Below are 72,089 nucleotides of genomic sequence, written 5' to 3'. Positions count from 1 at the left end.
GAGAGTTGTACTCCACACAGAGGAGGATAAAACCCCTGTATAGAGTCAACAATTGTGCAGGGGTAAAGAAAGAATGGAGTCGGCTTAGCACATCCAATCTCTTGGAAGCAGATTTTACAAGAGATGTAATATGATCTTTCCTTTATGGCAAAAAGGCTAATTGGTTCCCAGTTATCCTAAAGTAACATCAGATTTTCATTTTCACTTGCAATACAGTACATCAAATCACTATTGTACATTGCATTGTGAGATACAAACAATAAAAACTGTACAGTACACATTATATGAGGAGAAACATACCACAGAGACCAGGTTGAGGTGTTTAATGGATGTTGGGGGTAAGTATCCGAGGCGCGTGGCGGGCTTATTTAGCCACGCCAGACGTATTGGCGCCACCTCTTGCTGCCTAGCTACCACCATACTGTTTCCTCATACTACGCACTGTCGATTCTGGGATGTTAAATATACGGCAGATTTCACTGTTTTTTGCGCCCATGTCCATGTGCTCAACTATTTTCCTTTTCATTTCATTATTATACTGCCGTTTCTTCACTCCAACAAGACACTCTCTTTTAGCCTTGACCTTTCCTCCCGACTTTGAATGTCCCGGCCACTTTTTATCACCACCACTGCCTCCCGGCCCTCCCCCCACACCACCAGGCTCTCCCCCCACACCACCAGGCCCTTTCCCCACACTACCAGGTATAGTAGAGGCCATTGAACCATGAGAATCCAACACAATGGAGCTAGCACGCTCGTACACAATGGCGGGAATGGGTGGACAGAGTGTTGACATGACGTCATTCAAGATGGCAGTGGGTTGCGGGCGGGCGGTGCAGGAAATTCAAAGTTCAAAATATTGTCCCAAACCCAAAATTTGTGTGCGAAAATCGATTTTTTTCAAGCGAAAGTGGAAGTTAGGGAATATTTGGTGCATGCCGTGAAAGTGGATTCCACGAATCCTGCTGTAGCGAAAGTTGGTGCACTACTGTACACTCATACTTATCACCCTTGCCTTTATACAACGGGACCACACAAGCACTTGCCCAGTCAATTGGCACCATACCTTTCACAAAGCACACATTCAACATTCTTACTAACCAGTCAACAATAGTCACTCCACCACCCTTCAGGCATTCCACAGCACACCCATCCATACCTGCAGCTTTCCCTGTTTTCATCTCCTTTACTGCCTTCTCCACTTCCTCCTTCATGATCAAAGAATCATTCAACTCTACCAACACATTTATTCCTTGCACCCTTCCATCCACCACAATCTCAGCCACCCTTTCCTCCTCTACATTTAACAATCTTTCAAAATACTCTGCCCATCTCTTCCTTACTGCATCCATCTCAATTAACATCCTTCCATCCTCTACTTTTACTCGCTCTTCCTTCCCAGACTCTCCCTTTTGCACTATTTTCACCTCCTTCCAAAACATTTTCTTATTCTGTTGAAAATTCTCAATAAATCGTCTACCCCACCTCTCGTCTGCTACCACTTTAGCATCATGCACAGCCCTTCTCACGCTATTGCTCTTTTCCATATACCTCTCATATGACCCCTCATCCTTCCAATGCAGCCACACTTCATATGCACTTCTCTTCTCAGCCACACCCATACTTACTTCCTTGCACCACCATTCACTTCTTTTTCTTACACCACCACCCACACGTCTCACACCACACACCTCTTCTGCATGCCCCATCATAGCACTCTTAAACAACTGCCATTCCTCATCCACACTGCCATTTTCCTGATTTTTCACTACATTCCACTCATCTTTCAATTTCTCCTGATACTCTATCATTTTGTCTCTTTTATCCAACTCACTCACTTTCAAAACCTCCCTGCCACACCTAACCCTTCTAGCTCTCACCCATCTTTTACCTACTCTTAACTTTCCCTCCACCAGGTAGTGGTCATGTTAGGACTCCATATTATAAATACAATTAATTATAGAAAACATGATAGATAGATAGCTAGATAGACAGACAGACAGAAGCAGCAAGTCAGAGGTATTGTGTCTCCGAGAATCGAGCAATGCTAAATATGCTTACACACTCTAACTCAAGGAATGCTTTATAGGCACACGACAGCGCCTAGTGACCATACACACACATACACACATACTCGCACACAGGTTTCTAGAACATTCCAACAACAGTGTAACACACGTGACACGACCCCTGCTACATCAGAAATTAGGAAGCAGAGCTCAGAAGGAGACAGACCATAGAACTGGCAGGTAGTAGGGAGAAGGAGCCTAGCAACATGGAAGAGAGAGAGAGAGAGAGAGAGAGAGAGAGCGAGACAGGGAGGTTAGCTCGTGGGACTCTATACTTCACTCGTGTGTGAGAGACTTTGTTAATATTCCCAAGACAAATAAAAATAGTCTCATACTAATCTTGAACTCTCCTGTCATTGCATGACAAAAAGGGAACGAAGATTATCTACTTACAAAACTACTCACGTATAACAACCACTCGTCCACGAGTCTAATATATGTATAACTGATCTACAGAACTTCTCTACAAGAAGCTTACAAAGTTATTGTAAGATATGGAGGCAGCAAACGTACGAACCTCGTCTACGAAACTACAGTGAATTCCTACAAAACACAAGCTAGAGGCCTACGAGTCTACAAGTCTACAAGCCTACAAGCTTACAAGCCTATGAGTCTACAAGCCTAGGAGCCCACGAGTATACAGTTGATTCTGCATTATCAAGACTGAAAACAAAAAAATACCTCTCACAACCAACAACTCACAACCAGCTCCTGACAGTATTCTCTCCAACCCCCCCTCTGTCTACCCGATTATCACGCTGATTTAGAGGTGAAGAGGTCACACGACCCCTTCCAAGTAGTTTAACAAAATACTGATATAAACAATCTTGCAATTTCTACGACGAACCAACGAACTACAACCATCTACAATCAACTACAAGTAACAACTCTACAAGTCGTCTGTATAATCTTCTACACGCATCTAAAAGTAGCGGCAGTCTTCATCCCACAATAAGTAAATCACAAGAGAAAAGGACCGAGCAGCAACGTCTACAAGTGAATCCTTGTTATTGGTTGTGGTGGACGTCCTTTTAAACTCTGTTGTACTTTCATCAGGTTCATTAGGGAGAAATGCCGATAGCGAGATGATTCGTGCAACCCTGAAGCTCTCGTCCTGTTAGCATATTGAGTCACGTAGGCACCCCATTTATCATGTACTCTATTCGTATATCTAATTACGAGCAAGCGAGCGAACTATGTTTACGTTCAGCTGAGAAATGAGCGGCCGACACGACCCCACCCGGTCCGACCGCGATGGCTTTCAGAGGATAATAACAGTTCTACTATGTGTGGCAGGGAAGAGATTCTTTAAGCAGGTAGTAGATATATTCGATAAATAGTTTTTAGCTATATATATATACTCATGAGCCCAAAGAAACCCCTTGGAATCCAAGCTTTCCAAGGGAATGTACCGAGGGCTTCAATTGACATGATCCATTATGAAATCGAATTTAAAAAGATTTCATGCTCTAACACTGATTTTTTTTGCATGAATTGTAACACTTGAATATCGAATATTATGCTCATAATTTTACATGAACGTTTTCTCTATGTTTAGGGGGTGAAATCAGCAAGGGTAATTGCCCTATTTCTGATTTTACCTTTCGATCACTAGTCAGAAATGTTGAAAGCTAAGTCTACTAATACCAAGTCGGTTCACTTCCTTCTAAAACGGCTCCAAGCTCACGCAGGGGGCTGAGCGTCGGAGTGACGTCGACTGGCTCTGGCACGAAACACCAGCTGTCCAGCTCAGTTTAGTAGACTCCTGACCATGATGGAGGGTAGATGTTTGCTCCACTACTCACACCATGAAATTCTTTTATTTTTTTTTTTTCGGTTCGGTGAAGTGAGGAAAGAGACTGAAATGTGTGAGGGAAGGTGTGGGGGTGTGATGGAAGGTGTAGGGGTGTGAGGGAAGCACTTCTTCCCCTGCTTCATTTTCCCTTGTTATAAATGTTTAATTTGAATCTACGGTTTTATACATTTTCTGTTACTGAAGCCAACTGACGTCACAGACACGCCACGCCTTCCTGCGTCCTGATGGAAAGTGAACTGACTTGGTATTAGTAGACTTAGGTTGAAAGTTTACACCAAGACGAAATAATGATGATAGGAGTATGTACAAATTCTCACTCGCTCGTTACGCGCTCACAAAGCACTTTTTAGTGGTACTGTACATATGAATATACTGTATTTAACAGTATAAGTTGTTCTGGTAGCAAGATTCAGTAATATGTTATGGAATCAAATAAGCTGCTGTTCCAGTCCGTTTGTGTGTGTGTGTGTGTGTGTGTGTGTGTGTGTGTGCACGCGCGCGCGCGCGTAAGCCTAGACGGACCAATTAATTCCAGTTAGCACTAAGGCAATCTCCAACTGGCCTTGGCAGAATAAGTCAAACGGCTGCAGGTGACAAGGAGGTCTGTGGAGTGTAGTCTTGAAGTTCGATGGCCCTGAAATATTACGGACACAAACTTAGCCTTTAGAATTCTTCTGCATTCACCTGCATCAGTCTTTCTACAAGCACCCCTCGCACATTCGTAGTTTGTCAGTACAGGGAAGAGTTAATTATGGTTATCACTCCCTCTACACTAGGCGATTCCCTTCACTGGGCCTGAAGGAATTACATCAGTGCCACCAAGGGGAGTCGGACAGTCACCCACCCTTACCTCGAGAGGGTATAATGGGATTGTTTGTTACAATTTTTATTACCGATCGGGAACTCCTGTTTAGACGCATTGTTGTCTAATGATCAGATCATCGGAATGCATTGGTTCTATCTAAAAGGAATTACCAGAAGTTTTTCCATCTTGTAGGTAACATCGTCAAGGTAAATGGGACGGTCGTCTTTTAATACAATGCAATTGAGTAATTCCCATGAGGTCCCTACACCTCGGAGGAATTACTATGAGAAAGGCAACTGGCATTTACCATCACCGTTATTCTCGTGTATTTTATAACTATGCATCACTTTCGGCTAGACAAGGCACTGGCACAGACATTAATATTCTTTTTCGATATGTTACGTACTCGCACCACTTAGGGGTAGGGGGGGTTTTCAAGAATACTCTCCCAGTATCCCTGCTTGTCGTAAAAGGCGACTAAAAGGGTTGGCGGAGGGTTAGTGCCCCTCCCCGGAAAACAACTAACTAAAAAAACAAACAATAAGCCTCGGACAAGGACTGACCGAACGATGATGACCAAGGACCGGACAAGGGACATGGTAATTGGAACTTGGAATGTAAGGGGAGCGAATGATGAGGTGAAAGAGAGAGAGATTGTCCAGGTGCTTGAGGGTGCGAAAGTGGATGTATGTGGAATAACTGAAACAAAATGGAGAGGAGAAAGTGTGAGAGAATGGGAGTATGGATGGGGTATATGTGCAGGAGTAGGTGAGAATGAGAGGGCAAAGGAAGGAGTATGTATAGTTGTGAGTAAAAGACGGAAGAGGAGCATAAGACAGTATGGATCAGTTGGGTCAAGGATTGTGTGGGTAAAGTTGAAAGTTGGAATACAAATGTGAGCGATTGTGTGTGTGTATGCGCCAATGCAAGATCGTGCTAGAAGAGTGAGAGAAGAGTTCTGGACAAATGTAGAAGTGTGTATGGAAAAGTTTGGAAAGAATGAGAGAGTGTTTTTGATTGGTGATATGAATGGTAAAGTTGGGAATGTGAAGGTGGATGGAATAGTTGGTGAGTGGTGTGTGCCTGCTGAAATAGATGAGAATGGGAGTGCGTTAGTGGACATTTGTGCTGAGAGGGGGTTGGTGATAGCCAATACCCTCTTCAGGCATAAAATGATCCACAGGTATACATGGCGAGTGATGAGAAGGGTGGGTGGTGAACTGAATGAAAGGAAGGCAATGATTGATTATGTGTGTGTGGATGAAAGGATGCGAAGATGTGTAATGGATGCAAGAGTTTATAGAGGTTGGGGGAGTGGACTTTCTGACCACTACTTGGTGGTGGCCAGAATTAGAATTCAAGTAAGATGGAGGAATAGAAGAAGGGAAAGACGAGAGGAAGGAGTAGTTGCAAGGAGAGTGGAAAGGTTACAAGAGGATGAGAAAAAGGCAGAGTATAAGAGAGAAGTGGAGGAACGATTGGGCAAATATGAATTGGAGCAGTTGGGAGACGTGGAAGGTGTGTGTAGGATATTTACAGAAGAAATATGTGCAGCATGTGATGTGGTGTGTGGAAGGAAGAGAAGACGGAGGGGGGTGCAAGGAACAGCGTGGTGGACTGAAGAGGTGAAACAGGCTGTGGCACAAAAGAAGAAAGCATACAATGAATGGATGAGAAATAGGGGCGTGGAAGAATTTGAGAGGCGGAAGAGAGAGTTATATGTAGAAAGAAAGAGAGAGGTGAAAAGATTAGTAAGAGAAAGAAGAGAGTGGATGAGGAATTTGGAAGGAATTTGAGCGTAAATTGGAGGTACTGTAAGAAAATGTTCTGGAGAGAGGTGAAAAGAGTAAGACAGGGTGGAAGCGAAGTTAGCAGGGGAGTGAAAGATAAAAATGGTAGATTACTAGTGGAGAAAGGAGAAAAAGTGAGCAGATGGAGAGAACACTTTAAGGAATTGTTGAACGTAGAGGATGGAAGTAATGCGAGTATAAGTGGCTGGGGAATGGCTGGGAGAAGGAGGGAGGTGAGAAGACAGGAAGAAATCAGTAGGATAGAAGTTGTGGAAGCAATGAAGAAAGTTAAATTGGGGAAAGCCCCAGGAATTGATGTAGTGTGTGGTGAAATGCTGAAGCATGGGGGAGAGATAGTAGTGGAATGGATGTGGAAGATGTGCAGGTTGGCCTGGGAGGAAGGTAGAGTTCCGGAGGATTGGAAGTCAGGTATAATTATTCCTTTGTACAAAGGAAAAGGGGAAAAAGAAGTGTGTGGTAATCATAGGGGCATTTGTCTTCTTAGTATAATAGGAAAAGTATATGGTAGGATACTTATTGACAGAGAGAAAGAACAGATAAATTAGTTGGAGAAGAACAGGGAGGCTTTAGGAAGGGAATAGGTTGTGTAGATCAGATATTCATTCTTAGATCTTTAGTGTAAAAGTTTCTAGAGAAGGGAAAGAAGTTGTATGCGGCTTTCATGAATTTGGAGAAAGCATATGACAGGGTGGATAGACAAGGATTGTGGAAAGTGTTAAAAATGTATGGAGTAGATGGGAAGTTGTTCAATGCTGTGAAGAGTATGTACGATGGTGCGAAGGCTGCAGTGCGTGTGGATGGTGAACTAAGTGATTTTGTTTCTTTGAAAGTTGGGTTGAAACAGGGATGTGTCATGTCTCCATGGTTGTTCCATCTGTACATGGATGGGGTAATAAAAGAGGTACAAGGTAGGGAGTGGATGTTGGAGTGGCCCTGGTGAGAGAGGATAGTGTTTGGAAACTCCCTGTACTGTTGTTTGCAGATGATACTGTGTTGTTGAGTGAAGACGAAGGGGAGCTGCAAGGCTTGATGGATGAGTTTGAGAGAGTGTGTAAGAAACGGAATATAAAGGTGAATGTAGGGAATAGTAAAGTGATGGTCTTTGAGTGAGGTGAAGTCAGTGAATGTACAGCGAGGTTGGATGGTGAGGAATTGGAAAATGTGAGTACGTTTAAGTACTTGGGTAGTGTGATGAGCAAGGATGGAGGTTTGGAGGGTGAAGTGCTTGAAAGGGTACAGCAGGGAAGAAAGGTTGCTGGTTCTTTGAAAGCAGTGATAAGAAATGGGGAAGTGAGCATGGAAGCGAAAAAGTTACTACATGACAGTATTGTGATACCAACTCTAACGTACAGAAGTGAAGCTTGGACGTTGTTGGAAGGACACAAGTCAAGAGTGGAGAGCAGTGGAAATGAGTTATTTAAGAGGAGCCTCTGGAGTCACATGGAGAGACAGGCTGACGAATGAGGATATAAAGGAGTGTTGTGGTGTTGATGTGGATGTGATAGGAAGCGTTATGAGGAAGACACTGAGGTGGTTTGGCCATGTGGAGAGGATGGAGGGTGAAAGACTGACGAAGAGAGTGTATGTGAGTGAGGTGGAGGGAGGAAGAGGGAGGGAGAGGTCGAGGATGAGATGGAGGGATGGGGTGGAGAGGTATATGAGAGAGGGGGGTGTGAGTTGGGAGCAAGGTAGTGAAATGGCGAGGGACTGGGCGACTTGGAGGCGATTTGTTTGTGGCCACCCCAAACGGGAGTGAGGCGTCTGGGAATAGATAGATAGATAGACGTACCCGTGCATGTTTAATCTCGAGCTCTTGGACGTTCTTTTCATTTTGGTTTAAGTAACGTTAGGAGTCTGTCATAGTGAAAAAAAAAAAATAATAATGAAGATTGTACAGTATTTAAGACATCCAGTTGGAAAAGTTCATCTAAACTTTAATAAATTGTCTGAAGATAGTAAAAATATAGCTAAAACTTACGTCTTCATAGTAAGGTATTAATATTGTGAATCTCTTTTATGAAAGAACTGTTGGCACAAATAACATAGAACAGAATATTAAGATGACGTATGAAAATGAAACTGATAAGGAGTAAGAGGATAAGTCCATCGGAAAGAGTACCTAGTACTACCTTACCGATTACGTGTGCATATGGGATGTTACCACTCTCATAATCCACACAAATGTATTTAATTTCAACAGACGCCTGATGATTTCAATAGGGATCAAAGTCAATCATGCTAACCTGAGTAAAGAGAATCAACATTAGCCCTTATTTTATTATTAGGAAGTAAGCAACGTTGGGTCTGGTTAGTACTTGGATGGGTGACCGCCTGGGAACACCAGATGCTGTTGGCATCCCTACGTGTCAAGTGGGGTTGGTGGAGGATTAGTGCCCCTCCCTGTAAAACAATTAACTCTAAGCCATTGGCCACCCCGTCTGGGATACATGGCGTCTGGCAATGAATGAATGAAAAATGAATTTTTAAAACTTCCCACATCCCTGTGGAAAGTTTTATTATTCTTGTCAATATTATTAAAACATCCAAAATCCCTGTGGGAAGTTTTCTTGTTTTTGCCAGTAATACTGTAATTCTTCTTTTTCTTTTTCTTCAGCTTCTTCTTCTTCTACTTCTTCATTATCATCTTGATCACCATCATTATTATTATTATTATTAGTAGTAGTAGTAGTAGTAGTAGTAGTAGTAGTAGTAGTAATAGTATCGTTATTATAAATTACTTATTACATAGTTAAGATATTTCTAAGGTTATATGGCCTAGAGCCTTCATATTCAGTCAACTTAGTCGGACGGCTGTGCACTTCTTTAGGCTAAATATGGTTGCAATCCGTCAACCCGATCTCCGGATTTAGTTCAATACACAAAAAAGAGAGTCAGCCACGTTATGTCAAGAACCGTCTATCTAGGAAACTGAAATTTTACTACAACATAGCCAAATGACGGTCGCAATGTGGAATGCGGAATGTTAGATGATTATTCTTTGAGATTGCCTGGAGTAAAAAAAATGGGAATTTCTGGTTAATCCAAATGTCACCTAATTTTCCATGAGAGGTTAAAGCTAGACCCATCAAACTTGGTGGACTTATAGACTGTAATGACGTAAGACAACATGCACAAGATCAGTGAATTTTACCTCAAGGGTCCTTTACAGCTCGGTTTGTAGTAGGCAGTGGTTGTGAGAATCTTTTCTTAATCAAAACTGTCCTTGAAAAATTTTCGGTGTTATTTTATTATCATCGTCATCATTATTATTATTATTATTATTATTATTATTATTATTATTATTATTAATTTCATTATTATTATTATTATTATTAATTTCATTATTATTATTATTATTGTTATCATTATTATTATTATTATTATTATTATTATTATTATCATTATTATCATATCGCTGCTACTATTATTTTTATTTTTTTAAACAAACTGGTTCATGATCGAAACAACTGTTGTTTTATATTCCAGCTAACGACGCGACAATATTTAGCTGAAGTGTTAATAAGATCTCCAATAACCTTCACATCGCCGAGAAATCTGTGCCATTCAATTTGGCTAATTACACTCGACATTTTTCATCTAAGGATGTCATAGAAGACTCTGTAGAAAAAAAAAAATGCTTTAGCTGCACAGTATATAATTCCGGAAGAGGTGCCAGGGAACCTCCAAAACCCATGTGATCTCTGTCTGTCTCTCTCTCTCTCTCTCTCTCTCTCTCTCTCGTCAGTGAAATGCTCTTACTGTCACAATAAGCCTCCGCTATTGCTTCCTGCCGCCATCCCCTACTTCCCATTTTCACAGGTTTCTCCTCGTTTAATACCATCTTCCTTCATGCCATTTTTCCAGTTCGACTGATATTTTATCCATTTCCTCCTTCCTCCGTCTATTTAATTTTCTTTCCTCATTTATTGGTTTACTTTTACTATCTCTTATTTGTTTCGTGTGTCTTCCTTTGTAATTATGTCTCACTGATTTTTTGTTTACCTGTCAGTCGGTCGATCGATTGATCGATCAGTCATTCATTTTGTCTGTCTATCAGTCTACTTATCGGTCTACTTAACTGTCAGTCTATTCATACCTCTATATGTCTATGTATACATCGATCTAAAGTCGGTAGATAAATATCATTCACAGTTCTTCTCTCAACTTTATTATATAATTTGTATATTCCTTAACTGATTGTTTGCAAAATAGGTATAAAACCTTTCCTCCTGTCAAAGATATATTGCAGTTATTCTCTCTTCCCTGTTTGTCATGTACATTTGTTCCAACTTGCTCTTTCACTTACTGCACTTTTCTCCGTTATATTTCTCATCGTTATTTTCTTAATCCCTCCAGTCGGTGGCTTTTTCTTTTATGTTGTTTTACTGATACTTGTGCTATCTACGGATAATCTTATGCAGATTATGAGAAATTCTTTTGATATGAAAGAGATAAAAAAAAGTTAACTAAACGCCATCATTTGTATGCACAGTACATATCGCTGCTAAGTTTCGCAAAATTGCCTGAACACAAGAACGGAAAGTAAGCTACAGAAAGTGATCGAGCTGGAGGGGGTTAACTCCCCCTCATTTTAATGTTTTACACGATTCTATTGTTGCTTCTCTCTCTCTCTCTCTCTCTCTCTCTCTCTCTCTCTCTCTCTCTCTTTCACCCAATGTATTTATCTTTTTTATTTTCGTTCTCATGTAACCAGTAAACATCCTCACTTCCCCGTGTGCTCGTTATTTTCCACTCCATCTAATGTTATACTGTACTGTATTAAACTCATCTTCATTTCATCTTTTGCATCATGCTCTTCCCATTCAGTTGTTCCGTATCCTCTTTTATGGGCATTTTTTTTTTTTACTGCCACGTCTTATAACATTCTTGTATGTTCTTTAGTTTCATTGCTTTATTCTACGACTTGGTTTATTCCACGAATTTTAATTTGTTGGTAATTCTTTTATTGAACGCCTGGTGCTTTATTGTGTTAAGGCTTTCCAACCGGATGTGGTTCAATAAGGCTTTCATCCAAGGAATGACTGAAGTGGATTGCAGACTCATTACAAGTCTGTGGCAAGCGACTGATCACTGGACTTAAATGAACGGGCTGATAGGCATAGTCCCTGACCCCCACACTGATGATGGTGCAACATAGGTCTGGATACTTTCAAAGATGGTGGTGATGATGATGATGATGACAATATGTGTTTATATTTTTCTATCTTCTTCTTCTACTTCTTCTTCTTCTTTTCTTTTCTTCTCTCTCTCTCTCTCTCTCTCTCTCTCTCTCTCTCTCTCTCTCTCTCTCTCTCTCTCCTGTACAGTTCTCTTTTTTCATTTATTCACTACACGTATTCCTTGACTGTTCCCTTCCTATATATATAACCCTCCCCAGTCGAACATAAACTGTCTTTATTTTTCCTAATGTTTTTGGCACTAACGTTATATTTTTTCCTAGTTCCTTCTTTCGGTTTATTGCATTTCATCTGTACAGGTTTGTTTATTATACTCTTTATTTCAGGAATTCATCCTATGAGTCAACGAAATTTTCAGCTTCTGTGCGACATTTCGATCTGGGAGAGACAGATTTCGTCTTTTAAAACCCCGTCAACACAACAGACCCATCCCAAGTTGAATAAAATCGTTTGGGCATAACCGAAATAAAAGAGAAATGCCTCATCGGATTTAAAGAATCTCTCTCTCTCTCTCTCTCTCTCTCTCTCTCTCTCTCTCATTGTCATATATTTTACCATTTTTGTCTCTTCTCTGAAAATAATTTCTTTCTCCCTGCTCTGTTTGTCTTTGTGCAGTATTGCTCAGTTTTGCTGGATTATTTCATTATATTTCATATATATCCTTTCCTTCTACATCTCATTACTCCCCGCTTGCATCTTGCTTCCCCCCCTTTTTTTTCCCTCTTCCGAGCAATTATTGCATGTATTTTTTGTTTTGTTGTTCTTTCTTTGAAAGCCTGAGGATCTTGTTTGAATAATCTAGTTGAAATGATAAAAATGTTTAAGAAAAAGTATACCATTTCATTCCACTGACATAATCTTATTTTTTTCTTGTATTATCCTTATTGTTATCATTGATTTAGGAGAAACTTTTTCAACTGGAGAAGTTAAATATCGCATTTGTTAGTGTGTTCTGTACTCTAGCACTGTCCTATGCTGAATACTCGTTGCATTGTCTTGAAAAACCAAGAAAAATGAGTACTCACAGTGCAACATCCTCACCCACAAACAAGAGACCGTATATTTGAGTTAGTCCTCTGACCTTGATATATGAGAGATTACTGTCGAATTGGACTTAGTTCATTGTTACCCAACCCTTAACCCTTCTACCAACTTTCATTCCAGTCAGATCAAAACTTTGACTTGACTTTGTTCAGTGACCCTGTGACCGGGACATTTCCCTACGAGCATAGTCTTTGGCTGATTTTATGAATTGATTAATTTCATTCTTGTTGTATCCTGAACTGTTCCACAAAAATTAACTTAAGCCTACATCGAATAAAAACTGTTCAAGTTGCCTTGCCATGTGACTTTGACCTTTAACCCCAAAGTGCTGGGTGACGGTTATATCCGACACGAAATTGGTGGCTCAGGGCTGTCGGGTGACGGCTATGACTGCAAGTGTTTTCACGCCACAGTTTAAAGTGCCTTCCATTTGATCTCGTCAACAAAGGAGGGGGATAGCATCCTGGCACCAGAGGCAAGCTTATTCAATTGTCTCTGTGACTCTGCCAAGAGTAGGATGATGTCTTCTTATGTCTCTCATAAGCTTCGCCTTACATGGAATCTTGCCTCATTCAACCCTGCCAAGCCTCTCTCAAAGGATACTAGGAAAGAGCTAGGTGACAATGCCATAGGGCCTGTTATGGATGCAACTGTGTCTGGTTTATCTGGTAATGGAGTTATCACGTTGAAAGCAAAGTGAAAGTTGGTGCCACAGCACACACTTGAATACAGCCTGCCTTGCTGCCAAAAATTACGTATAGTCTTCGCTTCTTTACTCATCAGCGCCACCAGCTACAGACCTGGGGATGGTTATATTCACAAGAATAAGAGTTGGTGAGTAATATAATTTTTAATTTGTTTCCCTAACTGCCACACTTTCCGAGATATTAAGGTTTGAAAACAAGCAACGTTTGAAAAATTGCCCATACTGAGAGGCCAACAGCAGTATAAACAGCCAGGTGGAGAGAGGTTAACCTAGCATGTTAAAAAATTATAGCTCAACCATTTTTGAACAGTTACCAACATCACCACCACGACCCCAGCAACCACCACCACCAGCGACATCATCATAGCTACCATCAGGATCATTATCATCACAACTAGCTACCATCAACATTACCACCAACACCACAGCTATTACCACCACCATCTCAGTAGATACCATCAACATTACCAACAACACCACAGCTACCACCACTATTTCAATAGTTACCATCAATGCTACCATCAACACCACAGCTACCAACAACACGATCATCATTACAGCAAACAACACCACCATCACCATCTCCACACCTGCCACCACTGCCACAATTATCATTGCAGTTTCCACCTCAACCACCACCACCACTGTCACCATCACAGCTACCACCACTACCATTATAGCTACAACACCATCATCAATCACAGCTATCACTACCATCACAGCCAACACCACCACCATTATCATCACAGCTATCACCACCATCACAGCCAACACCACCACGATCATCATCACAGCCACTACCAACACCATAAACACCACAGCTACCGCCATCATCATCACAGCTATCACCACTATCATTAGCACTGCAGCTACCGCCACCACCACCACCGCAGGTACCACACTTTCTGCTGAATAAAATTCTCTGTTAATGGCATCATTGAAGTAACAGACATCGGACTGTAGATACAGAAATCTCTCTCTCTCTCTCTCTCTCTCTCTCTCTCTCTCTCTCTCTCTCTCTCTCCAGAGATACATGAAACTCCACGAAATGCTCCGCCGCCACTTCCATATGTGTGTATTGTAACAACACTAGGGTCAATTATTTGGTGCCAAAATATCCCTTCGGAAAATATCGCCCAATGTCAAGTTGAAACTGGTCCATCTTGGACCTTGTTCCAAGCATGCTACTAAGTTCATCAGAATCCTTTTTCCAGTTTTGGCTGGATTACACACACACACACACACACACACATATACAGAATCAAACTAAACAGACTAACAAAACAAACTAAACAAACAGACCAAAGATTCACAACAAACAGTCTAACACACACACACACACACACACACACACACACACACACACACACACACACACACAGGATTATTATTAGTGAGAGGGGAATGTTTACTCTCAGTTAAGTTTGAAAACGAGCGGCACGGTCCGACCCGGCCCAACTGTCATGATAAGCAGAAGCTAATAACTTTATTCCTATGTGACGTAGAGTTGAAAGTCTTTCTGTATGTAATAAATTCATTCTTTGAAATTTGTTGTGAACTAAAAACTCATCCATAGGGAACCCCTTGAATTTTCAAAGAGGGTTTTCAGCTCTAAACAGGGAATGCCTCAAATAAAAAATCATATTAAACAAGATTTTTCGTTTCAACACAGTGATTTTGGCATCACCTCTAGCAATTAAATATTGGAGATTCCACCTATAATTTGATATCAGAGGGAAATCGTGATTACATAGCACTCACTCGCTTGTGACTTGCTCACAAAGTGTACTTTACTGGTAGTATATTAGATAATGTATAAAATAAGTATGAACAGAATATTTGGAATTTAAAACTTTTCGAATGATACAGTTCTTCAAAAGCATAAAAGTTCCTAGACAAAAATTCCCTATACCCATTGAGCAATACAGAGTGCAAAAATCTGATATATGCTTAAAGATATTCATATTTCTGACAGGGGTAATACTTAGCATAAAAACTTATTAGAACGATAGATAATCTAAGGAGAAATGATTGTTTAATAATTAAACAAGACAGAAGCAAACTATAACATAATAAATAAATTACCAGTTTCATTTTCTTTTTGCCAGCTGTTTGAGCGAGGGAAACACTACAACACTATTAACTTGACAGCAGACCTATGCACATTGCTGAAAATATGGAAAAGTAACATAATAAGTAGTTTTCCCCAAAGTCAGCCAATATAGTGTTGAAAAGAGTATGAAATTGTCAAACTTGGCAGACAAATAAGGACAACTGTGTGATCTACTATGCTTTGGCATGATGGTCCAAAGCCCTCAAACAAGAAAAGATATATTTTGAAATACACATGTTTCCTTCTAAAATGGTCGATAATACCAGACAAATGGGTTGGTAAACTTATTTTGAGAGCTAAAGTAACAGCAGTAGCAAGCTTGCTCGCTGGACTGTGTTCCACACAGTGGAGTCATGTAGCTTCATAATCAGAGTCAAATTAAATAATTATTTTTAAGACAAATTTTAGGGAAAAAAAGGAAAAAGAAAATGATGTCCATAGATCATTACAAAGTGGAAAATCAATATATATAAACTATAATTCAATTTGTTGAGTAATAGTAATAGTAATAATACTAAGTTGTAATAATAATAATTATTATTATTATAATTATCATTATTATTATTGTACAAACAGCAACAACTTTAACAACAAGAACTATAATAACTGTATGAAAAAAAGCATTCAGGAGCCGAATGCTAATCGCCTGCCAAAATATGTTGTTGGCGAAGGTACAAGCTTCCAAGAAGCCAAATTTGAAGACGAGATATTTTGGCAACAGATGCACACACACACACACACACACACACACACACACACACACACACACACGCACACACAAGCCGACAAAACTAAATCATCTCTGATAACGGCTGATAGTAAAATTTCGCAAAACTCTGCAGAATTGTCACAGCGTTTCTAAAAAAAAAAAAAAAAAAAAAAAAATACAGTATATAGTGGCTGGCATTCCATTGTCTTTGGCCAAATCCTCACCAAATGCAATTGGCTTCTGCCCATCCACATAAATCTGCCATTTCCTGAAGGTTTGGTGAAAATTCGTCAACAGCTTTTCAAAGTACAGTATTTTGGCAACAGATACCTACACATGCACAGACACACATAAAGACTATATCTCCTCGCTTTTTTAAAACCAGGCAATGAATAATAATAATAATAATAATAATAATAATAATAACAATAATATTAATAATAATAATAATAATAATAATAATCGTAATAATAATAATAATTGATATTAAAATGATCCAATTTCAGTATGTTTGTTTGTCACCGCAATACAGCAAAAATGGTGCAATGCAGCACAGTTTTTGTTAGAGCAAGGTACTGTACCATTAAAATGCTCCAACTTAAAGAATAAAACAATTTCCAGTTCAGTCGGGCCACCAGTTCCCGAGATAAGACTCATTTCTTGCCTTTTGCTTCATCTTTACTGTAGTATTTGCTTTTAGTGGAGGGGATGGATTCGTCCTTGGTCTGGCACTGAAATTACCATCATGACAAAAAAGGAGTGATGTTTTTGTTGTATTATCACTCTCACGTCTCCTCCCTCCCTTCTTATACTCCAAAAATCGTATATTATAATGCTATAGTATAATTTAGTATAATGGCAAACTCTATTATCCTCTCTCTCTCTCTCTCTCTCTCTCTCTCTCTCTCTTCTCAACGGGTCTCCCAGCAGAATAGAAGTAAAAGAAATTTCCTCGCTCTGTATTGCTCACGGCATGAGTAATTCAAATTTCTATTACGTTTTGAATGAAAATAGGAACTGACTTGACTTCGAGAGGATACTGCCAAAGGCGGCGTTCTCTCAAGGCACCTGAAGAAGAAGAAGAAAGGTGAAAATAAAGACTATATAATGATCGTCTAGAAAATCCTGGGCAAGCTGTAACGACGATCATAGTATAATAAAAAGCTGGAAAGCTAATTATATAATAGGTGAACAGACTAAAACACTGATGCCAGTAGTCTTGACACTGAGGACAGGGGTTACCCTTCCTGCACCCCACTCAAGGTGAAAGCTAACACCTTCAACGTAAGTGGTAATCTTTAAAGCGTGAGAGCTCACCCCTTCGTGTGGGTAGGCACGGCAAACAGTTGGTAGCCCTGAATGATTTAAAAATCTAAAGTCTTATTTAATAACAATTATGGCAGTTTCTAAAATACACATAGAATAAAATCTCTTAATATTTGCAGTTCTTACCTCTTATCATTAAAGACCGGCATTTGTTCTTGAATACTCTATTTAAGAGTATTCATACATTATCCACTCACGGTGTTCACCTATATCCGCATGTTGCACTACATCCACCCACAGTGTACACCTACTAGTGAGGGGGCCAATGTATTTCCGTAGTTTTGATATGTTAATTTTAGGAGAGTGGTTGGACTGTCTTATGGGGTGATTGAGCTTTGATAAATATGATGTCTCCATTTTTTCTGAGTAGATTCTCATGCCTCATTCTCCAATTTGACTTACTGTACCAAATTAGCACCATAAAATTCGCTTGCAATGCCAGGATGACTAGTTTTGTTAAATATACTTAACAGAGAGTCCTTTTTAAATGTGTGATTATGTTTATTAATATTTTACGGATATCATTAAACATTTTTGCATGATTTCTTTTGAAAAATGTTAAGAATGGAAAACAAGAATTTTGATTTTGCTGAAAAAAAAAAAAAAAAAAACTCGTCATTTTATTTCTGGCCTTGAAACTTGCAAAGTTTTACACTGTTGTGTAAACAGGCCCAGTAGGCCTACTATCATGTATTCAGACCGACCAAAATATTCAGTATAATAAAACGAAAAGCAAATAACAACACACACAAAAAGGAATCACTAATGAAACTTGGTTGATGGCACCTAAGTAGTCCCAGCATCTTCCACGAAAGAAAGTTTCAGTAACCTTATTCAAGGTTCATCAACGATCCCCACCAGATGCCCCTGGCTAACATTTCCACACATCTCTTCATCTGCTCCACACAGGCACATCTCGGAGCAGTTGAGATTCTGAGATCTGAGAGAACAGTGAGACTTGCAATTGGTCTTCTTGCAAGTGCATTTGACTAGATGTGTAATGTTGGCAGGGGCTGGGGGATCCCGTGTTGTAACTGGTACCAGTCGACAATCCTCTGTCTCTCATCCATTCTCTATTGGTGGTGGTAACTGTGGGTCAGGTATGTGATCCTGATCCCATATCATAGCCTGCAAATGTGCACGAGCCAAGGCTTCCTGTCAGACTCCCCGTGTCGGTGGCAGATTCTGGCCATCCAGCTGTTTCTTGGTGAATAACCTCCACCTAAGATCACTGACGTCTACCAGAGTGGTACCAGGCCCGTACATTTGCTAAACAAAGGCTTCAATGCATTTTTCTGTGTCAGGACTCAGTTTTTCTGTAGTACCCAGAGCAGCAAACGGAGATACTACCTCCACATGACACCTGTTTAGTGCTTGCCAACAGGTCTGCTTTTCCTTGCCTACAAAGCAGCCTGTCTGGTCAGCTCCAGAGAATGTATGGAACCCTGTTAAGGCTGCAGCCATCTCCTTACCAAGTTCACGTACTACTGGTCCCAGTGAGATCATTCGTTTCTTGTTCCCCACACCAGTGATGAAGTAGTGTCCTTGCATAGCTGATGGTACCGTCGAACTGCAAGAACAAAAACATCAGTGTCAGGGGACTCAATGCAGAGTTGTGTTTCCCCTCTTCGAACAGCATCCAGGCTGTGCAGGATTATCCGCGTGTCAGCCTCTTCTTGCGAGCTGTGGAGATGTTGTACATCCATGCAGACTGAGTGGACATTCTGCCTTGAAGTGACAATAAAATTTTGGATTTTCCCTGAAAGTGTTGGAGGGCTTTCTTGGCGAGGCAGACAGTCAGCTCATTTTTGGTGCTGGTTCTTGATAAATACTTAAGCTGACACCTTCCCTACTAGTGTGTTGTCATCCACATGGTAAGAACTTGGGAGCTTTCCACCCTGGCGTCTCTCCCATGTGGCCTCCTTCAGTGAAGCTGGGAGATCATAATGGTCAAACAGTACATGGATCTCATTGTACTCATTGGTCTTGCGGTCCAGTGTGGTTGTAAAATGGTTTGCCCACTGGGCACATGTCTTGATCCATGATGGCTTTCCCATTCCCTGTACTACTGCCATTCCATCTATGACAGTTACCTTCTTGGTTGGCAAGGGACAACCATCTGTTACAGGATTCTGTTGTTGATGTTGAACTTCACCATAGTCATCACCAGCCCTCTTCTTGTTAGGTAACTCCTAGAGTATGGTCATGAGCTTGCTCTTGTCTGTGCATGGCAGAAGGTCACCATTCACAGTGAAAAGGGCACGTTGTTGGGCGGTGAACTCGTACAGGCCAATGACTTCTTTCAGGTTGATCTCTGACCGTGATCGAGCAACAATCAGCATGCAAGTAAATAGTGACCTGTCATCCTTCAGTTCCACTACCTGGTCAGCCAGCTTCTGCATCACCACTTTCTACATCTCAGTTGAACCTTTTTCATTCTGGCCCAGATACTGACTTCATTTTTATTAATATGTTCTTCCACGAAAGCAACATTCTTCAGCTGGCCAATCTCTTCTAGGCTGCAGATATTTTTCTGCCCGTGGCGTGGCATTACAACCTTTGTGATGACACTGGGCCGGTCTTCGCTATCATATGTCATAGGATTCAAGAATGACCTGATCACATCCTTCAGTCGAAAAACATTCTCTTCCTGCCTTGTCCAGACAGCCATGGATAGGTCATGGTGTTCCTTTTGTGCAGCCCTTGGTGAGCTGGCCGTCTGGTGTGCTTCAGCAAGCCTACTCAGCTCTGGTGCTGTCAGGGGAGCTGAATGTTATTCTTATAACTAATCCAACAAATATCACGTATAAAGTAAGCAGATAAACTCCTCATCACTGGCCTGTGAAGAAATTACTGAAAATAATTAGAATGAATGAACTACTGAAGATGTTTGTTCTCAGTGTACAGATTTTAGCATTTTACATTTGCAAGACAGATATATGTAATAAGAAGGTTTTACTGGCATGATTTTTTGAAACAGAAGAAGTTATCAGCCTATAATACTTCACAATATCATATTATGTAGCTGAATACCTGTTGCATGCTAGTTTACTGTATGTCTGTGTCAACAAACCCCAAGGCGCTACTACCGAAAATGCCAAAGTTGAGGCTAAACACATTTCTGCTTTTGACCTACGATTAATGTCACTAAAACAAAACGAAAAAAATTGGAGACATGTTTATTTGACTTTCTAGGAACCCAAAACATAGAGATATAGCAATCTTCAAAAATTAACAAGCGAAAACCACGGACACCTAACTTTGATACACTGACCCCCACACTATACGTCCGCATGTTGCGCTACATCATGGTGTACACCTACGTCGGCATGTTGCGCTATATCATGGTGTACACCTACGTCCGCATGTTGCGCTATATCATGGTATACATCTACGTCCGCATGTTGCACTATTATACATGCTTGCATTTACTTCTCACTTTTGTTTTTGTCTCGTAAACGTAACAGTCTCCTGAGATGCTGTGAAGTCTTCTAAAATGATAAGAATAATAAGTGTGATTTTTTTTTTCACGATGTTTATATTATTATATTAAAATTTTCATCACACACACCATACGGTCATACAAGTTCTACATAGTTTTCTGTGCATGAGGCTACTATATTGTGGCAAAGGGGCATGCAAAGAGGTGCTATGAGACTCCCCGTGGATTCCAATACTGTGCTGTGGTAATCCTCTCCCGTTCACAGGGGAATGCTCTCCCTTTATCGTGCGTTAAGACTACCAGAAGATACGGAAAGGGCAAGGTGAACGTCTGCTCACAGTTTAAGATTTCGGCCCTGAGTTTTTAAAATGACAGCAATAAGCATACTGTATTATGGAGAGGGTGCTCAAAAACGAATTGTAGACAAAACAATGAGGCATAGAGACCATAATAACTGTCGTCTCGTAAGGATTCATAACCATTACTTTTCAAAATAATTGGAGAAAAGTCTGGGAAAGATGTTTAGTTCCTGGTCAATAGAAGAGAAACGAAGGTGTTCCAGAAATGCAGGGGTGACTGATCGAGGGATGGCAGATGAGAAAGTGGGAGGAAAGAATCAGGGTTAGTGAATAAGGAAATGTTAGAGATTCAGTGACAGAGTGAGGGTAATGGAAAAGAGTCACGGAAATAAGAAAGAGGGTGTTTAAAAAATGTGAAAGCTTTTCAAGAAATGAGTGAGGGAGAATCAGGGAGGAGGTGAAGTAACAGAAGACGATTCAAAATTATAAAGGTGTCATTGGAAGAATTAGGATGAAAGGGTGTGGAGGTAATAGCCATGAAGCAAAGGAGAGTGAGTAACAGTGCGAGACTGAGTGATCAAGTGAAGAAAGGATGATTAAGAAATGAGAGCTAGTGAAGGAGAAACTGAATGGTGGACGGGGAGAAGAGAGGTTTATTAAGAAAATGTGTGTGTGTGTGTGTGTGTGTGTGTGTGTGTGTGTGTGTGTGAGAGAGAGAGAGAGAGAGAGAGAGAGAGAGAGAGAGAGAGAGAGAGAGAGAGAGAGAATTTGTGAATCTTATACCTGATGTTGCAGTGGTTGAGTGAATAATGCTGGTTATATGCAAATGGAGTGTTATATTTTCCTTTTAAGCGTTTCACTTCAATGACTATTACTGCTTGTCCCTGATGGTGCGAAACGAGAGCAATCTTGCAATGAAGAAATCAACAATGACACAAATTTTATTTTCGGATCACTAACGATTTGCCTTCCATAACTCACACAGCTGAATTCAATCATCTGACACTAGTTAAACAAAATACGTGAACGACCACTCATTGAGCGCAACAATCATGCTCTACAAATGATATAAGGACCGAGTATTTGACTTTACTCTGTTACCTTGATTACTGAGTCAATGTTCTCATAATCAAAGCAGTCCCTCCTTGCCCTACCTCAGCCATTCTAGTATGTGTGGCTCAGATTGGAAGAAAATAGTGAGTTGTTCTTAAAATTAGATATCATCTTTGGCTTAGCCACAAACCTTCCACGGAGTTATGATCAGACTGAATAAAAACTGATTGAATTAAGCATTGAACATCGTGATCTTTGCAAGATTGTTCTCATACTCAAATCCCTACATGTCTGCGTTTCCCTCAACCCTTCCACCATGTTTTGTCTAAACTAAACAGAAACTAATTAAGTTGACTGCGCTATGATGAGATTCACTTTAGACTTATTATTCTCAAAGTCAATAGAGCAACCCCTGGAGTCACCCTAGACCTGTCCCCTTTGTTTAGATAAAATCAGGTCAGAACAACCCCTTCACACACACACACACACACACACACACACACACACACACACACACACACACACACACACACACACACACACACAAACACACACACACACACACACACACACACACACACACACACACACACACACACACACACACACACACACACACACACACACACAGAATAAAACAAAGTAGTGCAGGAATGTGCCAAGCAAGCTCGTCAGCTGATTGTGTTCAGTTTGTGCGCCAGGGAATGTAAGTAGAATCTTTGCCTTTAGTACCACAAGATGTTCACCTGCTTTATTAGAGCAAATTTGGATGGAGCTAAGAAAAGGGATAAATGTAGAAAGCAGGATGATGATTTCTACCAGGAACTGGTTGAAATGGAGACATACAATAAGCTGTTAAAATGGGTAAACAGATTGGAGAAGGCATTTGAGAGTGAAATGGATTAAATTAAGAAGCAATTGCTCATGCAGAAGGAGGAAAATGAATAATTAGCAAAGGAAGTCAACGAGAAAGACACAACAATTGATAAGCTGACAGTTGAGGTGAGTTCACTTAGAAGGAAGATTAGTGAAATGACAGTACAGTTGTCAACCATGAGAGTATTATGGAAGAGTTCAGAAATGATACAGAGACAATTAGGCAAGTAAGCAATCTGATAGATCAGAGCAATGATATTGAGGAGAAGATAACCCAGGTGAATGAAGTGATGCAGAGCTAATAAAAAAAAAAAAAAATGTGAAAACTACGTATGCTGATTGGTGAAAGGAAAGACTTAGAAACAAGAGTTGAAAAAGCATCAAAATGGAAGTGAAAAGAATAATCCAAAACAATCCCAAATTGGTCAAAGATTCAGCAGATATCAACAAATTTATAGTAATCACTGGTATAGAGGAAGAAGAAATAAAAAACAAGATCTCGAGAAACAAAATGGAGATGGTAAACGTAATGAGCATATTGAAGGAAGTACAAGAGGAAATCTGTTGTAAAGACATAGAGGAACATGAAAGGCTAGGGAAATATGAGAGAAATAAGTCAAGGCAACTGAAAGTAACTTTCCAGAGTGTTGACACTGTGGAGATCCTAAAAAATGCAAAGAAACTTATGAAAAAAGAGGAATTCAAAATTGTATGAATAATATAGATGCCTAACTCAAGAGGAACTGGAATTACTAAAAGACAAGAGAGAGGAAGAAAAAACAAAGAACCAGGGAAGATCAGAGGAGGAAAATAATACATTTTTCACAAAGTAATTGGATTGCAGGTAAGAAAGTGGTACATATCCAGGAGGGAATAAATAGGAGGAAGTTAGTAGACCCAAGTCATGACAAGTATGTAAACAAGATGATTAGGTTGATGTACTCAAATGTAGATGGAATGGTATCTAAACTATTAGAGATGAATGATTATATTAAAAAAAAAAAAGAACCACATATTATTTGCCTAACTGAAACACAATTAACACCAAGGATATCAAACGACATCCTAGAGGAAAACAATATATGGAGAAGAGATAGGAACGTAAACAAGTAGGACGAATTATAATATTAACAAAGAATAATCTAAAAGTCAAACACACGGAACTAGATACACCCTCGCAAGTAGAAATGATTAAAATAGAGATTAGTACATCTGAAGCGAAAGTAATTGTGGCAAATTGATACTTTTTTTATGCAAGAAAGAAGGAACCAAAGGCCAGGAGCTCACAAACCGTTCCTTCCAAGAAAAAACAAAAACAATACAAAAGAAAGCCAAATTCAGATCAGTTCATTTCGAGATGCCTGGACACACGGCGTCTAAAAGACTGGAGATCATAGGAAGTAGGAAATACAGACAGAGGGAGACAGTTCCAGAGTTGACCTGTTGCATAAATGAAAGACTGGGAGTAACGGTTAACTCTTGCATTAGAGAGATGGACAGAAAAGGGATGAGAATTTGATGGCAGACGAGTGCTACGCACCCGTCGTACAGGTGGAGGGATGCAAGCAGACAATTCAGAGGAGCAGTGACCATTGAAGTAGCAATAGAAAAGGGATAAAGATACAACAGTGCGGAGAAGAGACAGAGGTTGAAGGGAGCCAGTAAGAGGAGGAGAGTTGATGAGACAAAAAGCCTTTGACTCCACCCTATTGAGAGGATTTGCATGTGGGGAGCCTCCCCACACGTGAGAGTTGTACTCTAAACAGGGGCGATTAAAACCCGTGTATTAAGTCAACAACTGTGCAGGGGTAAAAAAGACACAGAGTCGGCTTAGCACAACTCATCTCTTGGACGAAGATGTTACAAGAGATGCGGTATGTTCTTTCCAAGATAAGTCCCAAGTGAATGAAATCCCAAGCATGTTCAAAGATGATGCAGGATTGAGCTGAATATTATTAAACCTTAGAGGATATTCTTGTGGAATATTGTGTCGGGTTGATAGATGTAAATACTGAGTTTTTGATTTTTACCCCTGTCAGAGATACGAGCCAAGTCAGACATTAGCTATGCCATAGGCTCATCCCTTGTTTGTTTAAGTAACTGCTGAGATGGACGATGCGGGAACCGAATAGAAAGGTGAAGGGTGGAATAATCAGCGTACGAGTGGATAGGGTTAAATGAACAGCTTAGAAGGTCATTGATGAATAAATGGAAGAGAGTTGGTGATAGGACAGAGCCCTGAGGAACACCACTGTTGATAGATCCTGGAGGAGAACAATGGCCGTCTACAACAGCAGCTTTAGAACGACCAGAAAGGCAGCTATTGATGATGGCACAGATAGAAGGATAGAAACCGTAAGAGGGCGGTTTGGAAATTAAAGATTTACGCCAGACTCGATCAAAAGCCTTTGAGATGTCAAGTGCAATGGCAAAGCTTTCGTCAAAGTCCCGAAAGGAGGATGACCAGGAATCTGAAAGGTAGGTGAGAAGATCGCCAGTGGAGCGTCCCTGACGGAACCCATACTGACGATCAGAAAGAAGGTTGTGATAGTAAAGATGCTTTAAAATTTTTCTGTTAAGAATTTATTTGAAAACTTCTGAAACACAGGATGTTAAAGCAATTGGACGATAGTTAGAGGGTTGGGAGCGGTCACCCTTCTTTGGGACTGGCTGAATGAGGGCAAACGTCCAGCAAGAAGGAAAGGTACGAGTTCACAGACAAAGGCGAAAGAGTTTACCTAGGCAGGGTGTACGCACTGAAGCACAATTCTTGAGGACAACAGGAGGGATTGCATCAGGCCCATATGCCTTCTTAGTAATGAGGCCAATGATGGCAGAAAATCCATCAGCTGAAGAAATTTTAATGTCAGCCATGAGGAAGTCTGAGAGGGGAAGCGATGGAGGAACAGCACCTGAACTGTCTAAGGTGGAATTGGAGGAGAAAGTCTGAGAGAAGAGATCTGCTTTATCAGTGGAAGAAATAGCACCATCATAATAGAAAAGAGGAGGGAAGGATGATGAGGTAAAGTTGTTGGAAAGGTTTTTGGCAAGGTGCCAGAAAGAGAGGGAAGAATTCGAGTTGGAGAGTTGAGAGCACTTAGTACGGATGAAGTTATTTTTAGCAATGCGAAGAACAGAGAATGATTCCAGGCAGAAACATAAACATGATGTGATTCAGGGGTGGATTGGCCGTGGTACCTTTTATAGGCCCTCTCCTTGTTGCAGAAAGCATTAGAACAAGCGTGATTAACCACTAAAGTACGCAATTCGCTCAGCAGGTCTGTCCCTGCAGCCACAAAACAAGGTCAATTTTTCGATTTTCACCAAGGTTAAAATTTTTCTTCCACATTTCAAGAGATTGAATTTATACACTTGAAAATGTATGTTTTAGCCAGACTGACCAAATAGTTATCGCACAATTGCCCATTATAGATGCAAAAATGTTACCAATCCCCCATCGGCAAAAATAGAAAATGTACAGATTATGCATTATGTACAGTAAATAATGATATATACATAACTAATGTCAATATGAAGTGTTTGCTAGGCATGAAATGTCAGTGTGGCATACGCCCATAGCAACAAAGCAAGCCAGGCGAGAAGTGGAGGTGGAGTGATTATGGCTGGAGGGGGTAGGAGGATGGATGGATAGGGGAGGAGGAAAGGGGAGGAGGGAGAGGGGAGAAGGGTTGCTATGCACACACACCGCCGTAGGGGGTATGTTGGGGAATGGTTGGTTGGGAGGGGACAATGTGGAGATGATGCAATGGGGGCTGAGGGATGTAAAGTGACGGTGGTGGGGGGGGGTTCCTACTCCCCCACCTTTGGGGGCCAATCACGCCATACCACCCCAGACAGTCTACCTATCATTGGTCTGATCCTATATACCTCACCAAAGGGGTGGAGTTAACCTCCTCCAGTTTTTTGTGTGTCTTTATCGATCGTGTGGGATAGGCTGGGGTGTCAAATTACACAAAGGCACGATCTTGTGGCATTGGTCTTGAGGGGTTAAACCAAGGCTTTCTTGCATTAGTCAGGATATGAGATAGGAATGTATGCTTCCATGCCCAAGAAAATAACCTCCGTAATGCTCAAGGCACACTCAGATGGCTCACGGCCATGGAAGCAATAATCATTCCATGGAAAATCAAAGAGGTACTGCCCGAGGGCCTCCCAATCTGCAGCTCCAAAGTGCCACAGACGACGTTTCTTTGGAGGATCCGCAGGCCATACCAGAGCGTTAGGACAGGTTAAGGTAATGAGGTTGTGATCGGAGGAGCCCAACGGAGAGGAAAGATTAACGGTGTAAGCAGAAGGATTAGTTGTAAGGAAGAGGTCAAGTATGTTGGAGCTCTCTCCAAGGCGGTCAGGGATACGGGTAGGGTGCTGTACAAGCTGCACTAGGTCATTAACCCTAACAGACGTTATGTAACGTCCGTGCGTAAGGAGGCAGGAGACGTTATGTAACGTCCAGCCATTTTCGGTTCTAATTTATTGGTGAAATTGGGTGATAAGGCATCTTCGTCACCTACTGTCCTGCCCTCTACTCTCCCAGTCCTTGAAACAAATAGTATATACATAGTATATACATATAGTATATACATATATAAGTTGTAGTGTCATAACTGTTCAAGTAAAAGAGTATATACATACATAGGTTTTATTGTTATAAGTGTTCAAGTATAATAGAAAACATATACATAAAATTATGAAGACAATGAATAGTGTAAAGAATGCATAAATGATATAGTGTTCATGGTGAGGAAAAAGCAAATGAGTGAATAGTTTGCTAGCCTCGCCCCAGGCATGCCTGGTGATAAGCTGCCTGCCCACACTCCTCCCTCACTCCTCCCCTCCTCCTCCCACAGCCAGCAGGGACGTATTACCATGCATGTAACACCACTTGCTTTCGTTTTTCATCCAGTTTCATCGATTTATGCATGTTTAGGCTTATTCCTTGATACATTATTTTTCCGAAAATATGCTGCCCCACAGGGTCATATAACTGACTGGTTGCCCGCCCATAAGGGGTTAAGGATAGAAAAGATGTAGGCTTGTTCTCCAGGTGGATCAGTGAAAGGAGAGGAGAGCCAAAGACGGTGGTGAACATTGAAATCTCCTAGAATGGAGATTTCAGAGAAAGGAGAAATGAATTGAATGTGTTCCATCGTAGAAGTAAGATAGTTGAAGAATTTTTGATAGTCAGTAGAAACAGGGGATAAGTAAACAGCGCAGATATATTTAGTCAGAGAATGACAAGAAAGCCGAAGCCAGAGAGTAGAGAATTCAGAAGAATCAAGTTCAGGAACAAGAGAGCAACATAAATCGTTGCCTACATATACAACATCCACCTTTGACTTTGAAATGAGTATAGAGAAAGTAGGAGGAAAGAGAAATGGGTTTGCTGTCAGTTGCCTCAGACAGCTGAGTCTGTGTCACGAAGAGAAGGTGAGGTTTAGTGGACGAGAAGTGGAGTTCGACAGAAGGTTAGAGAAAAGACCGCGAATGCTGCTGAAATGAAGAAGTGAGTCAGACAGTGGTTCCAGGCATCTCTTTGAGTCGTCACTGGGAGAGGGCCTGACGGTGGGGGAATTTATGGTCCTCCCCCATGGGGACTCCAATGCCTGATATTCTGAAGCCGTTTTACTTTTTTTTAAATTTAGAAAAGGAAGTGTAGTGTGTACTGTGCGTGTAGTTTGGTGTTGACAGTTAGATAAACTTGAATTGGAGAGCATGCTGGCATACTATCTAAGTTAATGAAACACTGAAAAAGTCCAGCAAAGGGGGGTTGTCAGGAACTAGTCGCGAGGGCTGATGAAACGGGAGCTCCAGCTCTCTCTGTCATCAGCTTTCCATCCACCATGGGAGTACTGCCCTGCTCAACTGGTGCTACAGATCAAACACATGGGAAAGAGGCGAATGTGAAGATCTGGCAGAGAGTACAATTCAGAATTTAACCCGCACCGTCCCGGCGACGTGAATTAACATCCGCACATGATGTGCACTCATGTCCCGGCGACGTGAATTAACGTGGCAACATTGCAAGGTCCCTAATTTGCACAATTTTCAATTTTCGCAAGTGATTTTTGGCACGTATACACGGGACACCTTCCTCTATTCCTCTACAAGATGCCAAGCAGGGACAATGCCTTACACCGCATAACCTTTCCCCCCCTCTGCACGCCATTGTCTCGGCAATTCATCTGTTACCAGTGACCTGGCCAAAAAAGACATTCAGGGCCAGAGTGATTCCCCAATCGATGACAATGTGGAGGACAAAGTTTACATTGCATTAGAGGAAGAAACAGTTAGAAATGATGATCAGGTAATGTGGGAAAAAAAAGGTCATGAATGGTGATGAGTTAGTGAGTGAAACAATGCTCATAATGCCTATATTACTGTTTGAAAACCAATATACTCTTGTACTACATATAATTTCGTACCAAGTAAATAAATGAATACTGTTTATGAGTGGATAAAATAGTTACCCTCCCATAAAACTCGTTTTCTTTGGTGCCAGCCTGTTAGAAAACCCAGTCAGGTAAGGAAGTACTCGTACCTAAATTGAGTATTTTAAACCTCAGGTGAGCGATTTCTCTATGAATTTTCGATGTTTCTCACCAAAAGAGGATGTTTGAGCCAAAAAAAAAAAAAAAAGGTCCAAAAATGTCGGGATTGGGGCGTACCACTGCCCAGAAAACGTCGGGATGGGGCAGGTTAAGAACATTACTTCATTGAATGGAGGAGAAATATGAAAGAATCATATTAACTGGAGATTTTAATACAAGTATAACTTGGAATACTCTAGATATAAAAGGCCAGGAAGACTATTGGGACCAAAAGCTCCTGGACCTTGTACTGAAGTTTTTCCTAACGCAACATGTAAAGGAAAACACCAGAAAAAGAGGACTTGATATACCATTGGTACTAGATCTTACATTTATTAGACAAGAAAGCGATAATGACAATATAATGTATCACCCTCCACTCGGTAAAAGCAACCATGCAGTACTAAACTGCAACTTCAGGACTGCATATGACATAGATAACAGTAATGAAAGTTACAAAAAGAGCCTAAACTATAAAAAGGGAAACTACCATGACCTAAAGAAATACCTCTTAGATTTAGATTGGGAAAAGGAGCTTATAGGACAAGATTTAAATGTTATATATAAAATCTATCTATCTATCTATTGCCAGACGCCATAATCCCACACGGGGTGGCCATTTGACTCTGAGTTATTTGTTTTACGGGGAGGGGCACTAACCCTCCACCAACCCACTTGCTGACACATAGGGACCACGTATGGTTTGGTTATATGGTTACCACCCAGCATTGTAAATGGTTTCTGAGAACTATATATTTAATCCAGTATAAAAATGGAATATCTAAATAACAATAAAAAATGACCATTACAGCCAGTCCTCCCCCGACACGGTTTGCTGCAGCGCGATATTGCTCTAACGCAGCACGATCTTACGGAAGGAAATAAACATACAGTACTACCACATGCACTATTAGCGTAAAGTGGATATTTGAACCGGGCAGGCTGTGACGCGGTGTGAGTCGTGCAGCCTCAAAATACCTGACATCATCGCACACCAATCACGCTTCGCCCTTCATGCTCTCCCAGCCACCCAGCCAATCAGGACCCCCCTACCTCCCTCCCATCTCCCACATTCCCCTCTCAGCCCACTCCTAACCACACCATCCTCCTCAGCCTGCCTTGTGTTCTCCCCTCTACCTCATCTCCAGCGATGTGTCTGCTCTTCTCACATATGGTCTATCCATCTATCTATAGCCCGACGCCCTAATCCCGCAAAGGGTGGCCGCAGACAAAACGCCTCCAAGTCGCTCTGTCACCCACCATTTGACTACCCTCCCCCTAACTCACCCCCCCCCCTTCCTCATATACCTCTCAACTAAATCCCTCCACTCCATCCCTCACATATGGTACAAATAAAAAAGTCCTATTGACATAATGTATTTTTTATAACCATAGTAATGCTTTTAGGAGATTTAAATTGGGGGTATAAACAAGGGGGGGGGAGAACTGGACTTCAGGCAGGGGTGTGGGAGGAAATAGGGGTTATCAAGAGTCCTTCTAACATGATATTTGCCTAACGTGTGGTTGGTGTGGAAGCAAATGCCAGCGTTAGGGAAGGCCTGACTGTACAAAGGACACACACACACACACACACACACACACACAGGCAAAAATGAAAACCATATATATCAAAATTTGGAAAAAGACATTTAAATATCAATTAAATATAAAAAGAAAAAAGTGATAAAAGGCTGACATTTAAATAACCAAAAAATAACTGATACAAAAGACATTAAATACAAAAAAAATAACTGACACCAAACTGAAAACCATATATATTAAAACTTGCATAAAAAACGGGACATTTGAATTACCAGGCAAAGAAAATGTTCCGCTATATCGGTGAATGTGGATATGAACTTGGAATGAGCAAAGAAAATGTGGAATTTGAATGAAGATCTGAAGCTATAGGAAGAACAGGAAATATATAAAGACTCTGTTCTCTCTTTTCCTTGTCCTTCTTAGCAAAAAAGAAAAGTTACAATGGATTTTCAACTTCAACAATGCCTTACACCGCACAGGAGTGCAAAATTACATACCACAGCACAAAGAAACAGAAAAGAAAATAAAGAAATGGTTTAATACAGAATGTAAAAAATCAAAAGAAAAAAAAAAAGCAGACTTGTTGTAGAATAGATACAGAAGACACAATAGTCTATTTATCTATTGCCAGACGCCATTATCCCGTAAGGGGTAGCCATTTGACTTTGAGTTATTTGTTTTACGGAGAGGGGCACTAACCCTCCACCAACCCACTTATAGACACGTAGGGAGCACGTATGGTTTGGTTATATGGTTACCTCCCAGAGTTGTAAAAGGTTTCTTGGCTTACAGGAAACCGTTTGGCTTGTCACTCAATGTAAAGCCACCTGTAAAGGAAAGAAAAGCAATAAGAAGTGACAGGAAAGATGGGAGATATGGAAAGAAAGGAGGGCAGGCACAGAAAAAGTAATGATAAAGGCTAAGGAAGAAGTAGGCAGCACTATCAAGTGAGTGGATGATGGTTGCCACTTCCTACACTACACCACCTACCACAATAGTGAGAGGGCAAATAATAGCTACAAACAGGTAAGAAACGATTATACAAGGGTAAGGAGAGAAGCCCAAAGACAGTTTGAGGACGACATCATAAATAAAAGTAGTGATCAACCGAAGCTATTTTGCAACTACATTTGAAGCAAAACCAAAGTAAAAATAATATACAGTCCATTACAGATGAGGGGATCATCTATACACAAGAGAAAGATATTTGTGAAGCACTAATTAAGAATAATTTCCACTCAGTTTTTACAGAAGAAATAATTTTGAGAGGGATGATATGGAACATCTCAATGGGGTTTGGCCATGTGGAGAGGATGGAGAGTGAGAGACTAACGAGGAAAGTGTATGTGAGTGAGGTGGAGGGGGAGGGGAGGGAAGGGGAGGCCAAGGATGAGATGGGAGGATGGAGTGGAGAGGTATTTGAGAGAGGGGTGTGTGAGCTGGGAGCAGGGCAGTGAAATGGCGGGGGACACGGCGACATGGAGGCGATTTGTTTGCGGCCACCCCTTACGGGATTAAGACGTCTGGCAGTAGATAGACAGATAGATATGAAACATGCATGCCCACATTTATTGCTAGATATACAAATATCAGAAAAAGAAGTACAGGAGGAGTTAAGCAAATTAGACAAAGGAAAAGCAAATGGTCCTGATGAATTTTCATGTTGGGTGCTATATGAATGCGGAAAGGAGTTAAGTAGACCATTATCTTTAATATTCAAAGAATCCTTGGGTCAAGGTAAATCGCATGATATTTGGAAGACGGCAAACATTGTTACCTTATTCAAGAAAGGGAATAGACAAAACCCACTCAATTACCGACCAGTATCACTAACCAGTGTTGTAAGCAAGACATCTGAAAAGCTAATAAGAAAAGTTTGGGTAAGTCATCTAGAAGAACACAATATGATAACAGAAAGACAGTTTGGTTTTAGAAAGGGAAAATCATGTGTTACTAATCTGTTGAGCTACTATGACAGAGTAGCAGAAACATTACAGAAAAGAGAAGGATGGGTGGACAGTATCTATTTAGATTTCAGGAAAGCATTTGACAGAGTACCGCACCAAAGACTTTTATGGAAACTGTACCATCAAGGAGGAATCCGAGGCAAACTACTGCTGGATGCAAGATTTCTCAGAAAAAAGGAAATGAGAACAGTACTAAGGGGAAATTACTCATGGAGGAAGTGACTCGCGGAGTTCCACAGGGCTCACTGTTGGCACCAATTATGTTTTTAGTGTATATTAATGGCATTGATAGCAACACTCGAAATGAAAGCTATCTAAATATGTTTGCTGATGATGCAAAAATACAAAGGAGAACTACTAACACAGACTCTTGTAAAGAGCTAAAGAAGAATGAATAAACTTCATTAATGGAGCAATCCATGGCAAATGGAATTGAATGTGGACAAGTGTCATGTAATCAAATTTGGTAAAAGTGGAAAAAGACCTGATTGGGATTATAAGTGAGGACGTATAACCCTACACATATCAGAAAGAGAGAAGGACCTAGGTGTGATTATCAATAACAGACTATCCCTGGCTGACCACATCAGTGAGAAGGTAAGGACCATATATACACTGCTTGCAAATATGAGAATAGCATTCACATACTTAAATGAAGACATGCTGAGAAAGGTAATAACATCATTCATCAGATCAACCCTGGAGTATGCATCAGTAGTATGGAATCCTCACCTCAAAAAACACATAGATAAAACTGAAAAAGTTCAAAGGGCCGCTACAAGATGGGTACCAAATTCAAGGGACCTAAGCTACGAAGAAAGACTATAAAAACTAAATCTACCTGCACTACGGGAGAGAAGGAAAAGAACAGACATGATTATGCTATATAAATGCCTATCAGGGAAGGAGATAATAGACACAAATATATTACTCATGGAGACGCATGAACAAGAGGACACTGCAAAAAAAACTGCATTAAAAGAGAGGCGACAAAGACATAAGGAAATTTAGTTTCCCAAATAGGGCAAATGGTCAGTGGAATACACTACCTGATGAAACAGTGTGTGCCAAAAGAATTCATAAATTTAAGGTTATGTGCGATAAAAATGGTTTAAGACACGGGACAGTACGAGCTTGACTCATTCCTGTAAAGATACAATTAGGTAAACACACACACACACACACACACACACACACACACACACACACACACACACACACACACACACACATACTGGAGTCGAACTTTGACCGTGCCAGTGACCTTGGCTGATGACTGACTTGTGAGTTCGAATCTCTTCGTCTGTGCCTTATCCTCTACTTCTCCATCGAGTTTGTACCAAATCGGATAAAATGTGTTTAAGTTGACCTTGGTGCGTGGCTTTGATATTACACCTTCCTGTATGACCTTGATTTTTAAGAGACTTTTTTCAAAATCGAATATTTTGTCCAGTCCTCAAGCATTCTGCAGTACCATGAACTGCATAAATCAGATACGATGTTTATCAATCCTGCAAAGCAAGATGGTATCATTTTCCACAACTGTTGAGCGAGATTCAGGCTGTGTGTGTGTGTGTGTGTGTGTGTGTGTGTGTGTGTGTGTGTGTGTGTGTGTGTGTGTGTGTGTGTGTGTGTGTGTGTGTGTGTGTGTGTGCTTTAACTCTTAATGGACAATTTGATGGATTCGAATGAAACTTTCCACGTGAGTTCGGCTGGTTACTGGGAATATCCACTAAATAACATTTTGCAACCATGATTTTTAGGCGAGTTCAGCCCCTTCTCTACAAATGAAAGATCACAGAAGTGAAAGGGGGGCAGATGTGGCTTTGATTTGGCATTACTTGTACAATGGACTCCCATCTGTAATCCATTATTTTGGGAGAGTGATCCCCTCTGATTACAAGGGTTCAACCCTCTCCCCAAAATAAAAATGATCAGAAATAGGGGATTGTGAACACACGGATTTCAAAGAAATATTATGCATACATATCGCCGGACTGGGTATGCAGTTTCCATGTTTTCTCTGAACGCATTATATTGACCTTGTTATATGACCCTGATTTTTTTACAAATAAAAAAAAAGATCAGCCTGACGTGAGACCCTTCAGGCGTCGCGTCCCATCACGAGTCCAGATCGCATCAAAACCCTTTCAGTTATTTAGTCAGAGACACACACTGGTCGAACTTTGCCCTTGCCCTGTTACCTTGATTTTTAGCTGATTCTTCTCACAATCGAATCCCTTCCTTTTTGCTTTACCTTCGACATTTAATTAAGTTTGGCTTCAATACGATCAGCCTGTTCAAGCTGTCCTTGCTATCTGACCTTGACCTTGGGAGTATCATTCTAATAATCAGTAGAATAGCCCCAAGGCTAACCCTCAACTCTACTACCAAGTTCGGCTAAAATTGAGTCCAAACTGCTTGAGTTATTCCTCCCCCCTCCCCCCCTCTCTCTCTCTCTCTCTCTCTCTCACACACACACACACACACACACACACACACACACACACACACACACGTGCTCAAGCGAGCAGAGAGAGAGAGAGAGAGAGAGAGAAGCAGGTAGAGAAGTTCGTGCTCGGGGAATTAGTAACTAGAGTTGTTTTTACCATGAGATGGATAGTGACATATATTAGCATTTTGAAGCTTTGATGGCAAACATTTAGCTGAGCAAGATCGAATGACATTAGCTGTAATAAGATACCAGAGATACCGTGATTATGATAGGATTAATTATACCAGTATGATCAGTCTCAGGATTCTGTGATACATTATTATAAAAATAAAATCGTTTGACATTAGTTAAAACATGATATTACAATTGTCCCGCCCCTGAGAAAGTTAGTGGTAACATTACTATCATTCTCATAGCCTTTACAATTCACGCTCAACGGAATAAACTTGTTACCTGAAACAGAATAATAGACTTGTTCCAGCCATGACAGGGATAACATATTGTTGTAGATTTCCTACCAAATGCATGAAATTCATTCCAGATACAGGAAATGTGAGGCAATATCAATACATTTCCAAGTATCCACGAATTTCAGCATACAAGTATATAGGGCATAGACAAAAGATTACCTGATGTTGAAATTTGTTGGACTGAGAAGACCATGATAGGTGCGAAAGCCCCGGTGGGTAGTAGAGGGGGAAGAGAGAAGAACGGAGGGAGGGGTAAGGGCAGGTGAGGGAAAAGGATGAAGGTCGGTGGATGAGGAAGGGTTGAGGGAGGAACTGGGTGAGTGAAAGTTTGAGTGAGGGGTGTGAAGAGTAGGGGAGATGGTAAATGACGATTAGGAGGAGCAAATGGAGAGGATGAGGGATAAGTGAGTGTGTGAGATGAGAGTGGGGTGAGGCACCATGGGTAATGAATGGTGTGAGTGCGGGTGCGTGACGAGGGTGAAGGATGGGGGTGATGGAGAGGACGAGAGACTCGGCAATGGTGTGAAGAGGGGGTGGCGAGAAGTGGGTGTTTGGGGGTGGGGGTATGGCGAAGATGAGGGTTGACGTGTCCTGGATTTTTTTTTTTTTTTTTTTATAACAGAACAGAGGAAGGGGAAAAAATCCATACGCCAGATTGCTGGCGTCCTCCATTCATAAAATATCTGTATCAGTTGGACTTGAACAGCTGTTGGTTAAAGTTTGAGGGGAAACAACTCTAGGGATGCAAGTTCCAGAGAGATGCAGTTCAGGGAATAACAAAATTTTGATAGGCAGAAGTTCTGCAACATGGTTGTATGACATTCCAGTCATGAGCTCTGCCAGATGCCCGTGTAGCACGTGGGAAGGCATGGAGAGATGGCACAATGGACGCCACTTCGTCTGAGCATTTGCCATAGAAGTATCTGTAAAATAATGCAAAGGAGACAACATTCCTTCTTTCTTGTAGGGAAGGTAGTTTATTTATAATAACAGGGTTATTAATAATTCCAGCAGCTTTGTTCTGAATTTTGTCTAGTTGTTTTAGTGTAACCTCTATGCATCCATTCCACAAGGGTGGGCAATATTCAAATTGAGAGTGCACATGACTCTTATAAATTATAGCTAACTGCCCGTCAGTGAAGAAGTTACAGACTCTGTACAATAATCCAAGTTTCTTTGAGGCGGTTTTAGCAAGTGATCTGACATGAGAGGTCCAGCTGAGGACACTGTTCAGTGAAACATCGAGAATTTCAATACTTTTGGGGATGGGAATATTAGTAGCATTGAAGGTAATATATGAATCTGGCAATATCTTTGTATTAGAAAATTGTATATACAGTAAATGTCCTCTAATTTGCCCACCAATAATCCGAAAATTCCAATACCCTGAATTTATCAAGGCAAATATTTCAAAATTTTCTGGGCTTTATTTAAGAACTTATCTGACTTGGACTTGCCCTTGGCCAAGGATGTACAATTCCCACCTGCAACTATTCATCAACACTTCTATGCATTTCCGACTTTAGTAAAACAATAACCCATCTTATTTTAAGTGTTTATTTAATGATCATGAACACTCATGATCACTAATTTCTGCTCAGGGATGTCCCCTTCGTACCCCTATATACCCCGGGAAGACGGGAGAGGGAGACGAAACGAGCTCCACCCGCCTCTACCCCAGCTTCCAACCCTACCCCTCCTAGCTCTCCACGCGTCATTCTTATTTCTCAGTTACATCTCAAGCTAACCTCATACTTTACACTCATAGTCACATTACTAATACACAAACATAAAACACTAGGACATGTAAAAAATATATAACTATGAACACGCTGCAGCAAGAAATTAATGCTTTATAACGTTGACAGTAAAGCAAAAACGTTAACAACGGCCATCCCAGGCCTCATGTTTTGGATGTGTCTATGTATGTGCTTTTCGGTGTGTGTGTGTGTGTGTGTGTGTGTGTGTGTGTGTGTGTGTGTGTGTGTGTGTGTGTTTGCAAAGCAGTGCACCCAACACATTAGGACATTAGGCCTGAGATGGCCGTTGTTAACGTCTTTGTTTTACGGTCAATGTCATGATGCATTAATTTCTTGCTGCAGCGTGTTGATAGTCATATTATATACTTTTTAAGTACCCTAGTGTTCTATATTCGTATTAGTGGTGGGATCAAGAGTGTTAAGTATTAAATCAGCTTGAGATGTAACTGCCAGTTAAGAATGACAGGTGGGGTGCGGGGTTGGGTAGGTTGGGAGCTGTGGTAGTGGCGGGTGGAGCTCATTTCATTCCCACCTGCTCTCTTCCCTGGGTATACTGGGGTATTAAGGGGGCACCCCTGGGTAGAAATTAGTGAGCGTGAGTTATTATGTTTAATGTTTTCAGAGGTCCCTCCCAATAGTCCGAAAAAAAATAGTCCGAAAGACCCTCGGTGCCTTGCCATTCCGATTACTGGACTTTTACTGTATTTGGTTTCACTAGCATTAAATGAGACAAGGTTATTATGTCCCCATTCACTGATCTTAGATAAGTCTTCCTTTATGGAGATGGCTGTACTGAGTTGAGAGTTAGAGATATTAATCTTCGTAAAAGGATGTTTGAATGTGAATGAACTCCAAAGTGTTGAGTCATCTGGATATGAATGGATGGGATTGTGGATGACAGATAAGAGATCATTTATATGAACTAGGGATAGCATTGGTGCCAGAACTGATCTTTATGGCACGCCGGCATTGACTGAGTGGATATTGAAATAAACATCATCTGCTTTTACTCTTATTTTTGTGTCGCTGAGATATGAGGAAAGCAGAGGAACAAAAGATGTTAGTCCATAGCAAGAGAGTTTGGACAGAAGGGAATGGTGCCGCACTCTGCTGAAAGCTTTAGAAATATCAAGGGCTATTGCATGAGTTTCTCCATTTTGGTCAATTAATTGATGGATGGTATGAGTCAGGAAATTGAGTATGTCAATGGAGGATCTTTCGTGACATAAACCATGTCGTCTATCACTAATTAAGTTGTTGGATTCAAGATGTTTAGTTATATGCGTATTAATTACAGTTTCAAATATTTTACCAAGAGAAGACGTGATAGCTATTTGTCTGTGATCAGAAGAGTCAGGAACTTCCTTTCTTTGGAACTGGGTGGATATTAGCTACTTTCCATGAATAATGGAATGAAGAAGTACGTATGCATAGTCTGAATATTTTTGCTAGAACAGAGGCAAGTTCTGGGGAACACTTTTTCAGAATTATTTGACGAATTCCATCCGGGCCTGAAACTTTGTTGGTTGGTAAATTGTCTAGGTTGGATTTTACGCATCTAGTCTGTATTCTTAGTGGAACAATTTCAGGAGAGTCAAGTTCTAGTACTGGGACGTTCTGGCTGACTTCCTCTACGGTAGAATTTCTGGCAAATGTTCTGGCAAAGATATTTGCTTTCCCATGCAGGTCATTCGTAACGTTGCCATCTGAAGATTTTAGTGGGGGAATAGATGATGACTTGTTAAAGTTATTGTCAAAAGAACTGAAGGCTGAACAGAATATTCTGTTGTCATTAGGGTTGTTAAGTAGTTTTGATGCTTGATTTTGAAGAAAGTTTGATTTAGGGAGATATATTACAGCTTTTGCATAGTTTTTAGCAATTTTAAATTGACAGAGTGATTCAGATGTTTATTATTTTAATAAGAGTTATATGCTAATGACTTTTGGGCCGTTGCTCTGGCAGAGTTGCTATCAAACCATTTTGTAGAGTTCGATCTTTTAGTGAACTGTTGACTTGGCACTGTAGCACGAGTCGAGCAGGGCAGTACTCCCGAGGTGGATGGAAAGCTGATGACAGGGAGTGCTGGAGCTCCCGTTTCATCAGCCCTCAGGACTAGTTCCTGACCATCCCCCTTTGCTGAACTTTTTCAGTGTCTCAGTTACACAGAGAGTAGGCCAGCATGCTCTCCAGTACAAATTTCTCTATCTACACCAAACTACATGCACAGTACAGACTACACTTCCTATTCAAAATTTAAAAAAAAAATGGCGTCTCTTCACCAAGCCTCGGAGTCCCCAGGGAGGGGGACCATAAATGCCCCCACCATCCGCCCCTCTCCCGGTGACGACTCGAGGTGCCTGGAATCACTTTCTGACTCTCTTCTTCTTCATTTCTGCAACATTCGCGGCCTTTCCTCTAACATTCGCTCTGTTGAGCACCACCTCTCCTCCTCTAAACCTCACCTTCTTTTTCTAACGGAGACTCAGCTGTCTGAGGCAACTGACAGCAAACCCTTTTCTGTATCCTCCTACTTTCTCTATAGTCATTTCAAAGCCAAAGGCGGCTGTTGTGTATATATATACGCAACGACTTATCTTGCTCTCGTGTTCCTGAACTCGATTCTTCTGAATTCTCGACACTCTGGCTTCGGCTTTCCTGTCATTCTCTGACTAAATATATCTGTGCTGTTTACTTATCCCCTAATTCTACTGACTATCAAAAATTCTTCAACTATCTTACTTCTACGATGGAACACATTCTATCCATTTCTCCTTTCTCTGAAATCTCCATTCTAGGAGATTTCAATGTTCACCACCACCTTTGGCTCTCCTCTCCTTTCACGGATCCACCTGGTGAACAAGCCTACATCTTTTCTATCCTTAATAACCTAGAGCAGCTTGTACAGCACCCTACCCGTCTCCCTGACCGCTTTGGAGAGAGCTCCAACATACTTGACCTCTTCCTCACAACTAATCCTTCTGCTTACTCTGTTAATCTTTTCTCTCCGTTGGGCTCCTCCGATCACAACCTTATTACCTTAACCTGTCCTATCACTCAGGTACGGCCTGTGGACCCTCCAGGGAAGCGTCGTCTGTGGCATTTTGGAGCTGCGGACTGGGAGGCCCTCAAGCAGTACTTCTTTGATTTTCCCTGGAATGATTATTGCTTCCATGGCCGGGAGCCATCTCGGTGTGCCTTGCGCATTACGGAGGTTATTCTCTCGGGCATGGAAGCATACATTCCTTTCTCATATCCTTTGACTAATGCAAGAAAGCCTTGGTTTAATCACGCTTGTTCTAATGCTGTCCGCAACAAGGAGAGGGCCTTCAAAAGGTACCGGAGCCAACCCACCCCTGAATCACATCATCTTTACGTTTCTGCCCGGAATCGTGCTAAGTCTGTTCTTCGCTCTACTAAAAATAATTTCATCCATACTAAATGCTCTCAACTCTCCAACTCGAATTCTTCCTGCTCCTCCTGGCACCTTGCCAAAAATCTTTCTAACAACTTTACCTCATCATCCTTCCCTCCTCTTTTCTACTCTGATGGTTCTATAGCTATTTCTTCTACTGATAAAGCAGATCTCTTCGCACAGACTTTCTCCTACAATTCCACCTTAGACGATTCCGGTGCTGTTCCTCCATCACTTCCCCCCTCTGACTTCCTCATGGCTGACATTAAAATTTCTTCAGTTGATGTATTTTCTGCCATCACTGGCCTCAGTACTAACAAGGCATATGGGCCTGATGGGGTTCCTCCTGTTGTACTCAAGAACCGTGTTTCTGTGCTTACACCCTGCCTAGGCAAACTCTTTCGCCTTTGTCTGTCAACTTGTACCTTTCCTTCTTGCTGGAAGTTTGCTTTCATTCAGCCAGTCCCAAAGAAGGGTGACCACTCCCAACCCTCCAACTATCGTCCAATTGCTTTAATGTCCTGTATTTCAAAAGTTTTTGAGTCAATTCTCAATAGAAAAATTTTAAGGCATCTTTCCTATCACAACCTTCTTTCCAATCGTCAGTACGGGTTCCGTCAGGGACACTCCACTGGCGATCTTCTCACCTACCTTTCAGACTCCTGGTCATCCTCTTTTCGGGACTTTGGCGAAAGCTTTGCCATTGCACTTGACATCTCAAAGGCTTTCGATTGAGTCTGGCATAAATCTTTAATTTACAAACTGCCCTCCTACGGTTTCTATCCTTCTATCTGTGCCTTCATCGCTAGCTTCCTTTCTGGTCGTTCTATAGCCGCTGTTGTAGACGGCCATCGTTCTTCTCCTAGATCTATCAACAGTGGTGTTCCTCAGGGCTCTGTCCTATCACCAATTCTCTTCCTTTTATTTATCAATGATCTTCTAAGCTGTACATCTAACCCTATCCACTCATACGCCGATGACTCCACCCTTCACCTTTCCATTCGGTTCCCGCAACGCCCATCTCAACAGTTACTTCAGCAAACAAGGGATGAGGCTATGGCACACCTAATGTCTGACTTGGCTCGTATCTCTGACTGGGGTAAAAATAATATGGTTGTTTTTAATGCATCTAAGACTCAGTTCTTACACCTATCAACCCGACAAAATCTTCCACAGGTATATCCACTAATGTTTAATAATATTCAGCTTAATCCTGCATCATCCTTGAACATGCTTGGGGTTTCATTTACTCGGGACTTATCTTGGAAAGATCATATTACATCTCTTATAAAATCTGCTTCCAAGAGATTGGGTGTGCTAAGCCGACTCCACTCTTTCTTTACCCCTGCACAATTGTTGACTCTATACAGGGGTTTTATCCGCCCCTGTGTGGAGTACAACTCTCATGTGTGGAGAGGCTCCCCACATACAGCTCTTCTCAATAGGGTGGAGTCAAAGGCTTTTCGTCTCATTAACTCTCTTCCTCTTACTGACTCCCTTCAACCTCTGTCTCTTCGCCGCACTGTTGTATCTTTATCTCTTTTCTATTGCTACTTTAATGGTCACTGCTCCTCTGAACTGTCTGCTTGCATTCCTCCACCTCTATGACGGGCGCGTACCACCCGTCTGGCAGCAAACTCTCATCCCTTTTCTGTCCAACTCTCTAATGCAAGAGTTAACCGTTACTCCCAGTCTTTCATTTATGCAACAGGTCAGCTCTGGAACTGTCTCCCTCTGTCTGTATTTCCTGCTGCCTATGATCTCCAGTCTTTCAAACGCAGTGTGTCCAGGCATCTCAAAATGATCGGATCCTGAATTTGGCTCTCTATTGTATTTTGTTTTTCTCTTGGAGGGAACTGTTACTGCGGGCTCATGGCCTTTGGTTCCTTCTTCCTCGCATAAAAAAAAAATAAAAATAAAAAAAATAAAAATCCATGCCAGCTAGTATTGTGTCATTAATGTGGGACTGGGTAGAAGAACGACCGCCGTGGAATGTCAGCACTTTGACAGTTTGCCCTGTCAAAGTGCCCTCGGGACACCCTTATAGGTTCAGAATGGCGAGGTTTTGGAGGGCTGACTAATTAGGCTTTAATGCGATTGTGGTCAGAGGATCCAAGTGGTGACAGTACTTCTATCCTGTACTGATCTGGATTATTTGTCAGGAATACATCCAAGAGATGGGCATTATGGTCAGCATTATCTAGTATTCTGGTTGGTTGCTTTACCAACTGCGTGAGATTAAACGATTCTGCAAACAGCTCGCTCTGTAGACCAGCATCATCAGGCCTGGCAGAAAGCAATAACCATTTAATATTATGTACTCGTACACTGAAATCACCCAAAAGGGTACTTTAGGTGCTAAGGACAAAGTTAAGGTTACTGTGGTGTGTGGATATGGAGTCAAATACACTGGGTTCTGAAGAAGCATTGGAGGAGCGATAGACTACAGTACACAGATATATTTGGTATTATTTAGATGATTTATTTTATACAATGAGTAATAAAAATAAATTGAAGTGAAGTTTAAAACAGTGTCAGCTGCATATTCAGATGTGATATAAAAACTGGTGCCACCCTCGTTACGGAAGTTTGTGAGATGGTAACCAGGAAACTAGATGAGGATATTATGGTAGAGGGAGAGATGGGTTCTGTGAGGGACAGGGCTGCAGAGGATATGGACTGTAGGAAAAAATAAACTGATTTCAAATGGTACCGTACTAAGACCATGGATATTGATGAAGAATAAGGCTGCACCTGCACCTCTCTGCTGACGAACATGAATGAATTTTGCAACAGTCGCTGCCGGCACAGTTGCTTGATGGTGACTGGGAGAGCCTCCTGCCTCCAGCCCTACCCTGCCGATGGGGACAATTCTTTATTGGCTTTATTTATAGTGTGTTTCTTGCATCACATACCACTAAAAGAAGAAAATTTCGTGAATCCGAAATCTTGAAATTTGTTCAACAGAAATCTTTAAAATCTTTATTCCTGGTACTTTCAGATAATTCTGTCCACCTTAGTAGTGGCGTTATGTCTTCCACGGATAAAACCTCTCGAGTCTGATGACGTCCTTCTTAGTTATTCGTCCTCCCCACACGTGCTTTTATTGAGCAAAGGGGCTTTTGGACTGGAGAGTTATGCTTTAGCTTTTAAGTTTCCCTTCTCCAGACTTATATAAAGTCGTTTGATAGGTGTCTGACTAAAATATAAATTTTTAACCATAGTCAGGGGAGTTTAGGATGAAGTGAATATCCTAATTTTCAAAAACTATAACTCTATCTTTTAATGGTTGACTCCGTGAAAAGACATTATCGCAATAACTACGTGGACTCTTTACAGTTATAGTGAAATTTTGCTGGATTATACAAAGCACAGAGAGAAAGGGAGAGGGTAGGATTATAGTCTGATCGACCTGTGCACCAGAGATGTGTGGGGCAAGTTGGGTGTGTTTGATTCGCAGCTGCTGATTGGTTGCCGATGACGTAACCTAAGTAAATGTAGGCATGTACTACAGTGCAACATAAGGACATAAATGTACACCGTGGGTGGATGCAGTGAAACATGCGAAGGTGGGTGTACACCATGGGTGGATTATTTACTTTAAACGTCATTCATCCTATTATTAGACTTTATTATCAACTTTAATTTTCTTTGATAACATTAAACTTTTAAAGCTAATTTGACCTCTTTAGCTTCGAAAAATATTCCATATTTAAACTGACTGCTTATATTACAGGCCATTTAAAAACATAAATATGTATGTGTTAAAATGCGAAGAGCTGTAGATTTATATCAATGGCGGCCAATCAGCAGCCGCGAATCGAACACACCCTACTCGCCCCATACATCTCAGCTGCACAGGTCAATCAAATAGGGTATGATGAAGCATTTATGACCGGTTAAGAAAACGGGAACGAGAAATATCCAGCAAAATTCAGCGAACCTTTCTTCACACACTCTATAGAATAGAGGATGAGGAGAAGAGTAGGGAGAAGAGGGAAATGATGAGGAGAAAAAAGGTAGGTAGAGTAGGGAGGAAATGGAGGAGATAGGAGAATAAATGAGCGCAAAGGAGTATCATGGAAAAACATTCAAAAACAGATATATTGGTTCTTTTCGAGGTTGTTGTAGGGTAGGGAATAGTTAAAGACATGAAAAATTGGGAGAGGCAGGACCCAGGAGCAGGAGGAACATAAAGTCACAAATGAAAGAGACTGGTGAGACTTGGCGACAGCAGGGAAAGCGTGAAATACTGGAGGTCGAGATAGGGGACATACGAGAGAGACAGGGTGATTTATAGCGGTTTTTGGGGAAAGAGAGAGAAGAGAAGGACGGTGAAGGAAAGGAAAGGAGCGTAAATGAAGGAAAAATGAATTTAGTCAGGAGGAAGGAGAAAACGCAGATGAAAGGAAAGAAGAAAGGAAAGAACTGTAGGGAAAAGGAAAGGGAAGAAGGGAAATACGAGTTTAGGAGTAGGAAGAGGCATAATGGAAGGAAGAATTCAGGCAAGGGAAGGAAGGAGGGAAGAATTGCAAATAGGAGAGAGAGAGAGAGAGAGAGAGAGAGAGAGAGAGACGACATGAAGGCAAGTATAAGTAAGAAATATTAAAGGACGTAGAGGGAAAAAGAGAGAAGTATCTGTGGGGGATAGGCTGCAAGAGGGAGGAATTAAGTATAGACGGAAGGGGGGAAGATAGAGTAAGGAGAGAGGAGAGAATGAAATGAAAGGAGGGAAGAAGGAAAGTAATGCACAAGAGTGAAGCACTGGAAAGAGGTGTGGAGGAAGAAGGGAAGAAATTAATAAGAAAGAAAAAATCTTGGGGAAGGAAGAAAAAAAGTGTAAAAAGAAAAAATATAAGAGGAGGATGGGAAGACAGAGAAACTTTTGAGAGGGCACTGGATGAAGGAAAAATCTACCCAAGAGGAAAGAGAAAAATTAAAGGAATTTGGAAGGGATGAGACGGGAAGACATTCTGGAAAGCAAGAAAAATCAATGGGAGTAGAAAAGGAAGAAGAAAAGCAAGATGATGGAAGAAAGGAAAGGAAGGAAACGAGGAGATACAGGGAAGAAAGGGAAGGAATGAAACCTATTTATCTATCAATATACCTAGGCTGCTTCCCCCAAAGAAAGGGAGGTAGCCGAGACAGGACGACACACTCCCAGTTTACTCATCCACACACACACACACACACACACACACACACACACACATTCTTTTGCATCTTAGCCCCAAGGGAAGAAAGAACAGATCCTCACCACACCACACCACACCGCACGAGGGTCAACTGCACAGTGCAATCAGCGACAATCGCAGCAGGGGCCGACAGCAGAGCTGGTTTACCCCTGACACATCATAATGGACCCATCCTTTTACCTGCGTCTGACCTGATCAACTGATCAGACCTAATGTGGCACAATATCCCCTCAGGGCTGCGTCATCATTAATTCATTCACACTTTCTCTCCAATCATTCCTGTCATCCGCAGCTACTCTTCCTTGCTCAACAGACATTCCTCTCACATCCAAAGCTCTCTTCACACTGTCCATCCATCCTATTTGTGGTCTCCCTCTCAGCCTTACACCTCTCACATCTGATCCACTTATCTTTTTCACCAGTCACTCATCATCCATTGTCTCCATATGCCCAAACCATCGCAACACCTGCCCAACTTGATTAGCCATCTCCCGCACAACTCTAGTTCTCCTTCGCACTCCTCAGACACCTCATCTCCATTACATTCAAACTTTTCCTCTCTGCTACACACATATTCCATGTTTCAACCCCATATAATCCAGTCGGCACCACAACACCCTCATACAGCCTTCTCTTTACATCCATTCTAAGCAAACAACATCTAAACACTTTTTTCATTCCTCCTAGCACCTTCCTACTTCATTCATTCTGAACTTCACTTCTGCATCAATTTTTCCATCCACAGCAACCTGTGACCCTAAATACTTAAAACACTACCTCCTCAAGCAATTCATCCTCCTGCCATCTACCTACCTCATACACTTCATCACATTACTCTTATTCTTTTATTTACTCTCAATTTCCTCCTTTCACACACCCTTCCAAACTCCTCTACCAACTGTCTCAATCTCTCCTCTGAATCAGCCACCAGTGCAGTATCATACGTAAACAGCAGCTGTTTCAGATTCCACTCTCTACCATCAGCATTCACCAGACTCAAGCCTCCATCTAACGCTCTTGTATTCACCTCCCTTACAGCACCATCCACATAATATTAAACAACCAAGGTGACATCACGCATCCCTGCCGCAGCCTCACTCTCACAGGAAACCAATCATTCATAGTATTTCCCACTCTTACACAAGCTCTACTATTTACATAAAAGCTTTTCATCCCTTTTAGTAACCTACCATCAATCTTAAAACAGTCCACAAAGCCTCACCATCAATTCTATCGTATGTTTTTTTTTTTAACCTCTAAATACCGCAATTCGATCTTGCTCGTCGGCAACTGGAGCTGTAATTCGGGGGTGTTTTTTTGACTTTCACCAAGGGGAAAATCAATATGTTCTGGCTAAAGAAGAAGAATTTACACACCTGACAGCGCAATCGGCACCCCCCTAGGCCTAATGGTTACCGCACAATCTTGGGTCAAAGTTGAAAAAAAATAAAAATAAATAGTTACCTCCCAAATTTTCGAAAGCCACCATAGTTTTGATGACTAACTATTTCTATTACTGAAATAGGTCATTTCAATATCATATGTCACAACAAGCCCAAGAACAGGTATTTTGGGGTGTGGGGAGATTACTTGCTTTTGGGGAGATAAAGTACCCTGTGGGGAGAAGGTTTGTAGGTATGGAGGTTGGATAAAACCATCATTTCTCATCAAAGTAGAGCACTTTAGTTTGTTCTTGACCAACTGCTATGGAAACAGATGTGTATGTATAATAGCTCCCAAAAGTATCTTTAAAATGTGGTGAGAAGAATGGCAGAATGAACAGAATGAAACATTATTCCCGGCCACTTGTCGTCTCGGTGCGGTTGGTACGCATGGTTAGGTATAAACACATCAACGCACTATGTGACTGCAAACATCCATCGACTTGTAAATGGTAAAAGTTCAGCGATATTTATACCTCTGTGTTAAAGAATATAACCCATTACACACATTATACTGTGATTAATGTATCTTGGGAAACATAGTAACTGCGACGGACAGAGTTGCCATGTTCGAAAACTGACTGCGATGGGCTGAGTTGTCATGTTCGAATATAAGTGAAGGAATGAATTCTCCGAGCTAGGCCTGTATTAGGCTATATAGCCCTGATAGGGTGATGAGAGCGCTAACTTTCAGCTGAGTAGCTACTCGAGTGGGGCACGAACTCTCTACCTCACGGTCTTAAGCTACGCACGCTGCCAGTGATTCACCCAGCCCCCCTTGAATGTAAGTGAAACTCAGATTATTAAACAGCATGAGAAAAATACCCATCACAATTCTTTCGTTATCACAACTACAAATAGATTAACAATGCAGAGGTTAATAATAGCCTATAGGGTCTGCATGTCGGACAATTTTAACCACACATCATTATTTATACATACTACCCGAATGTGGCAATATCTCGGTGTCGGAAGGTATTGAGGTGTGGTGTTTCGTTACGTGAATGGCACAGTTTCATAGTAGGTGTCGCGTCGATTGAACAGAGGTCTGGATGCAGGCGGTGGATACAGTGGTTATTAAATGAATAAAAGGAGCCCCCCAAAGTGTGTTTAACCTTACCTTGTATTTATTTTACATATAATGTCCAATATAAGAATGAATATCGCATGTCACCTTCACAATACGGCTGGTGTATCAGTGACAAATGGGTTTATACGCTGCTCTGGGGATTACTTTCAGATAAGTTAATTTACTGTCTTTACATTTCGTTTACCTCTACTTGTCTCTCTAATATTTTTGTGCCATTCACGTTACACTGGGTGTCATATGTCTCCCAGTCATAATCACAGATATTATATAAACACTTTCTTAAAATATATCAGTTCCGGGAAAGCTTGTACAGTGGGGCACCAACTTTTGCTACAGCAGGATTCGTGGAATCCACTTTCGCGGCATGCACCAAATATTCCCTAGCTTCCACTTTCGCTTGAAAAAAATCGATTTTCGCGCACAAATTTTGGGTTTGGGACAATATTTTGAACTTTGAATTTCCTACACCGCCCGCCCGCAACTCACCGCCATCTTGAATGATGTCATGTCAACACTCTGTCCACCCATTCCCGCCAGTGTGTACGAGCGTGCTAGCTCCATTGTGTTGGATTCTCATGGTTCAATGGTTCAAGTCTGATTGGTGAAGTGTTCAATAAACGCATCCATGAAGGGCAGCAGGCTCTTATCACACGCTACCTGCAGAAGACTAAGGAAATAACGGAGGTGGAAGTACCATTGGAAGCCGAGGGGGCAGCCGACCTTGGTGCTATCCCTACTGACAGTGCCATAGAGGAGCTTAACCTGGATGAAGATTTCAATGGATTTGTTCAAGAGAACCTAGCACAAAGGGAAATTCAGCACAGAGTGGAAGTGTTGCATCAAGTTGCATCTGAGGAGGCGGAGAGAGAGAGTGGTAGCAAGGCAGCAAGAGGTGGCGCCAATACGTCTGGCGTGGCTAAATAAGCCCGCCACGCGCCTCGGATACTTACCCCCAACATCCATTAAACACCTCAACCTGGTCTCTGTGGTATGTTTCTCCTCATATAATGTGTACTGTACAGTTTTTATAGTTTGTATCTCACAATGCAATGTACAATAGTGATTTGATGTACTGTATTGCAAGTGAAAATGAAAATCTGATGTTACTTTAGGATAACCGGGAACCAATTAGCCTTTTTGCCATAAAGACAATGCCCCAACTTTCGCTAATTCCACTTTCGCGCATTATTTTTGGACCCAATTAGGCGCGAAAATTGGTGCCCCACTGTATACTATTTATCTAGAGTGCTGATAACCTTGTGCTGGCACTCGTGAAAGCATTACAGATGAACCACAGAAAGAGTAACCGTGCCTATATTAACCCGCCCCGTCCCGTCAACGTATGGGTATGTTGCAACGATTTGCATTTGCCAGTCCCGGCGACGTACCAGTATGTCGTGCAATTGCAAAGTGCATAATTTCGACAATTTTCAAATTTCACGCTTGATTTGCGGTACATATCCTCGCATGATCTTCCCCTACCTGCCACCAGGCGGGGACACTCGGCGACCCCGCGCTACCCGTGCTAACTTGCCACTCGTCCACTCACCTGGTAGCAACAGTCCTGCTCAGACATGGCTAAGAGAGGTCTCTCAGAGGGCGAAATTCAAGCCGCCCTGGACGCCTGTACAGGCGACAGTGATTCCCCACTGGATGACGAGGTTGTGCATAAAGATTATGTGCAGCCAGAGGAGGAAGAAACCGCCAGCAGTGACGAGGAAGTTCCGTCTCCCAGGAAGCGGCAGTACGTGACTTACCGTGCTGCTAGAGAGGGGCAGCAGGCCAAGAAGCCACGTGCAACATCCTATGCCTATCCCCAACATGATTTGGAACCAGATTTCGATGAGGAGGATGAGGACGATGACGATGACGGAGTCGTGGGACGTGCTGCCACGTGGTATGGATGTGAGGTAATCACTCATCATGGCCCAGAGCGCACACCACGTCGGATGAGCAGGTATGGGCCTAGCATTTTGTTTGGGGAGTTAGGAAGTGCCATGGAGGGAGTGGGGAGTGAAAGGGAAAGTACAGGGAGGATTAGGGAAAGTGAGAGTGACGTGAGTCATTGCTCTCCCTAGGTAGTGTGAGGCAGCGTAGTGTATCACGTGGGCGAGTGCGGGTGCGTTCAGTAACACGTGGGGTTGTGAGGGAGGGGGAAGGTGGGGAGGAACCACTCCCAAGCACGTCTTATGCTCCCCAATATCCCTTAACACGTGGTCGAGCTAGGGTGCGTGAGAAATTACGTGGTGTTGTCATGGAGGGGGAAGGTGGGGAGGAACCACCCCCCAGCATGTCTTCTGCTCCCCAATATTCCACTACTTCATCCCCACAGCCCCCTAATGTTCCTTAAGGCCGTAAGGGTAAGGGAAAGGGAAAGGGTAAAGGCAGAGGGAAGAGGAGTGACAGTGGGGAAGCCCTCTGCACTCCTTCTCCCCCACCTCCCCCACCAGGATCTCCTCCCCACCCAGACGAAGGCAATGATGGGGATGATGGGGACGAGAGATTTGTGGGGTGGAATTGGGAGGATGGGAGTGATTTTTCTCCCCTCATTCACCCCTTCACTGAGCAGGGGCGCTCTGGCTGCATTGCTCCAGGAATTCACCGTAATTCCACCAGGTTGGATTTTTTCCACCTGTTTTTTAGTGAGGCATTTGTGGAGCAGATTGTATACCAAACCAACCTGTTTGCAAGCACCCAGCGCCTTGAGAGTGAAAGATTGGGAACAAGGAGTAGGCATTCTATCATATATGATTACCCTGTCTCCCTTTCAGAAATGTTCCTATTTTTTGCCCTGATCCTTTTGATGGGTATTATACGAAAGAACAGAATTCCTGCTTACTGGACTAGGGACCCTGTTATGTTTACACCAATATTTGGGCAAGTGATGAGCCGTAATCGGTTTCAACAAATTCTAAGTCGCCTCCATTTCTATGATGCTCATGATCCTGCAAATGCGAACGACACTGATTAAATGAGGCGAATTAGGTTGGTCTTTGATCACCTGAGGCAAACCTTTCATTCCTCATTCTATCCCTATAGAGACCTCGTCATAGACGAGAGTTTCCTGTTGTGGAGAGGCAATATTTCATTTAGGCAGTATATACCCAGCAAAAGGCACCGTTTTGGGTTCAAGATCTTTGTTATGTGCGACTGTAGGACTGGATATGTGCAAGACATAGTTTTGTACACCGGTGCACAGACAGACATAATAGAAGATTGAAGTATTGGACTGTCGGGAGCAGTGGTAAAGACAATGATAGAAGACTACCTTCATCGTGGTCACGTCCTCTACCTGGACAACTGGTACACTAGCCCTCTTCTCGCTCGTTATCTTCACACACATGAAACTGGAGTCTGTGGAACCGTAAAGGTGAACCGGCGTCACATGGCCAAGGTAGGGCGGAAACTTGCAAGGAATGAGGTTGTCTTCTTCAAAGCCAACAACATCCTTGCAACTGTGTCGAACCACAATAGAGAGGTAAGCCTACTGTCAACGGTTCACCGCCCCCTGATGCACCGTACTGATTCAGTTGATTAACGTAGCGAGAACAGGCGTCATTTTTAGAAACCTGAGTGTGTCATGGACTATAACATAAACATGCGCCTGGTGGACCAGTCAGACTCCATGATATCGACGGTAGAGTGTGCCAGGACCACGATGAAGTGGTATAAGAAACTGTTCTTTCACTTGCTAGACATCACTGCTCTGAATTGCCACCACCTTCACGCCATGACAAAAGGAGTTCAGGAAACCATTGAAGGGTTTGTGAGGGAGCTCACAAGAGAGATGTTTGCACGGTATGCTGTAGAAAGGCCCCAACATCGCACCCGCACTGCCCCTGTTGCACAAACTCCCCTGAGAATATCTGGCCGCCATTTCCCCACTCCTATCCCTCGCCAGCCAAACAGACCTAGGCCCGAACGCAGGTGTCATGTGTGTAGCAATTCCTGGGTGAGACTCACGACACAGAGGAAGAACACCCGCTATGAGTGCTTGGAGTGTGATGTGGGTCTCTGTATTCACCCATGTTTCAACGAATATCACACGTTGATGCAATTCTGATATGGTGTGAATGTGACAGGACGCTGAAACTATGAAGTAAATGCGATAGACATATGCTCAGTGAAATTATCAGTCATGTTGATCTCCAAATATTAGTATCAAGTGCATACGGGTATAACATAAGTGCAAAAATTGTATGTAACTGTATAAATATGCTGTAAGTGGAAACATACATAGCGAGGGTTTTATGATGCGATATTCTGTCGCTCAGTGCAATAAATACGGCCCGTAATTATATAATTATTATTATTGGAAATGCTTAAGGGTATAAGTTCAAATTATTGTAAGTGCTGAAATATATTCTAAGTTAAATATTCATAGCGTGTGTATAGAGATGCGATATCATGACGCTCAGTTGAATGAATAAGGCCTGTAATAGTGAAAATAGAAGTCAACAAGTGGTAAAGTGTGTAATATATGTGAAGAATTAGTATATAAGTGTGTGAGTATTATGTTGGTCGAAACATTCATTGCGAGGGTATTTTCATGCGATATTCTCACGCTCACCTGAGTAAATAATGCCAGTAAGTATGTACAGTGCAGTATAGGGGTGTAAACGTGTGTAATGTAAGTGGGAAATTATAATTGGAGTGAATAAATAAAGTAGAAGATGAAACACGAGTGTTTGAGATCGTGGTTGCTACGTGAATATGCGCTAGCATATCGCTAAATGCCCTCGTAATGAATGAAAATAATTGAAAACATTTACAGTGGTGGAGGAAAGGTTCTATGTAAAGGGAAAAATAATAGGAAAGTGATAAAACAATTGGGTATGTTGAAATACGAGTCATAGCGAGTGCGCTTACTAAGCTGATGTGCGCTAAACTTATGCTGCATGTCATCATAATGAATGAAAACATCTGAAAACACTTACAAACAGTTGTAATTGGTAAAATGTCATTGAAACAGAAGTATACAAGTAGAAAAAATGATATGTTGACTGATACAAGAAACTTAGCATATAGCATGTTACGACTCGGACCTAACTCGCTATGCTTGCGCGATGGTACAATGTTTATTTTTCATGTATATGTGTCTGAAATCCATTATATTGTTACTGTTATTGTTTATTAGTTCAAATTCAATAAATATAGAGGTGTTGTGTGTTGTTTCTCCCAGTATTCCTTATCATAGAAAACGTGAGCGCCTGGCACGTCCATTACAGAATACGATACCTGGCTCGGGGGACCTCACCTGTTCTGACCACTTATAGACCACGGTAAGCCCTTTCTTGATTATTTTCCTTCGTTTCTTAACCTAAGCAGAAGTTTGAGCCAAAAAAAAATTTTCCAAAAAGGCTCGGGACTGGGGGATGTCGGAGGGGCGGAAAACCTCGGGACGTGACGGGTTAAGACGAACTAGTTGTCACCATAATAACATCAAATATATCTACATATGACAAAGTGATTAGTATTACATCAGTAGGGGGGTTTCCAAGAATACTCCCCCAGTATCCCTGCTTGTCGTAAAAGGCGACTAAAAGGGTTGGCGGAGGGTTAGTGCCCCTCCCCGGAAAACAACTAACTAAAAAAAAAAAACAAGAAGCCTCGGACAAGGACTGACCAAACGATGACGACCCAGGACCGGACAAAGGACTTGGTAATGAGTACATGGAATGTAAGAGGAGTGAATGATGAGGTGAAAGAGAGAGAGATTGTCCAGGTGCTTGAGGATGCAAAAGTGGATGTATGTGGAATAACTGAAACAAAATGGGGGGTTGAAAGTGTGAGAGAATGGGAGTACTGATGGGGTATTTGTGCAGGAGTAGATGAGAATGAGAGGGCGAAGGAAGGAGTGTGTATAGTTATGAGTAAGAGATGGAAGAAGAGCATAAGACAGTATGGATCAGTTGGGTCAAGGATTGTGTGGGTAAAGTTGAAAGTTGGAATACAAATGTGGGCGATTGTGTGTGTGTGTATGCGCCAACGCAAGATCGTGCTAGAAGAGTGAGAGAAGAGTTCTGGACAAATGTGGAAGTGTGCATGGAAAAGTTTGGAAGGAATGAGACAGTGTTTTTGATTGGTGATATGAATGGTAAAGTTGGTAATGTGAAGGTGGATGGAATAGTTGGTGAGTGGGGTGTGCCTGCTGAGATAGATGAGAATGGGAGTGCGTTAGTGGACATTTGTGCTGGGAGGGGGTTGGTGATAGCCTATACCCTCTTCAGGCATAAAATGATCCACAGGTATACATGGCGAGTGATGAGAAGGGTGGGTGGTGAACTGAATGAAAGGAAGGCAATGATTGATTATGTGTGTGTGGATGAAAGGATGCGAAAATGTGTAAAGGATGCAAGAGTGTATAGAGGTTGGGGGAGTGGACTTTCTGACCACTACTTGGTGGTGGCCAGAATTAGGATGCAAGTAAGATGGAGGAATAGAAGAAGGGAAAGACGAGAGGAAGGAGTAGTTGCAAGGAGAGTGGAAAGGTTACAAGAGGATGAGAAAAAGGCAGAGTATAAGAGAGAAGTGGAGGAACGATTGGGCAGATATGAATTGGAGCAGATGGGAGACGTGGAAGGTATGTGTAAGATATTTACAGAAGAAATATGTGCAACATGTGATGTGGTGTGTGGAAGGAAGAGAAGACGGAGGGGGGTGCAAGGAACAGCGTGGTGGACTGAAGAGGTGAAACAGGCTGTGGCACAAAAGAAGAAAGCATACAATGAATGGATGAGAAATAGGGGCGTGGAAGAAGTTGAGAGGCGGAAGAGAGAGTTATACGTGGAAAGGAAGAGAGAGGTGAAAAGATTAGTAAGAGAGAGTAAGAAGAGAGTGGATGAGGAATTTGGAAGGAATTTGAGTGTAAAGTGGAGGGACTGTAAGAAAATGTTCTGGAGAGAAGTGAAAAGAGTAAGACAGGGTGGAAGTGAAGTTAGCAGGGGAGTGAAAGATAAAAATGGTAGATTACTAGTGGAGAAGGGAGAAAAAGTGAGCAGGTGGAGAGAACACTTTAAGGAATTGTTGAACGTAGAGAATGGAAGTAATGCGAGTATAAGTGGCTGGGGAATGGCTGGGAGAAGGAGGGAGGTGAGAAGACAGGAAGAAATCAGTAGGATAGAAGTTGTGGAAGCTATGAAGAAAGTTAAATCGGGGAAAGCCCCAGGAATTGATGGAGTGTGTGGTGAAATGCTGAAGCATGGTGGAAGATGTGCAGATTGGCCTGGGAGGAAGGTAGAGTCCCGGAGGATTGGAAGTCAGGTATAATTATTCCCTTGTACAAAGGAAAAGGGGAAAAAGAAGTGTGTGGTAATCATAGGGGCATTTGTCTTCTTAGTATAATAGGAAAAGTGTTTGGTAGGATACTTATAGACAGAGTTAGAGAAAGAACAGAGAAATTAGTTGGAGAAGAACAGGGAGGCTTTAGGAAGGGAAGAGGTTGTGTAGATCAGATATTCATTCTTAGATCTTTAGTGGAAAAGTTTCTAGAGAAGGGAAAGAAGTTGTATGCGGCTTTCATGGATTTGGAGAAAGCATATGACAGGGTGGATAGACAAGGATTGTGGAAAGTGTTAAGAATATATGGAGTAGATGGGAAGTTGTTGAATGCTGTGAAGAGTATGTACGATGGTGCGAAGGCTGCAGTGCGTGTGGATAGTGAACTAAGTGAATTTTTCTCTTTGAAAGTTGGTTTGAAACAGGGATGTGTCATGTCTCCATGGTTGTTCAATCTGTACATGGATGGGGTAATAAAGAGGTACAAGGTAGGGTAGTGGATGTTGGAGTGGCCCTGGTGAGAGAGGATAGTGTTTGGAAACTCCTGTACTGTTGTTTGCAGATGATACTGTGTTGTTGAGTGAAGACGAAGGGGAGCTGCAAGGCTTGGTGGATGAGTTTGAGAGAGTGTGTAAGAAACGGAACCTAAAGGTGAATGTAGGGAAGAGTAAAGTGATGGTCTTTGAGAGAGGTGAAGTTAGTGAATGTACAGCGAGGTTGGATGGTGAGGAATTGGAAAATGTGAGTACGTTTAAGTATTTGGGTAGTGTGATGAGTAAGGATGGAGGTTTGGAGGGTGAAGTGCTTGAAAGGGTACAGCAGGGAAGAAAGGTTGCTGGTTCCTTGAAAGCAGTGATAAGGAACAGGGAAGTGAGCATGGAAGTGAAAAAGTTACTACATGCCAGTATTGTGATACCAACTCTAACGTACGGAAGTGAAGCTTGGACATTGTTGGAAGGACACAAGTCAAGAGAGAGAGCAGTGGAAATGAGTTATTTAAGAGGAGCCTGTGGAGTCACGTGGAGAGACAGGCTGACGAATGAGGATATAAAGGAGCGTTGTGGTGTGGATGTGGATGTGATAGGAAGCGTTATGAGGAACACACTGAGGTGGTTTGGCCATGTGGAGAGGATGGAGGGTGAAAGACTGACGAAGAGAGTGTATGTGAGTGAGGTGGAGGGGGGAAGAGGGAGGGGGAGGCCGAGGATGAGATGGAGGGATGGGGTGGAGAGGTATATGAGAGAGGGGGGTGTGCGTTGGGAGCAGGACAGTGAAATGGCGGGGGACAGGACGACTTGGAGGTGATTTGTTTGTGGCCACCCCAAACGGGATTGAGGCGTCTGGCAATAGATAGATAGATAGATAGAAAACGGTATATACAATCCCAGGGCATATGCCAGTGTATGGCAACCACTCTCCAGCATGCAGGTCTACCAATTTTGTTGCTGCTTCACGCAACACGTGTCAGATACATCGTCCATTGTGTCAGAATGAATAGTACTTTTTTTTAAAGATACTTTTGGGAGCTACTGTATGTGTGGGGAGATAAAAATTCGATCAGGATAAGGCCCACAACGAGTACATTGAACTTTGGGAGATCATTTACAGTTACAACCAATTTGGCTAGTTGAAACAAACAGAATCTATGTGATTTAGCATATCAACCATGCAAGCAGGTGTGTTTGCAGGTGTGGGGAGATAATTCACGTATGGGGAGTAATACATGTATCGAGGTGGAAGGGGGGTGGTGGGGGGATGGGGCTGGGTGGTGGTGGGGGGCTGGGGCTCAGATGCCTGTGATTGCACGTGTTTGCATGTATAAAATAGTATACAGAGAAGCATTTATTATGTTCAGGTACAAAAAGGCACAGGAAAAAAAAAAAACATCGAGGCAATACATATAAAGCATGTGTACATGTGTTGGGGGTGGTGGGAGTGGGGGAGGGGAGGCGTGGAGGGGGAGAGCAAGCCAAGCTGCGTGCTTGCTATCACACGATGGTTTATTGGGGGTAGGAGGGTAATATGGGGCCGAAAGGGAGGGAAGGGATAGGGTAGATAGGGGTATACAAGGTAGGGGAGGAAGGTGGGGGGGGCTAGAGGGGGATGGAATGGGCCTCGTGGTTGGGGGAGGGGTAAACTTCGACTAACAACGTCCTATTGGGGCGTACAGGGGGGTGGGAGGGTCTTCAGAGAGGGTTATTAAGTGACAGATGACGAAACCTTCAGGCAATGGTTGGGTCAAGAGGGGGGGTGACCCCCCCTGCCCCCAGAGTGGCCGGATCACCCAAACCGAGGCCGAAGGAGTTAGTTCTCATTGGCTTGAAGGGATATACATCACAATCGAGGTGGAGTAATGTGCAGGCAGTTTTTTACAAGGCACGCTATATTGATGTGATTCGGCTGAGAGGGCTAAAGTGGTCAACACGTACATTAACGTACTTCGGTATTTAGGGGTTAAATCCATGAATGCCCAAAACACATCTTTACCTTTCGCCAAATACTTTTCACACACCTGTCTCACAGCAAACACATGATCCACGCATGCCCTCCCTCTCCTAAAGCCACACTGCTCATCGCCAGTCACTCCCTTTGTACCCTTTCTCTCTTAATTAACATTCTACCATACTACACCTTACTTACAACACTCAACAGACTTATACCCCTAAAGCTAGTACATTCATACTTATCACCCTTACCTTTATACAACGGAACCACACAAGCACCTGTCCAGTCAATCGGCACCACTCCACTCGCAAGACACACATTCATCAATGTTACTAACCACTCAACAATAGTTGCTCCACCAACTTTCAGGCATTCCACAGCACACCCATTCATACCTACAGCTTTCCCTGTTTTCATCTCCTTTACTGCCTCCTGCACTTCCTCCATCGTGATCAGAGAATCAATCAACTCTCCCAACACATTTATTCCTTGTGCCCTTCCATCTGCCACAATCTCAGCTTCCCTTTCCTACTCTACATTTATCAATCATTCAAAATACACCATCCATCTCTTCCCTATCTTATCCATCTCAGTTAACATCCTTCCATCCTCTGCTTTTACTCGCTTTTCCTTCTCAGACTCTCCCTTTCGCACCCTTTTCACCTCCTTCCAAAACATTTTCTTATTCTGTTGAAAATTCTCAGTCAACCGTCTACCCCACCTCTCATCTGCTACCAATTTAGCATCATGCACAGCCTTTCTCAACCTATTGCTCTTTCCCTTATACCTCTCATATGACCCCTCATTCTTCCAATGCAGCCACACTTCATATACACTTCTCTTCTCAGCCACAGCCATATTTACTTCCTCGCACCACCATTCAGTCCCCTTTCTCACACCACCACCCACTCGTCTCACACCATACACCTGTTCCGCATGCCTCACTACTGCATTCTTAAACAACTGCCATTCCTCCTCCACGCTGCCATTTTCCTGATCTTTCACTGCATTCCACTCGTCTTTCAATTTCTCTCTTTCATCCATCTCACTCACTTTCAAAACCTCACTGTCACACCTAACTCTCCTAGCTCTTACCCATCTCTTACCTACTCTCAACTTTCCCTCCACCAGGTAGTGGTCAGACAAACCTGCACCCTCCCCTCTCAAAACTCTCACATCCAACAATCTTCCTCTTAAATTCCTGAACACAAGCACATAGTCCATCAAAGCTCTATCAACAACCCTTCCACCCTCCTGTCTCATCCATATATATTTATAAATATATTTCATCTCAGACAAGGTATTTCCAATCACCAACTCTTGCTCAACACACATCCCTATCATTCGTTCCCTATTTTCATTTCTTCCAGGCACACCATGTATACCAACTACACCTTCAAATGCTACATTTCTCACTCTAGCATTCAAATCTCCAATCATTACCACATTCTCATTCGCTCCAAACTCTGCAGACACTCATCAACATCATTCCAGAAAGATTCCGTATCTTCTGCATCCCTTTCCCTACCAGGTCCATATGCACTCACAGATATCCGCAACTCACGTTCAAATTTCGCTCTATGAAATCAATCTCGATGACATCTCCTTCCATTCAGTCACACACTGCTTCACTTCCGGGCTCACTAACTAGGCCACACCTTCTTTCGTCCTGCCTCCATCAACACCTGACATCCTTCCATTCACACTTCCAAACTTAGACCTACCTTTCCCTTTCATGTTTGTTTCACTCATAGCTAACATATCCAACTTTCTTTTCACATTCTCCCAATCTCCTCCCTTTTAGTCTCAATCGCACTACATCCACGCACATTCATAGACCCGATCTTCAGCTTACGGGAACAACTCAATCCCCCATCCCTTTCTATTCCCTGTCTCATTACAAAGGAGGGGGTCCCTAGTTCCCTCACCCCTCCCGTTTTAGTCGCCTTTTACAACATACAGGGAACACGGTGGCAGAATTCTTCCTAACACAACCTGCCCGCAGAGTGGTAGTACCACCCCACAGTGCGGCCAGACTGTGTCCCCTGCGCCACAGGGGGATAGCTAACGTGCAAGAAAAAAAAGAGAAAAAACTTGGATTACGGATGAGTGAAAATGAAAAAATGTTTAACTTAGGCTCTTATGAGTCAATCTTGGCTGTAAAAAATCGTTTGGCATTAGCCAAGTTTGAGCACTAGAGTTGTCCCGTCGATGAGTGGGGTGAATTATGTGTGTTCCCCCCAACATATGCTGTACAATGAATACTATGTTTGCAAGTGTTCCACAACAGTAAATGATAGTGGTTTTGCATCCATCACTTTCAGTACTGATCTGAATTAAAGGCTGTAAATTATGGTTGCAAGGTCTTGACAATAAAAATTGATAGTGGTTTTGGTTCCATGATTACTTTTTTTTTTTTATGCGAGGAAGAAGGAACCAAAGGCCATGAGTCCGTAATAAGTTCCCTCCAAGAGAAAAACAAAATACAGTAGAGAACCAAATTCAAGATCCAATCATATCGAGATGCCTGGACACACTGCGTTTGAAAGACTGGAGATCATAGGCAGCAGGAAATACAGACAGAGGGAGACAGTTCCAGAGTTGACCTGTTGCAAAAATGAAAGACTGGGAGTAACGGTTAACTTTTGCATTAGAGAGTTGGACAGAAAAGGGATGAGAGTTTGCTGCTAGACAGGTGCTACGCACCCGTCGTAGAGGTGGAGGAATGCATGCAGACAGCTCAGAGGAGCAGTGACCATTAAAGTAGCGATAGAAAAGAGATAAAGATGCAACAGTGCGGCGAAGAGACAGAGGTTGAAGGTGTCAGGACTCCATATTATAATTACAAATCATGATAGATAGATAGATAGATAGATAGACAGACAGACAGATAGAAGCAGCAAGTCAGAGGATGAGACAGGTATTGTGTCTGTGAGAACTGAACAATGCTAATCTTGCTTACACACTCTAACTCAAGGAATGCTTGGTAGGCACACGAGAGCGCCTCGTGACCATACACACACATACACACATACTCACACACAGGCTTCTAGAACATTTCAACAACAGTGTAACACACGTGACACGGCCCCTGATATACCAGAATTTAGGAAGAAGAGCTCAGAAGGAGGCTAGCTATAGAACCGACAGGTAATGGAGAGAGTGAACAAGAAGAGGGGTCCAACTAGACTTACTTAGTATATTATCTCTGTAATACATACACTGCTCAACTTAAGATTTTCTCTGAAGATAATAAATCAAGATCAACTCCCTGTATTCATCTTTAACTCCTACTACAAGAATTGAGAGTCACAAAGGGAGCCAGTAAGAGGAGGAGAGTTAATGAGACAAAAAGCCTTTAACTCCACCCTATTGAGAAGAGCTGTATGTGGGGAGCCTCCCCACACATGAGAGTTGTACTCCACACAGGGGCGGATAAAACCCCTGTACAGAGTCAACAATTGTGCAGGGGTAAAGAAAGAATGGACTTGGCTTAGCACACCCAGTCTCTTGGAAGCAGATTTTACAAGGGATGTAATATGATCTTTCCAAGATAAGTCCCGAGTAAATGAAACCCCAAGCATGTTCAAGGATGATGCAGGATTAAGCTGAATATTATTATACATCAGTGGGTATAACTGTGCAAGATTTTGCCGGGTTGATAGGTGTAAGAACTGAGTCTTAGATTCATTAAAAACAAGATTATTTTTACCGCAGTCAGAGATATGAGCCAAGTCAGACATTAGGTGTGCAATTGCCTCATCCCTTGTTTGTTGAAGTAACTCCTGAGATGGGTGTTGCGGGAACCGAATGGAAAGGTGAAGGGTGGAGCCATCAGCGTATGAGTGGATAGGGTTAGATGTACAGCTTAGAAGATCATTGATGAATAAAAGGAAGAGAGTTGGTGATAGGACAGAGCCCTGAGGAACACCTCTGTTGATAGATCTAGGAGAAGAACTATGGCCGTCTACAACAGCGGCTATAGAACGACCAGAAAGGAAGCTAGCAATGAAGGAAGCTAACTATAAGTGGGCAGTTTGGAAATTAAAGATTTATTCCAGAATCGATCGAAAGCCTTTGAGATGTCAAGTGCAATGGCAAAGCTTTCACGAAAGTCCTAATAGGAGGATGACCAGGAGTCTGAAAGGTAGGTGGGAAGATCGCCAGTGGAGCGTCCCTGACGGAACCTGTACTGACGATCAGAAAGAAGGTTGTGATAGGAAAGATGCTTTTAAATTTTTCTATTGAAAATTGACTCAAAAACTTTTGAAATACAGGACGTTAAAGCAATTGGACGAGAGTTGAAGGGTTGGGAGTGGTCACCCTTCTCTGGGACTGGCTGAATGAAAGCAAACTTCCAGCAAGAAGGAAAAATACAAGTTGACAGACAAAGGCAAAAGAGTTTGCCTAGGCAAGGGGTAGCACAGAAGCACAGTTCTTGAGAACAACAGGAGGGACCCCTTCAGGCCCATATGCCTTGTTAGTATTGAGGCCAGTGATGGCAGAAAATACATCAACTGAAGAAATTTTAATGTCAGCCATGATGAAGTCAGAGGGGGGAAGTGATGGATGAACAGCACCGGAATCGTCTAAGGTGGAATTGGAGGACAAAGTCTGTGCGAAGAGATCTGCTTTATCAGTAGAAGAAATAGCTACAGTACCATCAGAGTAGAAAAGAGGAGGGAAGGATGATGAGGTAAAGTTGTTAAAAACGTTTTTGGCAAGGTGCCGGAAGGAGCGGGAATAATTCGAGTCAGAGAGTTGGGAGCATTTAGTATGGATGAAATTATTTTTAGCAGGCCGAAGAACAGACTTAGCATGATTCCGGGCAGAAACATTAAGATAATGTGATTCAGGGATGGGTTGGCTCTGGTGCCTTTTGTAGGCACTCTCTTATTTGCGGACAGCAAACGCATAGAGCCCAATTAAATGGGCGGAAATTTTACTTTTTAGAAACACTAATTTTATCTACGTTTACCAGAGAATTTACGTTCTTCTTGTTGCAGGGTGTAAAGAAAACGTAACATTTCTCAGCTGATGATTCATATTCTAACTCTGTAAACAACAAGTAAATGAAGGAAGGAAGGAGAGCTACTTCATTGCTTCTACTAAAATGTCTGGACATAGGTAAGTTATTGTCTATACATTGTTGCATATGGAACTTCTTATAGTGAGTGATGGTTAAAATGACACATAAAGACTTGTTTTAATGTGTGAAATTATTGATTTGAGGGAAAACCACATTGTCACTTTTATTATCAGTGAAAATATGATGCCAATTTAAATGGGCTCTATGGAGCTCAGTCAGGGCACTGCTGCCTAAGGAGAATACTTGAATCAAAATACTTGTTCACTTTGTTACATAGCCTATGATTTCATCATCCTTTGTGTAATTTTAACGCACAGTTGCTGCATGTTTGATCACGAGCGTGTTCTGCCTCAGTCCCCCCCTTCTACCGTTATAGTAGAGTAAGTCGTTCTCTCTGTTATTCAGAGCGGGATTTTCAGCTTTTTGTCCCCATGGCTTCATTTGCGCGTCCTTCTTACAAGTTGTATCAAGCTCTGCTGGCCCCTATATAATGAGCTCAGTCTCTGCATCATTGCCACTTAGATCTGCTCCTCATTTTCTTCACATCTCTGTCCTCCCCTGTACAGATATTATTATTGTGAGTGCTCAAGAAATCTCCAAACATCTAGCAGTTGTGTGTAATTTGAGTATAACTGTTATTGCATTTTTTCTTGTACTGTGTAGCATAAGGTTAATTCTTAGGCCTAGTGAGGTTTTTGATTAACGTTGGGTTTTATGTCAGTCATTTTTGATAATAGTTTGTATCTGTAATAATTTATCTGGCATTCACTGAGTATTATCTGGTATCTCATTTTACCAGGGCTGACTTAGATAAATTTACTCTTGCTAATTTCGTGTTAATAGAGGCTATTGCAGTTAACCATATATTTAACCTGTTTATTTGCCATTACATTATCCTTATGAGTCCTGAATGTTTTGTTGTTAGTTTGTGCATTAAACTTTAACTTGTAATTTTATCTAACTCTTTTGTTTTGAACCTGGAACTTTACGGGACAGTAGTGATTTTTTAGTATTCTCACTTAAAGTGTACATTATCTTTCTCTGTTCCGTAACATAAATTTGGCGACCTCATATCAGGATATTCAGGATATTATCATAAGGATATTGCTTGATATTTTGTGACTGTTACTTATTATGTCTACTATTACTACACTTGATGAAGCCAAAGATTTTTTGTCAAATGTGCAAACAGTGTGTGATATAGAAAACAGAACAAAGAATGAACTTAAGCTTGTTGCTCAACAATTGGGAATTGTTGTTCGCTCTCATCATTCTAAAGATCAGATTGTTGACATGATTAATGAAAGCTTGTTTTATGTAACTCCTCCAAATGAGCAAACGCAGATTGAATTAGCTAAGTTACAGCTAGCCCTGCAGGAGGCCCGTGCTAGGGAGGCTGAGGCACAAGTTGAAATTGCTAGGATTCAGGCAGACCATGAGTATCGCATGAAACAAGGTGGAACTGGATCATCTAGCTCTGATGGTTTTGATGTGGCTAAAAATGTTAAACTTGTCCCTCCTTTTAATGAATCTGATTTAACAAAGTATTTTCAGTTGTTTGAGAGGGTAGCTACAGGTTTTAATTGGCCAAAAAAGTATTGGCCAGTACTCCTTCAAACTGTTCTCACCGGTAAAGCTCAAGTAACTTATGCATCTTTGCCTCAGGATCAATCTGATAATTATGATGTAGTTAAGAGCTTGATTCTTAAGGCCTATGAGCTTGTTCCTGAAGCCTATAGAGTAAAATTTAGGACAACTTACAAGCAAGATAAGCAATCTCATGTTGAGTATGCAAGAATCAAAGAAGATCTGTTAGAGCAGTGGTTAAATTCTAAGAATGTGGATTCTGATTTTGGTAAATTTAAGCAGATGATTTTCCTGGAGGACTTCAAAAGGTGTATTTATAAAGATGTAAGCCTATATCTTGATGAGAAAAGAATAGATAATTTGTCTGATGCTGCAGTTTTAGCTGATGAGTATGTTCTCACTCACAAGAGATATTCTAAAGAAAAAGGGAAAGCTGAGAGTAAGTACGTTGCCTCTACTCAGAGTACAGGTAACAGGAAAGAGAATAAAGATGATGTTTCTCAGGAAGTAAATACCAGCTTCACCTCTAGATTTCAGAAAAGTAAATGTACTTATTGTAGTAAGCTTGGTCATACTACGGAGAGATGTTTCAGGAGACAGCGTGATGTGAACAAAAAGGAGTCTTTAAATATTCAGTCAATTGGTCTAGTGTCCACTCTTGAGAGTTCCCAGAATTCTTTAACTGAGTTAACTGAACCTGCTTTGAGGGGTAACTTAAATTCTCATGATGGAGCTCCTCTTTTGAGCAGTAACGTGGGTGACACTCTCAAGAGTTCATGTGCTAATTTCCTGTCTGATGGTTTTGTCAGTCCTCTGGACAGTAATGACAGGAAATCAGTTAAAATATATCGTGATACAGGTGCTTGCCAATCCCTTATGCTGACCAGTGTTCTAGGCTCTAATGTTAATTCCTCTGATGAAACTGTAATCTTACAAGGCGTAGGTAATAATTACTTCTGTCCCTCTGTGCAGAGTGAATTTAGAGTCTGGTTTTGTTAATGGTTCCGTTATGGTTGGGTTGGTTGAGACACTCCCAATGTCAGGTGTAACTTTCATACTTGGAAATGATATTGGTGGAAGTCAAGTGTGTCCAGCTCCTCAGTTGTCTAGTGAGCCAGTGGCTGCGGCCCAGGATTGTGGTGTCCCTGATGTGTTCCCTGCATGTGCTGTCACTAGGGCTAAGTCTAAAGTTACTGGTGATTTAGAGGATAATGATGATGATGATGTTATCCTAGCTGACACTTTTCTTGCTAATTTGGACCACTCGCCAGATGAGGCAGTACCCTGTAGTGTTGATAATTTGTCTCGTCAAGAGTTGGTTGAGTTGCAGGTTGCTGACCCTGAGTTGAAAGGTCTAGCTAACTCTGCTTACAGTGAAGAAGAGTCAGCCAGTGCTTCTACTTGTTATTATGTAAAGTCAGGAGTACTTATGAGGAAGTGGAGACCCCCAACAGCATCAGCCGACTGTGAATGGGAGGTTGTACATCAAGTTGTCATCCCTCGTGTTTGTAGGCAGGATATCATTCGAGTGGCTCATGATACCAGTTTGGCAGGACACCTTGGAGTGAGGAAGACTGTGGCACGCATTTTGAAACACTTCTACTGTCCAGGTATCTTCAGGGATGTTTCCTGGTATTGTAAGTCTTGTCACACCTGTCAAGTTGTGGGGAAGTGTAAGCAGACCGAAAAGGTTGCACCTCTAGTTCCCATTCCTCCTTTTGAGGCGCCTTTCACCCGTGTGTTGGTGGATATTGTGGGCCCTCTTCCTAAGACTTCTTCAGGATTTTCTTATGTGTTGACCATGATTGATGTGGCTACTCGTTATCCTGAAGCCATTCCACTTAGAAATATCTCAGCAAAGAACGTGGTTAAGGAAATGCTAGGGTTCTTCACAAAGTTTGGTCTGCCCAAGGAGGTACAGTCAGACCGGGGAAGTAATTTCATGTCAAATGTTTTCAAGCAGTCTCTGAAAAAGTTGGGCATCACCCAGATCACGTCTTCAGCTTACCATCCCCAGACCCAAGGAGCGTTGGAGAGATATCATCAAACACTCAAATCGTTGCCCAAGAAATACTGTTTGGAACATCAGAAAGACTGGGATAAAGGTCTTCCATTCGTTGTGTTTGCCGCAAGAGAATCTCCAAATGAATCACTGGGCTTCTCACCTTTTGAACTACTGTTTGGCCATGAAGTAAGAGGACCCCTTAAGTTACTCAAGGAATGCTGGCTGTCGGAGGAAGATGACGTCAACCTGCTGGAGTATGTGATGAAGTTCAAAGAACGGCTGTCCACTGCTTTACAGCTGGCGAGAGAGAATTTAGGAGCTGCTCAGGAGAAGATGAAGACTTGGTATGATAAGAAGTCCAGGTTACGCCACTTTCAGCCAGGAGATCAGGTTTTGATTCTGCTACCAGTTCGTGGGCAACCTCTTCAAGCCAAGTTTAGTGGCCCTTATTTCGTGGAGAAGAAACTCAGTGATGTCAACTATGTCATCGCCACACCAGATCGTAGAAAGAGCAAGCAACTATGTCACATCAACATGCTAAAGTTATATCACAGGCAGGATGAACATAATCCAGTCTGCACTGTAGCTGTTCCACCCGAGTCTGCAAGTGAAGCTCTCCCATGCAGTATGAGCCTGAGTGATAGTTTGGGGATGAATCCTGATATCATGAATGATCTCCAGACTAAGCTTTCTCATCTACCTCCCAAGGAAAGGCAGGAGTTTTCGGCATTACTGCAGGAGTACCCGCAAGTGTTCCATGCCACTCCAGGAAGAACCACTGTGTTGATGCATGATGTCGATGTTGGAGACGCAAAGCCAATTAAATTGCCTCCTTACCGTGTGAACCCAGTGAAAGTTCCTCTCATCCAGAAGGAGTTTGGCTACCTGTTGGACCACAAGATGATTGCGCCCTGTCAAAGCGAGTGGAGTTCTCCTCTCACTCTAGTCCCTAAGCCAGGTGGGTCACAGCGGCTTTGCATCGACTACAGACGTGTTAATCAGATAACCAAAACAGACACTTACCCTCTCCCTCGCGTGGAAGATTGCATAGACAAGATCGGAAAGGCTAGGTACATAAGTAAGTTTAAAGATAAAAATCAGAGATTGACAAGATGGAGCCTACTTCTTCAGGAGTATTCATTAGACATACAACATGTCAAGGGGAAAGAAAATGTTATTGCAGATTGCTTATCTAGACTTTAGACAGATCGTTTTAGAGTAATAAGAAATTTCCTTTGTAAATTTCTTTTTCTTTGTGGGGAGGTGTTACATAGCCTATGATTTCATCATCCTTTGTGTAATTTTAATGCACAGTTGCTGCATGTTTGATCACGAGCGTGTTCTGCCTCAGTCCGCAGCTTCTTCTTTTTTTTTTTTTTTTTTTATGCGAGGAAGAAGGAACCAAAGGCCATGAGCCCGCAGTAACAGTTCCCTCCAAGAGAAAAACAAAATACAATAGAGAGCCAAATTCAAGATCCGATCATTTTGAGATGCCTGGACACACTACGTTTGAAAGACTGGAGATCATAGGCAGAAGGAAATACAGACAGAGGGAGACAGTTCCAGAGCTGACCTGTTGAATAAATGAAAGACTGGGAGTAACAGTTAACTCTTGCATTAGAGAGTTGGACAGAAAAGGGATGAGAGTTTGCTGCCAGACGGGTGCTACGCGCCCGTTGTAGAGGTGGAGGAATGCAAGCAGACAGTTCAGAGGAGCAGTGACCATTAAAGTAGCGATAGAAAAGAGATAAAGATGCAACAGTGCGGCGAAGAGACAGAGGTTGAAGGGAGTCAGTAAGAGGAGGAGAGTTAATGAGACGAAAAGCCTTTGACTCCACCCTATTGAGAAGAGCTGTATGTGGGGAGCCTCCCCACACATGAGAGTTGTACTCCACACAGGGGCGGATAAAACCCCTGTATAGAGTCAACAATTGTGCAGGGGTAAAGAAAGAGCGGAGTCGGCTTAGCACACCCAATCACTTGGAAGCAGATTTTACAAGAGATGTAATATGATCTTTCCAAGATAAGTCCCAAGTAAATGAAACCCCAAGCATGTTCAAGGATGATGCAGGATTAATCTGAATATTATTAAACATTAGTGGGTATACCTGTGGAAGATTTTGTCGGGTTAATAGGTGTAAGAACTGAGTCTTAGATGCATTAAAGACAACCATATTATTTTTACCCCAGTCAGAGATATGAGCCAAGTCAGACATTAGGTGTGCCATAGCCTCATCCCTTGCTTCCTGAAGTAACTGTTGAGATGGGCGTTGCGGGAACCGAATGGAAAGGTGAAGGGTGGAGTCATCAGCGTATGAGTGGATAGGGTTAGATGTACAGCTTAGAAGATCATTGATGAATAAAAGGAAGAGAGTTGGTGATAGGACAGAGCCCTGAGGAACACCACTGTTGATAGATCTAGGAGAAGAACGATGGCCGTCTACGACAGCAGCTATAGAACGACCAGAAAGGAAGCTAGCGATGAAGGCACAGATAGAAGGATAGAAACCATAGGAGGGCAGTTTGGAAATTAAAGATTTATGCCAGACTCGATCGAAAGCCTTTGATATGTCAAGTGCAATGGCAAAGCTGCCAAAGTCCCGAAAGGAGGATGACCAGGAGTCTGAAAGGTAGGGAGAAGATCGCCAGTGGAGCGTCCCCTGACGGAACCTATACTGACGATCGAAAGAAGGTTGTGATAGGAAAGATGCCTTAAAATTTTTCTATTAAGAATTGACTCGAAAACTTTTGAAATACAGGACGTTAAAGCAATTGGACGATAGTTGGAGGGTTGGGAGTGGTCACCCTTCTTTGGGACTGGCTGAATGAGAGCAAACTTCCAGCAAGAAGGAAAGGTACAAGTTGACAGACAAAGGCGAAATAGTTTGCCTAGGCAGGGTGTAAGCACAGAAGCACAGTTTTTGAGAACAACAGGAGGGACCCCATCAGGCCCATATGCCTTGTTAGTACTGAGGCCATTAATGTCAGAAAATACATACATCAACTGAAGAAATTTTAATGTCAGCCATGAGGAAGTCAGAGGGGGAAGTGATGGAGGAACAGCACCGGAATCGTCTAAGGTGGAATTGGAGGAGAAAGTCTGTGTGAAGAGATCTGCTTTATCAGTAGAAGAAATAGCTACAGAACCATCAGAGTAGAAAAGAGGAGGGAAGGATGATGAGGTAAAGTTGTTAGAAAGATTTTTGGCAAGGTTGCCAGAAGGAGCGGGAAGAATTGAGTTGGAGAGTTGAGAGCATTTAGTATGGATGAAATTATTTTTAGTAGAGCGAAGAACAGACTTAGCACAATTCCGGGCAGAAACGTAAAGATTATGTGATTCAGGGGTGGGTTGGCTCTGGTACCTTTTGTAGGCCTTCTCCTTGTTGCGGACAGTATTAGAACAAGCGTGATTAAACCAAGGCTTTCTTGCGTTAGTCAAAGGATATGAGAAAGGAATGTATGCTTCCATGCCCGAGAGAATAACCTCCGTAATGCGCAAGGTACACTCAGATGGCTCACGGCCATGGAAGCAATAATCATTCCAGGGAAAATCAAAGAAGTACTGCCTGAGGGCCTCCAGTCCGCGGCTCCAAAATGCCAGAGACGACGTTTCCCTGGAGGGTCCGCAGGCCGTACTGGAGCGATAGGACAGGTTAAGGTAATAAGGTTGTGATCGGAGGAGCCCAACGGAGAGAAAAGATTAACAGAGTAAGCAGAAGGATTAGTTGTGAGGAAGAGGTCAAGTATGTTGGAACTCTCTCCAAGGCGGTCAGGGATACGGGTAGGGTGCTGTACAAGCTGCTCTAGGTCATTAAGGATAGAAAAGATGTAGGCTTGTTCACCAGGTGGATCCGTGAAAGGAGAGGAGAGCCAAAGGTGGTGGTGAACATTGAAATCTCCAAGAATGGAGATTTCAGAGAAAGGAGAAATGGACAGAATGTGTTCCTACCGTTATAGTAGAGTAAGTCGTTCTCTCTGTTATTCAGAGCGGGATTTTCAGCTTTTTGTCCCCATGGCTTCATTTGCGCGTCCTTCTTACAAGTTGTATCAAGCTCTGCTGGCCCCTATATAATGAGCTCAGTCTCTGCATCATTGCCACTTAGATCTGCTCCTCATTTTGTTCACATCTCTGTCCTCCCCTGTACAGATATTATTATTGGGAGTGCTCAAGAAATCTCCAAACATCTAGCAGCTGTGTGTAATTTGAGTATAATTGTTATTGCATTTTTTCTTGTACTGTGTAGCATAAGGTTAATTCTTAGGCCTAGTGAGGTTTTTGATTAATGTTGGGTTTTATGTCAGTCATTTTTGATAATAGTTTGTATCTGTAATAATTTATCTGGCATTCACTGAGTATTATCTGGTATCTCATTTTACCAGGGATGACTTAGATAAATTTACTCTTGCTAATTTCGTGTTAATAGAGGCTATTGCAGTTAACCATATATTTAACCTGTTTATTTGCCATTACATTAT

Source organism: Coenobita brevimanus, chromosome 110 (genome assembly GCF_032717465.1).
Source record: "Coenobita brevimanus isolate Jiangsu-jjx chromosome 110, ASM3271746v2, whole genome shotgun sequence".
NCBI classification, from domain to species: Eukaryota; Metazoa; Arthropoda; class Malacostraca; order Decapoda; family Coenobitidae; genus Coenobita; species Coenobita brevimanus.
Note: the sequence above shows the minus strand (reverse complement) of the source record.